Consider the following 72,089-nt stretch of genomic DNA (forward strand, 5'->3'; position numbering starts at 1 on the left):
TATTGAGTTGGGTCAAATATATATCTGCTAAGTTTATGCGTCCTTACGTAAAATTAGGTATTTAAACTGCCCCAAGCTCCTAGTTCACTTAAATTACCAGCCTTTACTTTACTAAGATATTACAATGGATATTAAACCGGATATAAATAATTCGCCCACCAATAACTTAAGCGCTCGGTTACCTACTTTAACGCTAATCACTAAGAAGCGTGTTAAGGACCAATCTTATAACTAAAAGTAAGCTAAGGGCAACGAGGATACTTAAGTAAGCCGTCTATAGGGATTATGTAGTATAGACTAATAAGGCAATTGGAAGGAAACCTTAAAATTACTAGAGCGCCCCCTTATCTCGACTCTGCTATAGATTGAAAATATAGTATTTATACCAATATTTACTTAACAAAAACCGATAGATAGGATAGGTTTTACCCCGACAAAACTACTAGTGTCAATTGTGGCTATCGCCATATCAGTAGCTACGCATCTGCGTAGGAGGGGTCTTACATCTATAGATAAGATAAAGGCTCTCCATAATAAGATAGAGGCTCTTCTTAATAAGATAAAGAAGTCTACTAGGGATTGCCTTACTAGAATAGATGCTAATCCGGACGTCTATATACCAGAAACTGTATAAAAGCTTTAGTTAGTAATCTATATAAGGGAGAAGATCGAGATTAAGGGACGTTATGGGATATTTTAGACTTTCTTTATTCATAGTAGGCGATTAGAACATTACATAATTAGTATTAGTTTAGATTTACTAAGCAACTACCTTCCTGTTTTTAACTATTCGATTTCTTTAGTAGATTGGCATTAATATTACGCTGGCGTAAAGTTCCTAGATAATAAGGAGTGCGATTATAAACAGCTTTACTAACTAATGTACTATAGGTGTCCGAGGATTTAGCGGACAGGGTATATAGCTGCCCTAACTGTCTAAGTGAGGTTTTTAAGAGAATGGGGTAGTAAAATTCCACAGAACCTGACATTCATTAACTTAATTATTGTTTTTAATCATATTATGCTTGATAGAAAAGATTATATTAGATATAATGTTGCAATTATCTATAAAGCGAAGCCTTGATTATTAGGCTTAATATCTAGGCTTCACTGTTGCCTTTTTAGACAGCTGCTACTCCTATATAGTGGCCTACTGGATTTAAAGTAGTGTATTAGAGTAGATTCGGGGCCGAATCTACTCTACTCTAGCCTAAATAAACCACTAGCATACTAGGGCCATACCCTTACGCAACTCTATTACGTAAATCCTATAAAATAGTAAGACAGTATAAATAAAAACCGAGGCTGCGATAAATTGTAACCTTTGAAGCTTTCTGTCCTCTAGGGGTTATCGGTTAGATAGGTTGACTAGGGTGAAATCTGTGTCTCCGGCTAGGTCTGTTCCCTACCCTACTCTAACCTTAATATCTATTCCTATTATACCCTTAGTAATATAGACCTACGCTAATTTTGGTATTGCTACCACTTGCCTCTTAAAAATGTTGCGCTATTGTCTTTCCTATAGTGTATCTTGGTTATACTATAAATAGAAGGTTCCTAAAAAAGGTACCCTACTTAAAATAGGTATCCTAAGACTAGTTTTAGGGCCCTAAATCACATCCTATTAAAACCTATATTGTTTTTATACTAAGCTAACTAGCCTTATATTACTTGGTTTAAATAAATAAATATATCTTTTATTTGTTTTTTTGCGGATTGTAGAGGTATAAACTAAAATGGCTCTAATATAATTGAGCAATATTAAACGCGGAAAGTGGAGGAACAAGTGCTAGGAGCAATTATTAAAATATATAGGTAAGACCGAACAAGCTCTATTTAATTATAACTAACGCTTCTATAGGGAGCAAGTTAGAAATTATAATAGAGCCGTTATAAGTCCGTCTTATTCCTGGCCTAGACGATCCTTATATTTAAAGAGTGCTACTAGAAAAGGAGGAACTATTCTTAAGAATTTTTTTAAAAAATATAAGCGATAATTTTATTGGTGCTTATAAGGAATTATATAAAGGAGTTGGCATAACGTTTAAGGCTGTATAGGTTATAGCTACTATAAAGATAAACTCTATAAAAGCGCAAGGCGTTATAATATCGGTAAATGTATACAAGATATCTTAAATTATTAGGTTTCCTAACTTCTTATAGACGCTAAACTACCTAAAGGTTAGCTTTAGTGCAAAAATTAATAAGCTATAAACGGAAAATGCTAGGTTAGCTTAAGAGTTAAGTAAATTAAGAGATGAGATATCTATAGAGATAGAGCTTAGGTAGTAGGCAGAGGAAGAAGTAAGTTGGCTTAGGAATACTAACCAGCAACTTTAATGGGAGGCTTAGGATAGCGTAATAAAGTATATTTAAGGGCTTAATTTAATCGGGCTCCTATTAGAGGAGTTAAAGACCTAAGCGCCTCTAGGAGGTTGCGAGGTCTTTTGTTAAGTTAAATCCCCAATCTAAGCTAGTAATTTAGATAGTTGAAAAATTTAAGTATATAAAATTCGCTATAAGAACAAGAGATATTTAGAAGGTTATAAGAGCGAGTGAGCGAGTAAGCATATAAAGTGGGAATAAAAGAGTATAGGATAAAAAGCGTTCTTTTCTCCGTCCTAGTTACACTAAGTATAGGAACTGCTTTAAAAATATAACAAGTAATTAGGCGTTAGGCTTCGCGCTCTAACTTAAGAAAGAGATATATCCTTAACTTTAGACTAGTAAGTAGTTATAATTTACGAAGATTCCTAGCTATTAACGCTTTACTTAAGTAAGTACTTCCTAGGGCTTAACGACCTAAGTAAAACTCTTTCCTCGGAACTGCCGTTATTATATAATAACACTAATGACTCGCTACCTAAATTGATATTATTATGTAGACGTATGGTAATGTTTAGGAATACGCCGTCTACGTCATTCCTGCTATTAAGCATTAAGTATTGCGGTAGGGGTTCTTAGGTTAAGGCACTTAATTCCATTAGTTATTGTTTGTAGGCCCAATTAAAAACCTAATAAGAAAAATAATAGATGTAAGTTTTTAAACGGTTCTGGAGCATAGGTTAAGACCTAGTAAAGGCTATAGCCCGTAATAGGCGTTTGATAATAATGAAAATGCATATACTAATAATTAGAGATGTTGTTAGTTAATAAGGAGACGAGATAGTATAATATATACATATTTCTAGTATAGATTTTGTAAAATTATCTAATAATATTAATTTATAAAAAAAATAGAAAGGGCCTAATTCTAGGCCCCCGTTACATCGCCATAGGTTAGCTATTTTTATATCACTTAGGACTATTTTTAGGACTAGAAGTTCTTGTATAAGTATTAGAAGAATTTATATAGGAACTGGCCTATTTCTATTTCAATATAACTAGTTTTAAAGCATTCTCTTAAAGTTTATTATCCTCTTATTATGGTAAAGGGAGGAATATAACTAAAGCGAGGTGTCTTAGTTACCTTTATACTTGCCGCTATCTATTATATAGTTCTAGCGCTGTAGGTACTATATAAGGAAAGCAACATAAAGGCGGGTATTATAACCTTAAGTATAAGATATTACTCTCTATCCGGATTTTTACGAGTGGCTTTAACTAATAGGTTCTTAAATTTAGTTTAATTTTACTATTAAACCTCTAGATAATCCTTTCGTTATACTACGCGCCCTTTTAGAGCGAGATATCCTTTAATCTTTTTAGACCGAAGTTATAAGTGTTGCTAATAGCGTTGCGACGGCCATCTCTAGTGCTATCAGCTAAGTGCAAAGCGCCGTAAACGCTGCCGCTACAGCCATTCCTAAAGCTATTGAGGAATTAATTCCTAAAAATTGCTTACTAGGTACGAAATAATTCTGTGTCGGATTTACTTATAATATGACATATGATGACTTGCCATTAACTCTCTCTAATATAGTGCTAGAAGAGGTTAAAAGCTTTCTTAGAGACTAACTTAATGACCTTTAATCTCTAGAAGGGATTTTAACGAAAGTCACTTCTATATATATCTAGGACTGCTTAATTATAGGGCTGGTTTTGATGCTTATCTTAGCTACTATATTCTTCTATTTAATATTTAGCCGCTTATTTTATATCGCGGCTATTCTTCTAAGGCTTAGCGTTCGATTAAGGGTAGTAATTTATTTAGTATTAGGTATGGTATGTTATATCCCTTTCTTTATACCTGCTGTTGTTTTGTATATTTTCTAGTTAAAGACTAAGAAACTATTATCCGAGATTGAGATAGAGAAAGGTAAGGTAAGTAGATTATATTTAGGAGCTCTCTACTATACTATTGTGATAACACTGCTGACTACTCTTATACTAGCTGTTATTTAAAAATATATTATAAGAACGAAGGATAGGCAATAGAGGCGGAAATTAGGGGTGCTAAAGGTCATATTTAGAGATTGTGATAGCTATTTATAAAAAAACACTTTAATTAAGAACTAGGAGTATAACCGGTAAAAAAAAAGGGCGCTTTATAGGGATGTTTTGTCGTAATATATTAGAAGGCCGTGTTAGGAAGGTCTAATTACTAACGGCGTGAGTTAGCGGAAGCATAAATTTTCTTAAATAGCTTAGAATGTACGCAGTTCTTTATAGCGTTTGGTTTTAGGTTAGTTAGCACTTTATTTAAATATATATAAATAATTAGCAGCATCTAAGTCCCTTATAGTTAGAACTGAGCATAAGCGGCGAAAATGTAATGCCTTAACCGCGTAATACCTTTTTAGGGATCTCGGACGTTTAAATAAGAACTAGTATAACGTTACTTTAGCTATCGGCATTTATAATTACCGTCATCTTATATATAGTAGCTAATATAGCTAAGCGTCCTAATTGGGTTACTCTATGGGCATTAATAGGCCACGTAAGCTAGATAAGACCGCGGAACCAATATAGCTAAAGATATTTCCCTATTGCTATTTATATTAAGGGGACCATATTTGGCCCCCTTAATATCCCTAAAATGCTTCTCTATTTTAAGATATATTTTATAGCCACGCTTAAAATTAGTTGTCCTTCCTATTATTTAATCCCTATATCCTATCTATAAATAGATGCTTAAATGATAATTAAGCGAGTATAAAAGGACGTCCGTTTTTAACTCATTAGTAATTATATAAAATCCGCCCCCCCCCCTAAAAAAAAAATACGCGAAACCGAGATTTACTACCTTTTATCCTATAACGTATTTACAATCCTAGCAATATATCCCTTACGAACTTTTAGCTCCGCTCTCCTTCTCGGCGTTATCTCTTAACTTGTCTCCTTATCCCCCATTACCCCAACCCTTGCACGGCGTTAAGACACCGTCTTTAGCTTCTATCTCCTAGATTGCTTTAATCTTAGCTTTAAGGGCAATATATTTAGCGCTACGTGCTTATTGGTTAATGCTGAGCCTATACCCTTAAGCGTAAATCTAGATTAATATATTATAAATGCTATAGGGAATATGGGGTATTTATTTAAGTAAGTCTCCAATCCACTACTTAAGGGGAAAGGAGGGAAGAAGTAAAGTAGAAATATGTGCTAATATGGGGCAGTGGCGGTGCCTTTAGCTCCTGTTTAGACTATACCTTAAACAGCAATACGTTGGAATTAACTTACAATTATGCAATAGGTGCTCCCAATACGTTTAAAAAGTCTACTATTAATCTTAGTAAGTAGAAGTATAAAATGTCCGTATACTCTACAAAACTAATAGAGAAGATAAATAGTATAACGGAAGAAAACGGAAACGGCGTATTTATATATAATAACGGAAGGGTCAATTGCCGAGCTCCTAGTGCTGCTTGAATTTAAGATTATAAGCATATTATAGACATAAAGGCATAGCGTATATAGTCTAGGCGAACGACTTCTAATAAGTCGAAGATTTTACTTACTGTTTTAATTGCCTCCTCCTCCTAAGTATTATTTAAGACTATATCCTACCTTATAACCGTAGTCTATTAATTATATTGATTAACATAATATATATTTCGCGAAATAAAATCTACTGTTCTCTTCCGAGGCTAATGGAAAGAGGTAACTTAATAAGGATCTAAGTCGCGTATACGTGTTTAAGTAGAGCGGTAATATTTAGGAGATTGGTACTAACTATCTATAAGAGGGCAAAGCTTAAAAAGCTATTACTGTCCCTCCCTATATGCCGAGACACCCTCCGTGCCGAGATATATAAGGGGTACTTTAACTTGCGCGCTATAGCAGATATAATGCTAATGATAACTTCCCACCATTGTAATAAGGCTTTAAGGCTTAGATAAGACCCTAATATAAGTATTGTAAGTAGTAAGAGCTTAATAGTGGTACTGTAGTAAAGGGACATTGTTACGCTATAAAAGGAGGCTCGCTGCGAATTAGGCGCGAAGGCGACGATACAAACGTAATTTATAGGTAGGAGGGGCCCCAAATGTTTAAAGGTAGCCACAGCATACGACTTGTATAGAATTATAGTAAAGCTCGACGTATACACAGAGTTATAGTTGCTTAAAGTCAAAGTACCACTTATATTTTCCGGTACGGTGGGTTTTCCGCGACCCAGGGATAGACGCTATACTTTACTATCCTCCTTCGGAGTAGTATAGGTAACTTACACCTAGGCTAGATAAACTAGCTAATTAAGATTAATTTACTAATAGTGATGCTGCTCCTTATATTACGAAATTTCTCCCGCTTAAGGGAGTCCATTATTAGTTATTTAAAGCTTAGGGAAATACCTAAAGCCTTTTTAAGCACAACTACCATATTTATAAGCGAAATTTAGTGGCCTGTTTTGGGTATAAAGGAGGGGGAGAAGAATTTAGTCTAACTATTACCTAATGTTTAGAGATCTAGTATAGGAATAATTTTAATGGTCGCCAGAACCAAGGACTATAATTGGGTTCTATGCGGACCTAAAACTAGTCTACTTATTAGTTGGTATAGTGTTTAAACCCATAGAGCCCGTTTCTAGGTCCCCTATTTTTAGCTATTAGGGGTAAGGGTGGCGTGGCTAGGTATAAATACATTGTTCTTTTTAATTAGTCTCTTTAAGTTCTAGCCCTGTTTTAGAGTTCACGTACAGAATATTCCTAGCCTTTTAAAAGAAAGCAATTTAAATATATAAAACCATGTTCTAGAGTCTAGAGTAGGTCGAGCCCTATAATATAGAAGTGTATTCTAAATAGAAAGTAGGTATAATATTCTTATAAGAGGACAAAAAGCTTCTAAATACTTATCTTTTAAACCTCTAAAAGGCGGGGGAGTTACGGGTATAGTAATCGCCGGTACTGTGTTTATTATTATACTGCTTGCTCTTTATATATATTTACATTATTAGAAGCGCGCCATACATAATAGAAGCCTTAAAGTTAGTCCTGGTATAGTTTTGCAGCAAGCCTAGTAACGGACAGCTCATCTATAGATATTATTAGTTAGTAGTGAAATATTAATCCTATATACATTCTTACCTGCTATAAATATGCAGTTGTCCCTAATTTAAGAAAAAAAGTTATTAAGCCCTAGATGTATATATACACCTCTATTAAACTAAATCAGATTTCCTTACTACTATCTTACTACTATCTTTAAGACTAGAACCTAATGTCTTACTACCCCACTATTTACAATTGTATGTCTTATTAAATGTCTTATTGAATGTCTTATTACCTATTTCTATTACCAATTACTAACTCTTAAATCTTGAGCGGACGGCTTATAGTCGTATCCACACTATTTTTGTAAAGATTACTATATTGCTATAAACTTATAGGGAGCGTGCCGGCAGCCCGCTTAGGTAGCCCCCTTATATAAAAAGACTAACTATACTACAGATAGATTAGGCTAAGGGGCGCCGATTTATGCAAAGATAAGTCACTAGAATATTTAATAAGCCTTTAAACTTTTATTATATATATTACGGCACTGTTATAAACCCTAGTTAGGGGCTCGGCCGAGCCTTAGCGCCATATATATAGACGTGTCCTTTTATTAGCGACTTAGTTAATTAAGGTACGAGCACGGCAAAAGGGACGCGCAAGCCTATATAAATAGTAGTCTATAAACGAGGATCTAAAGCTAGAGAAAGGAAAGGAGAAGAAGAGCAGCGTTGGCTAAAGTAGGGTTCTTTTATGCGGTCCTCTAGTCACGTAACTATAAAGTTCTACCAATTTCTACTAGTGCCGTAATACCTTTCCTCGACCTTCTTCCAGACCTCATCTTAGAATTCTCATTTACTACCTATTAATAGATTCTATTTTTTTAACTGAGCCTTTATAATATACTAACTAAAACACCTTAGAATAATAAAAATATTTTATAACAAATTATAAGTTTCCTTAGTGATGGCATAAGAAAGTGCTATTAACTTTAACGTAACGATTAAACAAACCGAGCCTTGCTATTTATGCTCTTTACAAAACCGTGGCTAATAAGTAAGAAGAAAGTTTTATATTTATTATACACCTATATAGCGAGAATCTTACTACTTTACCTGTTCTATAGTTTAAATATTAAAATATTAGAAAAACAAAAAAACCTAAACTTCGTATAATGATATAATAAGACCTTTCTACTTTCTTTTAGGAAGGTAATATAATAACCGGCCCTACTATTGTTGCAAGAGTCAGATCATTGATATTATCAGGCTGCTGTACTGTTACTACGGCGAAAGTTACTCTATTTATTTCTTGTGGCATATAAGCGGTCCCCCTCCCAAGGGTGGTGATATTTAGAGGTATATATACTAGCACGTTAAGCTAATTAACCCATCTAATGAAAAGTTGCTTGCCTTCTTCAGCAATAAATGGCATTTGCATTAGATCCTACGTAAACTTACTCTCTAATAGTCTATTAGTGCTGTTACTAAATACTCCGCCAGTTAATTATATAATAGTTAGTCTTGGTAAAATAGGCAATAAGACTTCAACCGGGCAAGATCTAGGAACGATAAATAAAAGAGCAAGATTATACGCCTATATATCGCTAATCCCGGTGTTAAATGGAGCCGGATTAGGTACTTCGTCCTAGATATGACGAAAGAATGCATTATAGCGGAATTTAACAGTAAGTATTAATAATACCAATCTTAAAAGCAGAGGATTAGTAACTGCAAGTCGTTTAGTAAGTCTAATAGTGGCTCTAATACTTACTAAGGTTATAAGATAGGTAAGTCTAAAGAACCCCTTAGTCAAATTTATTAGGAAGGAGTAATTATAAGGAGAAATTAATGGTATGTTATAGGCCTTAAGTAAGTTTGTAAGGCTTTTAAGGTAGACCTCTTCTTACTATAAGAGTGTTAGGTAATATTTCTAGACTTTAAAGTAGTAGTATACTTACAGCAGCAATCTTACTAATAACATCAATAGCATTATTAGGATATTCATTTGTTCCCTACTTTATAATTTCCGTTAAGCCAGTATTAAAAAAGGACGCCTCTAAATTTTCAAGGAAGTGCGCTAATTGAAGTTCTTTAATCGCACCCGCAGATATTATAGTTAGTACTCCACTGTTCAGCGGACCACTACCTATTATAGCTGTAGTATTGGAATAAAGGGGCGCCGCGGTAGCAAAGCTTCCTAGAGCGATAGAAGTCATATAAAGGAGAGCATTAATATCCATAAAAGGGTATATAGTTACGGTCGAAATAACTATAGAGTGTAATTTACAACTCCAAAACCTACTAGATTTATAGGATATATAGTAAGAGATCCCTTTACTATTTCTAATTTCTATTTTAACCTTAAATTTTAAGTTATAGGGGTCTGCTTTAGGGCACCCCAAGGAGTTATTTATAGTAGGGTCCCTATTTTAGGACCCTTAAATTGTCTTAAGCAGCTTAGCAAAGTACATCGCCTCAATATAATAGTTATTAATGGGGGTAATACCTTATATTAAATTGTGTTTAACAGACACTTCATTACCTATCGCTTTATTATGCTAACTAATCTCTTATTTTACCTATTCCAAGGATTGGGTTTCGTTTATCCATTAGTCACTAATATTGCGTAATTATAAGCACGTTGTCAGCTAACTCGGAAACTGCTATATACACGATTTGCAAGCCACTAGCCCGTCTGCCTATTTGTAGTAAGTCTATTTACCTTACTAGCAGCATTAATATAGGTTCTGCTACTAACTGGCAAGCCAAGGTAACGTCATCCCTCTTACATCTTCCTATTACTTTTTTTAATCCGCGCCGTAATGACTAATATAAAGATTGGATGTAGGAAATTTCTAATTTATAGTTCCGCGAGCATGTTAAATGGAAGCTTGATTATTTGGACCGCGCTAACGTTATCGCAATATTCTTTAATAAGAATAGCATATCGCCAATTAGCCTTCTTAAGCTTGGTCTATATACTCTTAGTTACAAAATGGTCGTTTACTACCCTAAAGGTTACTAGAGACGCGGTAATATGCAGATTATTTATAATAGGTTCGGTATCTAGCTCGTAGAGAATTTAGAAGAGTTTATTAAAGAGACTAGAAAGATATTAGAGATCTAACTAAATATACTACTAGAGATATCCTTAGTTTTATAATAATTAGGATAGCAATAATAAGATAGATTAGATTTATTTGTTAGCTTAATATATTTAGTATCTTTTCTAACCTCTAAAGCTTATTTAATCTAATTGCGGTATTTATTCATCACAAATACCCAATACTTAAGGATTTGTAAAGAAGAGGCCTGGTAGAACGTAGTAACATCCCTCCCTACAGGTTGAGAAACCCACTAGGCCGAGAAAATAGAGGGGTACTTTAACTTTAAACAACTTAAAATCTGTATACATATTAATATTCACTATAACTCTATATTAGTTATATACTATAGCTATTTCTAAACATCTAGAACTTATTCAATCTAAAAATTACAATGTGTATTATTGCCTTCGCGCTTAATTTGTAGAGAGCCTTATATTAGAGCGAAACCCAGTTTCTTCCTAACAGCACTATTATTAAGCTCTTACCACTCTAAAATACTTATAAAACGATATTATCCGAGCCTTAGAACCTTACTACAATAGTATAAAGTTATCCTCAGCCTTATGTCTACTGTGGCGTATAAATTTATACAAGGTCGCCACCCCGGTCGCTACTTCTAATTAAAGAAGTTTCCAATCCTAGCTAGTGTAAGACAACCCCGCACGTTATACATAATTATTACCACGTAATTTACAGATATTATCCGGTAAGCTAAGCCTGTAGCTACTAGGCCTATAGCTATGCGGACGCTTAGAGCAGTTAGCAAAATAGCGCTAGTTTAGTGGACGAGTAATAACCACTAGATATATCTTAAAGTAACATCTACTTATTACAACTCTATCCTTACTTTGTTTATATATAATATGCGCAACCCCTAGAGTAAGATAACACAGCAATAATACTTATCTTAATATATCTTCGCCACCGGTGCCCTCTATGGCACTCTTACCGCTTTTACGGGCTTGACTTTACTTATCTGCGCCACCTTATCCTTTAGCACTAATAAACTTGCCTCTACTTCTTCCTCTGGCGCAGGACTCTTACTATTAAGATTTGTTAAGAATCGACCTTCTGGTATTATAAAGAGGCTAGGTACCTAGCCTCCCTAATATTATATTATATAGCCACTAGCTCTCTAAGATTGGAGGGAAATAATATAAATCACTTTTTAACAGGTTATAAGCCCGGATTATATAAATAAGCCAAGTCTTATAGTACCTTATAATTAAATATATAATCCACTAAAAATATATTCTAGAGGAACTTTATAGTCTTATAGCTGTCTTCCGCTACGCACCTTTGTAATATATATATATATTACCAAAAACCTAATATTATAAGAAATACGGTAAAAAGGAGGCCTGGAAGAACTCCTTATAAAAAGGCTAGGCGCTAAGACGCTAAAACCCAACCTCTTAAATTCTTTAAAAATCGTTAAACCCCTATACCAGCCTTCTAGTTATAGGACAACCGTGCTTCCAAACCCAAGATAACTATATAATCCAGTCAAAAACCACTATAACAGTAAAGAAACCAACTCCTTAACGTTTACGCCAAAGACCCAGAAGACCGGTTTTATACCAATTAAGACCTTAACCCTTATAACCAGCACGGTTCCACCGCTTCCTTAATACCTTCCTTTACCCCTATATAGTTAAGGACATTAGCAAAGACAACACCTATATCTTTACAGAAGACTTTAAGGATTAAGACTTCAACCCTAGCACTATACCCGTCTACTCTAGTGATTTAGATAACTCTTTAATATCTAATAGTACACTCTCTGTAGCCAGTTTAAACGAACTCTTCGGCCTTAAGGTTTAAACTCCTCCTTAATTACCTTCTAAGACCTCTACTATATCTATCCCACTAGATACACCAGAGGATTCTAAAACTATATACAAATCTATTAAATTTAAAGGGTTGGAAATACTAAACCCCTCTAGCTCTACTACTAAGGACTCTAACCCTCTACCTAAAGCTTTAGCGGAACTACCTAAACCTCCTAAACCTACTATCGCTTACACCTTACCTCTACCTTTACTATTACCTTTACCTATCTCCCCCAAACATCCTAAACCTCCTCCTAGGCCTTAACGACTAAACCTATCCCTAATAAGCCTAAGAAACCTCTACCAGTCTTACTAAAGACACCTACAGTTAAGGCAAAGATAAATTTCACTGCTAAAAAAGGAACTAGAGGGCTAGATAAGATAAAGAAGCTGAAATCTACTATAGGATAAATAGAGTTTATTAAACAGATACGCCTCTACTTATTAATAAACGGGTATAAAGACCTACTTAAACGGAACGCAAAAAGACCAGAATAAGGGGCCCTATTAGAGACAGTATATAAAACCAAGTTAGATACCTAGCTTAATAAACAGGAATAAGCATATAGTATCATCCAAAGCAGACTCGGTTACAACGCCATGAGGGAAGTTAAAGAAATCGAAAATATAGATAAAATCCTTACTAAGCTATAAAAACGCTTTCGTCTAATAGGAAGTGCAGTCTACTAATATCTTAAAAGACGGTACTAGGAAGTTACCCTAGATACCTATAAGGGGGTAATAAGCTATGCGGAAAAGCTATAAGAAGTACGAACAGAGATTATAGAGCTCGACCCTAACTACACAATTAGTGAAATCTCCCTAGTTAACAAATTCCTAATAGGACTCGGCCTAGACTACAACATATTCCTAACCTCCTTCCACTAAAAACACTCCCTTCTACCAGAACGAAATGAAAAGAATAAGATTATAAAAGCAGCTGTAATATTTAATAAAGCTATATAAGCGGCAGAAAGGGAAGAACAGAACATAAGAGGACGGGAAGACAATAAGACTGCCCTACTAGCAATCCCTTAAAATACCCAAAACACAAAAAGTTGCACACACTGCCATAAGCTCTATTATATAAAGGACGAGTGTTAGAGACTATACCTAAACTTCAAAAGAAAATACCATAAGGAAAAGTATTAGGAAAGGAAAAGGAAATAAAGTAACTCCTATAATAAGGAGAACAAGAGACCTAAGGGTAGGAACGATAAACCTATAAAAGAAAACGAAAACGAACTAATAGCAGGTCTAAGCTACGCTATATTAGATAGCATAGAAGCCGTTCACCTTATAGCAGCCGATATAGACATAAACCTCACGGCGACCTTCTTCCTCAACTCCGGCTGCTCCCACCACTCTGGCTACCGGAAAGAAGACTTTATAGAACTATAAAGCTACGCCGGCAGACTACTAAGGGGCTTTATAGAAGCGCGGGCAATATTAAAAGCGATTAGGATAATAAAACTATCCTACCTTATTAATAACAAAAACGTAGACCTCTACCTATACGATACTCTCTACGTCTTAGAAGGGGGTGTTAATCTAATCTCTATATTAAAGCTATGGGCAAAAGGAGTAAAAATAAGTTTTAATGATAACGATATAATTATTATTATAAAGAAAACAAAATTTAAAGCATCCTTACTCTATGGCCTATACGCATTTAATATCTAATAATTAAAACCACCCCTAGGACTAACCGCCTATATAATTACTACCGTATAGCATAAAATTTAGCACGAAAGAATGGGCTACCTAGGGGAGTAAAATCTACAAAGACTTAAAACAATATCAACCGGAATAGACCCCCCTCTAGATAACTACGTATGCATTTTATGCGTCCAAGGACGAATAAAAGAAAAACCATATAAAAGGAAGTTCAAACCAGGAACTTACCCACTTAAATTTATCCACACTAATATCGCTAGCCCTTTCCCCGTTATAGGCTACGACTAAAGCCAATACTAGGTTACGTTTCTTAATAACTATACGCAAATAGCTAAAGCTTACCCCATTACTAAGAAAAGCGAGTTCTTCCGCTATTTTCAACATTTTATAAAAAAGTACTCCCGACTAGAACGCCGTTATTAACACGTTAGACTTAACTAGGGAGGAGAAAACCGTTTAGATAAATTCCATATCTTCTACGCAGACAGAGGAATTAATATTAAAGTTATAGCCATAGAGCAGCACTAACAGAATAAAGCCGCTAAACGCTTAAACAAAATCCTTATAGATAAACTCTACCCTACGCTGCTAAAAGCAAATCTATATAAGAAATGGTGGCCAGAAATACTTATCTCTGTTATAAAAATCCATAACCGCAGCCCTAGCGCTTATATTAGTAAAACACCTTATAAAGCCTAGTATAGTAAGGAGCCAGACTTATCCTTTATCTAAGTACTAGGATATAACTGCTTAGTACTAAAACCTAAAAAGAAACGGCGAAAACTTGCTAATATAAAAACAATGCCGTACAAACTCCTCGGCTTTAAAGGAGTCAGAACTACCGTATCCTAACCAAAAATAGCACAATCACTTACTCCGTAAATGTTATATTTATAGAAAACAGACCTTATCTAGGCGCCCCGAGTACTAAAGGGGAGACACAAAAACGGTTAAATAAGCGACTAGCTAAAGACCCTATAGGTCCTAGTAGGGCTCCCAAATAACTAAGAGTGTCTCACATAAAAGATTTATACCCTACTAGTAGGGAAGATGGAAATCTAGTAGATAATAAGTCACTAGCCTAGCTATAGAACCTCGAATCCTCCAAAACCTTTAAAGGGGAAAACACTAGTAAGACATCACCTAAAAGGGAAACATTACCCAAAAGGGAGGGCGGCGTAAGCCCCTTAAATGGCAATAAAACGCCGGAAAGAAACGACGAAATAGACCCACAAAATACGGGTAAATCGTCAAACCAAACTAACACCGACCCTAACAGTAGGGAACCACCGTCCAAAATAGAGAACGTACACTCAGTACCTGGCGAGACACTTTAAAGCCACCCTAAGCTATAAATATCAATAAGAGCAACCAAAGGCCAATACTTAGAGGACTTAATAAGGAGGTACATATTCGTTACAGCGCTTTTAGAAGCGGCAAAAGCCGTAACGGAACCTTTTAAACTAAAAACACTGCCACAAGCTAGGGCTGATATATCTTAAAAATAATGGCTTATAGCCATAAAGGACGAATATAAGTCCCTACTTGACAATATTACGTGGATCCTAGTCGACCCCCCTCTAAATAGACGGGTCTTATAAGGGAAATGGGTCTACAAACTTAAAAGAGGACTAAATGGTGAAATACTACGGTATAAAGCCCGCTGGGTTGTACGCGGATTTAAATAATAAGAAGGCGTCGACTATAACGAGATATTTATATCAGTAGTTAAACCAATAAGCTATAAGATAATCTTCGCCATTACCGCTGCCCTTAACCTTAAAATCGAACAAATAGACGTTAAGACAGCCTTCCTGTATAGAGCAATTGATAAAAAAATATACATTAAGCAACCAACGGGGCTAGAAGATAGGATAAAAAGAGTCTACTAACTAAATAAGGCACTTTACGGACTTAAACAATCACCATAAATCTAGTATTGTACTCTTGCCCTCTTCCTAAAAGGCCTAGGCTTCTTACCCCTCTCATTTAACCTCGGCGTATTTGTAAAAGGTCACATTTACCTAGTAGTCTACGTAGACGACCTACTAATAGTAGGCCCCAATAAAAGCGAAATATAAAAGATTAAAGACGCCCTTAGTAAACGCTTCCAGATGACCGACCTAGGGCCTTATACCTACTACCTAAGAATGTTAGTACGCAGAGACCAACTAACCCGCTCCCTTTGGCTTCACCAAAAGGGGTATATTGAAAAAGTACTACGAGAATTTAGTATATGGGAGTGTAAACCAGTTATAACCCCTATAGATACTAATAAACTAAAACCCTCTAAGGAAGGCTTTATAGCTATAAAAACGGACCGGAACTAATACGCTAGGGCAATCGGGTCATTAATGTACACCATACTAGGGACTAGACCAGATATTGTATATGCGGTGTTAGTCTGTAGCCGCTACATGACCAACCCGGGAGAACCCTATATTAAAGCCGTAAAACGAATTTTCCAATACCTTCGAGGTACTATTAACCTAGAACTAAACTTCTCTGGTCCCTTAGAAGAACTAGTTAAATATACCAACTTAAACTAGGCGGAAGACATCGCGACTAAACGCTCTACCGCAGGCTATATCTTTAATATTGGAAGCGGAGCAATCAGCTAGTCATTAAAAAGGCAACTAGTCGTGGCATTATCCTCCTATAAGGTAGAATATATAGGAGAAACACAAGCCACTAAGGAAGCCATCTAGCTTAGGAACCTTCTAGCGGAGCTACTTAAGTCAGAAGAGCTAATAGCGACTATTATTTACGGAGACAACTAAGGCGCTATAGCCCTAGCTAAGAACCCCTAGTTCCACTCCAGAATAAAGCATATTGCAATTTAACACTACTACGTGCGGAAAAGATAGGCTAAAGGAGACGTAGACCTATAATATATCCCCACTAAAAAATAGGTAGTAGATAGGCTCACCAAAGCCCTACTAAAAGACAAATTCGTCGATTTTAGGAACGCGTTAGGGTTAAGGACGCACGAATCTTAAGAAGTCGCATGGATAAATAATAACGGTCAAGAAAAGGATGCAGAACTAGATCTATTTTGTAACTTTATAAAGGCACTCTTTCCCTTTTTTTCTAAGAGTTTTTTAAGGTTTAATAAGGCCTAAAGGAAGTCTTATTATTTATCTAAATCCGCATAAGGATTAAGTGGGAGCTATATTTACGCCGCTAGTTTAAGTAGGAGCTATTGACCTACCCTAATCAGTTTGAGTGGGAGTGTTAAGATTTGTTAAGAATTGACCTTCTGGTATTATAGGGAGGCTAGATACCTAGCCTCCCCAATATTATATTATATAGCCACTAGCTCTCTAAGATTAGAGGGAGATAATATAAATTACTTTTTAATACTTACGCTTACGACCGCGTTTTCCCTTACTTATGGTAGCTTTGTCTTTTACTTTATACCTCGCTTATGCCTCCTTAAGGTCCTTATAGCTTATTACTTTCGCCTTTCCTAAGACTATTAACCTAGTTAATTGGCGAACTCTTACTTCGCTGTTTGTTTTTAATAGGAATCGGTTTTAATCCTAAAGAAGGGCATATTAGATAGAGGATATCTTAGCCATACTTACGAGCTTTTATACGTGCCTTTACAGACACTGTTTGCTTATCTTATTAAGCGCATAAGTATCCTATTAGATTAGGTTTTGCAATAATATAAGCGCCTTTATTATCACTAGCGATACAGGCATAGTAGGTATTTATAGTACTTCTTCTTGCAGATAAGGGCCTATGTTATTGGCTTTTGGAACAGTAAGTTTAGCTAGGGGTTTCTATACTCCTCTAAGCACTCTCTCTAAGTTAAACGGAAATAAACTAGTTACGGCCCACCTAGCCATAATATTCCTCTTAGTTAATACCTTGTCCCGTATAGGCTTATATAGAGAAGTGAAATACTCCTTACCAACTATATCTACACTACTTCAATTTAGTCGTTTAACCTAGTCGCGATAGGCTGTCTTTAGGGGTCCGAAGACACTAACGTTATAGGGCTAGAGCTTATGGGAGGTGTAAAAGGGGAGACGACATAAAATAATATAGTTTTTAAAGCAAAACTCTAAGATTTTAAGGGTTTTGTAGGTCCCGAAGCCGTTATATATAAGGACCCGTGGTTTCCCGTTCGCCAGTTCCTTAGTTTAAAGATTAAAAATATGCTTAAGCCACTCTAAGCTAATCTTTAAGTCATTATATCCATTTTTAGAATGTCCGTAATACCATCTAGGGGTTAGGTACGTAGTCTAGTTGCTTTAGTAAGTTAAAGCGGGCCAGATTATAAGAGGTAGCAGCGACCTACTATTACCGCTAACACACTCAATAACGGTTACCGTTATTCGCTTAATACTTACACCTCTATAGTCTTATATATCATCCTTACCTATAAGGACTTTAACGGAGCCAAGCATACTTAGCAAGACTCCCGTCTTATCCATATTATATATATTTTCCGGCCAAATAGCTAGATCCTATAGTACTTTACCAATTACTTCAAACCACTCTATAACCTTATTATATATATATATATCGTGGCGCTTCCAGTCTATAGCCTTGACTCGCCTCGCTTTAAGTTCCAGATAGCGTTTCTTAAAGGCTTAGGGCTAGTTCTTACCTAGAGGCTTAATTAGGTTATCTATAGATTAATAATAGGCGACACTAAAGGCTAGCGAATAAATAAACTTAATTCGCACAGGGTGCCCAAGATTAGACATTAGTAATAAAAATCTTATAATGGCTTTCTCTTCCTCTAGGGTAAGGTATTGCTAGCTTTAGGCTAATTCCTCTCTTAAGCGTCGTCTTTAATCACGATAGTAAAGTATAGAGAGGGGAACATCGCCCCATTCTGCTAATGTAGTATATATCCTAGGTATATCTAAAGGGAGACCTTACACTAGCACCTAGCTGGCTCGGTCTATATCTACAATAGTAGTAATAGGAGAAGGATAAGAGACGGTATAGGACAGCTGGCACAATAGGAACGTATATAGCCCGGCTGCCAAAAATAGCTAGCATATAACTGTACATGGATACTTCTAGAAGAGCGCCATAGACTAAGCCACTTAGCATTGTATAGAATATAGTATATCCGGCTAAGTATCTAAAGCCCTATTATATAAGCGCATCGAACTCTCTTACCAAGACGCAATGTAGATTCCTTCGCGCAGATAAATCCAAAATGCGTACTTTATTGGCCAAGTGCCTTTATAAGGCGGATAAGATGTCTTAGCACAAGAATCCGGTGTGCTTACATATGTTATAGTTATTATATTTTTCACTATGCCGAATAGGATTACAAGTTTCTATAGCTGTGCGAAGTCTTAGCAAGCGCGCCAACCTTAGCCCCGCAGGCTGGCGATCAAACTCAACTTTGGCCATGCTCTAGTTAACCAACTCACCTCTTACAGAATTCGCCATCTCACAAGGGTGTAGCCGGAGCGGGTCGGCCGCCCTCCCTACTTGTAGTGGCGACATTTTATGCTAATTTATATATAATTTTCGTTAGATATTACTTATAAGCATGCTTATGCAGTTATGTACTTATTCTATAATATATCTAAGCTAAGGGTAAGAAGTATCCCTTGAAAGATATGAAGATACTATTAAATATTTTTATTCAACCTCTGAAGATCCCTAATAATATAGATTTTAGTTTGCGCCTATAGACAGATGACGATTAGCTGCCTTTCCCAAAGGTAAACCCGCTAATCGAGCCAGAGTTGTAGCCTAGCTGGAAGCCAGTGTTATTGCTGCCCGAAAACATAACGTTTTGTGACCCTTGTGTATCATTAGCGGCTTTAGCAAGAGCCCCTTCTAAAGCCTTATCCTGCTCGGCAGCGATCTCTTGTAGTACCGAAATGCCTTCGTTAGCACCGACCGTGGACACCTCTGTCTCGCAGAGTTGTTGCTGGAGTGCGCGACTGGCTGGAAAGAGCTCTACGAGGTCGTTGACTAGTTCGATGACATCCTCAATTAGCCTTCTGAAGCGTTTCTCCTCATACAATGCCCATTTTGCCTTTTGCCGCAAACCAGTTCGATTTTGTCGCTCGATTGAGAGTTGCCGCATTGTGTTATGGAGATCTGCAATTGCAGGTTCGAGATCCGTTTGCGGATTGCATATTGCAAGGCTGTCATCATCGGCCTTTATCCGACTCTTGTACTTGTCTGAAATACCTTCAGCTTCCCCAAACAAGTCGAGAATCTGACCAAGTAAAGCGTCGGCCTGGTCGATGTTTTGACGCGAACCAAAGCAATCTTGCAGTGACTGCACATCTTGTATGTTGTCGTTTAATCCCAGAGAACAGCCCCACCGAGACAGACGTAGTCTTGCATTGTCAAGCTTGAGCTGACTCGTCTGGAAGTTCTTTCCAAAGTTACGGCCAAGCTGAATGAATTCGAAGCACTCCACAGTGTTGTTAAAGAGTCCGGCAAGAGCGATGACACTAGCGGCAAGGCCAGCAGCTTCTGCCATACCTTCTGATTGGAATAGGTGTGAGGATGGGAAGCGTAGGCGGCAAGGCAAAGTGTGGAAGAGTAATGAATACAGTCCTCGGTAAGACTAAATGCTCCTGAACCTCAGCTCTTGAGCTTGCTGTCAGGCGTTAGAGGGTGAACAGATTGCTTGCAATAGATGTCAGGCTGAACTCTAGCCGCGCGGGGTCCAAGCATGCAAAGCTATAAATAGCCTGGCGAGGAACAGTCCTTGTTATGAACCTGGATTTCTAGTCCACGGCGAGCGACAAATTGCGCAAACTCGATATGGCCTGTCCTACCATCACGTCCACGTTCACGAGCTCGGGTAACCAAGGACTGCAAGTCGGGCATAACCCCGACAACATCGAGGCCCACTTCCACCCGGCCGGTAAGTCGCTATTGCTGCCAGTCTATCTAGGGTACAGTAACGCTAACAATATGTCAATGAATATAGTGCCCATAGTTAGAATAGTGCTGTTTCGTAAAAGTGTTTAAAGCGTTGGTCATGCGATCAAGCCAGTCGTGCGATCAAGCTGGTCTTGCGACGAAGCTATCAAGCTGGTCGTTCGACGAAGCCGCAGTGTTGCCTTGACAAGGCATTCGCTCTGCAATTGGGCGCTTCACTGGCGGTACCATGACTGGAATACAGGCAGTTGGTAATCATGGCTCTACACCCAATTATAGTATGTAACGTAGCTTATGGGTTTTTGACGGTTTTGAACATCAAAACTACAGTAATGCCTCAAAATGCTCAATTACAGGCATTTCCCCAAAAAAAGGCATCATGCAGCATTATCTACAATATTAATAAAATGAAGCTTTAGTTTCACATAATCAAGGCTCTATCGCGACATTTTATAGTGGTTGTATTGGAAGCTCTACTCGAACGTTGCCCATATCCATGCCAACGTCCTCATCTGACGCCTCACTGTCGCTTGAATTGCTCTGCTCGCCGTCCTCTGCCTCTACCTGCGTATTAACCTCTTCATCTACCTTTTTTGCAGCTGCTATTAAAGCCTTTAAGTGAGCCGTTGCTGCCTCAAATGTAATTGTAGATGCCTTTGCCGTTGATTGCGCAGCGATCGCAAGTGCTTTAGCTGACGCAGCTTGATCCTCTGCCTTCCTAAATTCCTCTCGTGCCTCAGCTGTCTTCTTCGCTATCCTAGATGCAGTCTCTAAAGCTTTCTGTGCCTTCTTTGACGCCAGCAGCGCTGCTCGAAACTGCCGCTGGTGTTGCTCTGCCTTCCTCTTAGCCTCTAATGCGACAGTCCGAGCCTCCTTCCGTGCCTTAACCTGTTTCCTTATATAGTATTACTGCCTCCTGCCGCTTAATTTTAGATTGCTTCCTTTGTTCCTTGGCGTTCTTTTTAGCTTCCTCTATAGCCTCTCTAGCAGCAACAATTGCCTTCATAAGCAGAAAAGCCGGCATTTGCAAGGTATATACACTGTCGCACGGCCGCAGATTCCGCAGGGGGTAGTAGTCGTTGCAGGTGAGTATGCGCGACTTTGTGAGATTTATGTTTGCCGTTGAGTCGCCTGCGCAATGTAAGAGTATGGTGCAAAAAAGGTGCATAGAGGCGAAAAATTCGCTTATTTTTTCCAAGTCATTTTGCGGTAAAACTAATCATGCCTGCGTACTGTGTATACTGCCACCTACGACCGCCTAAAAAATCCAAAACATTACCACCGCGTTAACTTCTTCAAGCTTTAACACGCGACAATGAGCTCCCCGGCCCGTGGGCCGGCTCCAAAGAGCTATTTTAGGACCCCTACGCGTGTACGGGTCCGATCATACAGCAATGCGGGTCTTTTACAACCTCAAATCGTTAAAAAGATGAATACTGAGCACGGCGTGTTAATATCTCAATCAGCAGTCAGTCGCATCGTTACATCTAAACGCAATCGCCGCTATAAAGCACCTGGACGCAATTATAAGCTCTTGGAATGAGCTGTCCGCTACGTAACATAACTAATTTGACAGGGCTAGTACGGTAGACGCATGACTTACGCACGATTAATTAAGCAACTAGATCTTAAAGCCTTACGGTATACCCTTAGCCGCGCACTCCAAAGGCACGGCTACTATCGCTGTATAGCCTGTCGACGTCCCTTTATCAGCAATAAACAGCAACAAAAGCGCCTTAATTAGGCCTAACGTTACGTTACTTGGTCAATTAACGCGTGGGTAACAGTGATATGGTTAGACGAATGCAGCTTTATCACCGGCGAGTAAGGAAGGCTATATATTACAAGAAGGACCGGCGAGAAGACTTATCCTAATTATATACAATCAGTATTTCGCTTAGGGAGGACGTCTTTTATAGTATAGGGAGCGATTGGTTAGAGGTGGAAGTCCAAGCTTGTGTTTTTGGAGAGACGACATAGCAAGAAAGGGATTAATAGCAGAGATTACGCAGAGCAGGTCCTTAAAGTAAGTATTTGTTCTCTGCTATTTTAAACCTCTACTAACCTAAAAAAAGGCAGTAGTTGGCCCATTCCTTAAAGATATGGAACCCGATACTATATTTATGGAAGATAGTACGCCGGTTTACAAGGGGGCAGCAAAGGCAGTTCGTAAAAGGCTTGGTATTAAAGGATTTAGTAACAATTGGCCTCTAAGCTCACCAGATCTAAATCCTATTAAGAAGGTCTAGTTGTGGATAAAGGCATAGATTGCACAGATAGAGCCCTTTCCAACGTCGCTTAAGGAGCTTAAGCAGGTAGTTTAGGACCTTTGGGACGAGCTAGATCTATGCTAGGCACTTAAATATATTAAGAATATGCAGGAGAAGTGCAAGGAAGTTATTAAATGTCAAGGATTGGCGACAAAATATTGATTGTTTAGAGTTTTGGTATAGTGTTAAGCCTTGGGACTACTTTGTACGTAGGCGTGATTGAAAATGCACGCAAAATGACTTAGAAAAAATAAGCGAATTTTTCGCCTCTATGCACCTTTTTTGCACCATACTCTTATTTGGGTCAACGCCGTAAGACTTTGCAGCATCTTCCCGGCTTTTATAGAGGCCATTCTTGAAGCCAGTAATTTCTAACTTAATCCTCTGGTCCGCATCAGGTTTGCGAGTCTAGTAGGGCATAGTGACGTTAATGGTAAATTTCTTAAATATAGATCAAGCATTATTGAGGAATTAATTGTTTTGATTCTTGGGGCGGCAGTATAAGTCGCTAAACTTAAATAGGCAAGCGGTAAGAAAAACCGTCAAAAACCCCCCAACCGTCAAAAACCCATAAGCTACGTTAGTTATACCAATAGCTCAGATTTAAATCATGACTGCTGATGCTCTTCGTCCTACAGACAGCCAGAGGAAAATGCTGTTCCTTTATTTGTTTATTTCGGTGAGCTGAACCAGCCACGCTGGCCACGCTGGCCACGCTGGCCACGCTGGCCACGCTAGCCACGGCTGGCCACGTTGGTCACGGCTGGCCACGCTGGTCACGCAGCAAGTCACCAGGTCATGTATTTATCAATAGTTGTTATGGCTTTGGGGCTCGCAAGTCAGATCAATCGTTGATATACATTTTTTCTTGATCACGGGGAGTCGGTGGCCCATTGACATCGAAAACATGGCCCAGAATTTGTCCAGCTATTTCAAAAATACTACTAACTATGGCCTCGAGGTAGGCATCAACCTCGGTAACATTAACCTCGGTACATCACCTGTTTGTTCCTGCCCAAAGAAAAGCTCACTGACGCTCCCAAGCGACTGATAAAGAAGACTACACTACTCGCCATGACCAAATCAAGCGAGATCGGGAACTGGGGACCTGTGACTGGATTCTGGAAAGGGACGAGCTTAAGGAATGGGATCGAGAGGAAGTGAGGACTTCTGTTCTCTGGATCCATGGCCAGGGTTGGTGTTCCTTGGACTGGATTGGTGGGTGCTTGGGTTAACCACGCAGTAGTTGGTTGCGGCAAGACAACCCTCGTGTGAGTGATGCTGCTATGCTAATGCCCTCAGGCCAGTTAAAAGGCTAATCCCATCTGCGGTGTAGGTCCCGAATCATCGATGAGCTTCATAAGCGGGAAGAGATCCATCTGCTCTATTTCTACATCAGCGCGACCGATCTTCTACTCAAGGACCGAAAAACTCTCCTGCGGACATTTGCGAAACAAATCATCCGTCGCAACCATGAAGCGGTGCAAACTCCGACCCAAATCACCAAAGACCATCAGTTTGAAAGCGAGATTCAAGCGTCTCTGTTCCGTTATCTTCGGCACGAGGCCAAGTCTTCTGTGTACATCGTCGTCGATGCTGTGGACGAATATGACCGGAACAATCGCGACTGGCTGATTGACACCCTCATCGGGGAATACCAGCCAGATTCCAGTCTCTCCCGTTTTAAGATTCTCATCAGTTCTCGTGATACGATTGGCATTAAAAAAATCAGGACGGTTGACAAGCAGACTAAAGTTCACACCATCGAGATCGGGCTCAGGGATAACGTCGATGATATCCGATATTTCGTGCGGAGTAAACTCGAGAAATTGCGCATTGAAAACCCTCTATACGACGTGAATTGGCAGGAAGAGGTCCTGGAAAATCTAACCGAACATGCGAATGGAATGTCAGTAGCCCTTCGCTTTGTGTTTCTTCATTTCGCTCTTCGACCGTACATGTTAAAATATGCTATACTAAATTTAGACCAGGTTCCTGTGGGTTTCTTTACAGATGAAAATGATCACTGAGACGGCGCCCATTAATATCCTTAATTATGTCAATGGACTCGCTCTGCCGAAGGGAATGCAGGACGTCTACAAGGATATCATGGAAAAATTCTCCAAAGCCCCAAACGAGCGAATAATTGCCAGAAAGACCTTGACCTTGCTCATCCACGCGACAAGACCAATTGCAGTGGACGCCTTGCTGGAGGCTGTCGCCATGGACACAACCAAGAATGGACTCGACACGGACTTCTTAGATGGATTGAAGCGCAGTCCAAAAGAAATCATTCGCATCTGCAGATATCTCGTGGTGATGGACGAGGACCCGCGTGTCTTTCGATTCACCCATTCCTCCGTTTACGAATACCTAACGACTGGCGATCAACCGCACCAACGTCTTGCATTGGAGAAGACCAGTGATCATGCCCTTCTGGCAGAGATCTGTTTGTCATATCTATGCTGCGACAGGTTTTCGGAAGGGCCACGGAGTTATCTTGCTCTTTACGATCCTAGTCCTCTCAAGACATGCCTGGGCGATAATCCGTTGCTGGAGTTTGCCTCTACCCAGTGGGCTTGTCACACCCGGTCAAGTATGAGCGAATCTCTGAACCGCCTGCTTGAATTGTGCCAGAAAGTACAAAATATGCTGCTCGCCTTTCAGGTGTTCCTGTTCAGCCGTCACGTGGTCATGGCCACTGGTGTTCGTTCCACACATATAATCAGTTACTTTGGCTTGTTTGACTTCCTCGATGTCTTGGATCGCGAAGGTCTTTTGGAAAAGGATGCTCAGGCCGGGAATGGGTTCACGGCAATGCATTGGGCCATCGACGGCCAACAAGGGAGTGTCCTAGACACGGTGAAGAAACTGATCACATATAAAGCAGACATCAACGCCCAAGATGATAAAGGTCGCACCCCTCTGTACCATGCCGCACACCAAGAAGATCTAGATGTGGTCACAGAGCTTCTGCAGACGAAGAATGTGAAGGTCGACTGCCACAGAAAGGCGTTAGGAACTGCGTTGATAGTGGCCTCGTACAAGGGCCATGCAGACATTGTCAGGAAGCTTATTAAAGCGCGAGCAGACGCTACAATCATGAGCGATTTTGGAACGGCGTTACATGCGGCAGCCTCACAGGGATCTAAGGAGTGCGTTTCTATAATCCTGGAGAGTAAATCAGCTGGATCATTAGATGTAGTTGGACCACATATCGGCACGCCTCTTCATGAGGCAGCCTTTTATGGTCAACACGAAATCGTGCAAATGCTTCTCGAAAATAGGTTTGACGTCAAAAAGATGAGCAGAGACTACGGAAACCCTTTGCAAGCCGCATCAGCTGGATGTTTTCAGGGTATGGACTCGACTGATTTCAAGGAGATCTTCCGGATCCTCTTTCAGTTTAATGTGGACGTCAACGCTCAAGGGGGCAGATTTACAACGGCTCTACATGTTGCTGCTCAATACGGCCATCTGGACTTGGCTGAGATGCTGATCAATAAGGGAGCGAATGTTGACATCAAGGGGCCCAATGGAACCGCATTCCAGGAGGCAGGGCGAGGAAGACATACGGACATCATGGATCTCCTCGCCAAATGCGGGGCAAGTACAGCACCTGAGCCGTCAGATCATGCCTCCGAAGCTGATAGTAGAAATAACTATGCCAGTGGACGAGACACAGTCCGTCGCCCAAAAGGTCTTTTTAGAATCTTCGAACCTCCTCTGTGGATGTTTAGGAATGCATTGAAAGCCAATGAAGAGAAACGAATGGAGATCTTCTTTTCGTCTTACACGTGCGGTATTGAGCATGCGATCAAGATGCACCAGGACGGTTTCCTTGAGATGCTGGTTTCTGTTGGCGAGCAGGTTTTCAAAGATGTAATCTCCCTCACGACTCCCCGAGATGATTCACAAGCCGGCGAGTCTGTCATGGATACGCATTCGTCCATCAATGTTCTCAGGAGTCTGACCCAGGCCCTGCTGGATATCTTTATCCGCATCTTCAACAAGGTGAGGAGGTCTCAAGCCAGCAAGAAAGTTAAGACCAGACGAAAAGTTTCCAGGGTAGCTAGATTACGAACGGACGCTTTTCCTTTCTATAGCACCAACCCTGCCTTTAAAACCCTGGATCGCCTTACGCAGATGGCAGTGTCCATCCTGGCTTACGCGATGGAGAGGGAGAATGTGGCGGCGGTCGAGCTGATATCGAAGACCTGGACGGAAGCCCTGTACAAGGTACAGGACGATCTCGGCGATGAGATGCTCAGGGTTCTCATTGACGCTCGTGCCAAGGAATTACAGGCTTGCCTTGCCGAGAACAAAATGGAAGCAGCGAAACGCCTGGCTAGAGTCGGGGTTCAATTATTGGCCACGGCAGTTGGTCAGGGCGCACATTACAAGCCCTTAGTCCATAGCCTTGCACGGCTCTGGACTTTCGCCATGAGAGATGTCGACAGGTTGGGTGAGGACACAAGGGATGACTGCTTGAGTCAGTTGCTCGGAACGGTTATCCAAGACTTTGAAGTTGGTCTCAGAAAGGGCGATGATGCAAAGATCGAGCAATTCACCCAAGCCACCATTGAGGTTTTCGGGCAGATAATAACCGAGGGCCTCGACGGCCTGTTTGATGTGATGGCCAGAATATGTGTAACAATGTGGAATGCGGTAATCATGTACCACAAAGAGCAACTTATTAATGGGGTTCTGGAGGGCAGAGCAGAAGAGCTTGTCAGACTCGGAGAGTTCGCCGGGGTCGACATGAGGATTTTTCACGCAGGATATAGCTTTGAGACTGAGGGAGTGACACAGAAGCTGTCAGATATCATTATCAAAGTGCTACAGTCGGCCCTCGCCAGCAATCGCAGGGATTTTTCTTGAGTTTGTGAAAGAGCAAAAGGTGGAGTTTATGTCTGCGTTGACGACAGCCTATTCGAAAGAGCAGGATTAGACCATGGGTTATGTCTTCAATGCCGCTGCCAGTATTATCGTAGCTGCAAAGGAGAAGGAGTATCTGGAACTTCTAGAGATCCTGTACCGAGCGGCGCTGCAGACGCTTAAGGGCCATACCGACTCTGTCAGCGCCGTAGCCTTCTTGCCGGATGTCAAGTCGGTGGCGTCGGCATCGGCGTCATGATAAGACAGTCCGGCTCTGGGACGCAGAGTCAAAAGACTGAGAAGAAACGGCCGAAACGGAGCGCGTGGCGAATAGAGACCACTTCTGCCTCTCTTTGGGGAGTCTTCTAGAAAATTTAAACACCCCCTTTCCCCAAGTGGAAATGCGAAGTAACCACACCTTTAGGTGGGTTTCCATTTAGGATCCCTTTGCCTTTGTAGATAGTATGCATCGGCCAAAGAGGCCTAAAAATGGTGCAGATCGCAGGGATCTACGCGAGGTAGATCACCTGAAAGGTACTTATGACACCTTCACGTGACCATAAAAAGCTGTGATTGCACACTTCTAACAGTATAGTTACCAGGTGGCAGTTCAACTTTAGTTCAGGTGGCACACCGCCACCGCTAGCAGGGAGGGTGGCCGACCCGCTCTGGCTACACCCTTGTGAGGTGGCGAATTCTGTAGCCGTTTTCAGAGAGTTGAGTTGGTTGACCAGACGCATGGCTAAGGTTAAGTTAGATCGCAAGGCTGCGGGCCCACTTGCCAAGACTCCGTACAGCCACAGGCTTGGACTTGCTTGATTGACGTAAGTAAATTACTTCCTAGATATCACGTGGAATGTGCGGGGTCGTTTTACACTAGCCGGAATTAGTAATCGCTTTAATTAGAGGTAGTAACCCGCGTGGCGACCTTACATAAATTTGCGTACCATAGTAGACACAAGGCTAATAATGACTTCCTAACATCGTAACGAAGTTCTCAGGCTCGGATAAGACCCTGTTATAAGTTTTATAAGTAGTAAGAGCTTAATAGTGGTGCTATAGTAAAGGGACATTATTACGCTCTAAAAGGAGGCTCTCTGCAAATAAGGCGCGAAGGCGACAATGCGAGCGTAATTTATAGATATAAAGGGTCTCGAATATTACAGAGTAGCTATATATAACTATAGTAAAGCATAATGTGTGCGCAGAGTTATAGTTACTTAAAGTCAAAGTACCCCTTATATTTTCCGGTACGGTGGGTTTTCCGCGACGCAAGGACGGACGTTACTTTAACTTTAAGCAACCCGGTTTCTTCGCACACGTTAATAGTTACTATAGTTCTATAGTTATAAATTATATACTATAGCTATTTATAAACATCCAAGACCTCCCACCTAAAAATTACGTTTGTATTGTTACCTTCACGCTTAAGTTATAAAGAACCTTCTTTTCGCGCATAACAGTGTTCCTTCACTGTAGCACTACTTATAAGCTCTTACCACTCACAATACTTATAGAGAGGTGTTATCCGAACCTAAGAGCCTTATAATAGCGCGGTAAGTCATTACCAGCCTTGTGTCCGCTGTGGCGCCTAAATTCATGCAAGGTCGCCACGCTAATCGGTACCTCGGCTAGTGCTAAACAGCCCCACACGTCCCACGTAATCATCGCGGTATAATTTACTTATAGTGGCTAACAGATCTATGGCTATATAGAGCCTTTCCTCTATTATAGACACTTAGGATATATAAAAATCCGACTCTAGAATAAAGTATATATTACTACCTTAGCATATCTAGAGGCAGCAACACAGCTTAACTTAGAGTCTTAACGTTAAGCAATTATCTTAACAACAATTCATTAATTAGCCTCAAATCCATTAATCTTTATAATTAAGATGTGCTATTATATTAATCAATCGTTTTACTACAAAAATTGCAGAGCTCTGCCTCGTTATATTTAAGACGTTTAAAAATAGAATAAGTGCAAAAAGGCTAAAGAAAACGGGTATTATTGCCCTAATGCTTCTCTAGCTAAAGACCTAAGCGGGAATATAATTATAACTAGGTCCTCTAAACAACCTAGCGACTGCCCAGAATATCCGCCTCCAACCGTCCAGGTAAGTTAGGGGAAGATATTGGCTACGGATATTACTGATATATATTATTAAAGTAATCTCTAGCGCTTTATCTAGCCTATAAATGGAATCAGAGAAACAATGGTTAGAAAGAAAGGAAACAAAATTAATTAGCGGCTAAAAAGAGTGTGGAAACAGTATATGCGTGGCTCTTTAATAGTAGCGACTATTTAAATAGTTAGCTTTTGCAGCTTAGCTAAAGAATTAAACGTACCCTCTAATTTCACATCTTAAAGGGCTTCTTCTGTAGTTGCATAGCGCTACATCCAATATTCTATAATCGTGTTCCTAAAGACAAAGACAGATTCTAGATCAGGATAGCGACCCTTAGAGAAAGCAGTAGATATTTTATGGTCGGGTAGATCCTTATATAGCTTTAAGCCAGTTATTATCTTATAAGTAGTAGAGCTAAGGGCAAAAAGCTCGGTCTTCGTTAAGATATCTTCGCTAGGAAGTTTATAACTAGTCTTATAACAAACAAGTAGTAGATAGTCATCAATGGCCGATCCGGCGAAATCACCCAGCTACACATCAAGATTATCATTAAGGAAAATATTATTACACAATATATCGCCATAGAACACGCTTCTTAAATAGATAAACCGCACAGTATTAAAAAGTTATTTAACCTAACAAAGCCTAAGAGAAAGTAGAACCTATTTCTATCTTATAATATATTGCCTAATAGATATCTGGCTCATAAACTACAAGATAATAGTATTTTCTAAGACGCCAAAATATTAAATAATGCCGCTGTGGTCGCGACCAAGACGCTAATAGATAAGCTTCTCCCGTTCTAAGAAGTGCGATTCCGACGGCCCGAAGAACTTAACGACGGCATTAAGACGCGCGACAATCGCCATAATACCTGCGCCAACTAGATCCTTAACATCTAAACTAAGTGGCCATTATATAATAGACTCCTACATCTTCCTCTACAATGTCCCTAATAGAATTAACTAGTAATTACTCGGAAAGATAATATAGCGCCTAGTACAATTAACTTAAAGAAGAGGAAATAAGGTCGGTTGGAGAGGAGGTGTAAGGTCGGTATAAAAGGAGTAGTTAAAGGCAAGGCGTAGTAGGGGGTACTAAGATAAGAATAATAATCTTTAAAAGGAAAGGTTATGCTTAGTGTCTTCTTTTTATAAGCCACTAATTAGCGAAGCTATGTATTAAGAGGAAGCACCTAACTTTATAGTGAAGCGCAGATAGCGGATAGAAATGGAGTTGTATTAAGAGGACGGGTTAAAGGCGTTAAGAGGTAAATAAGGAGCGAGTATAGGCGGGCAGAAGGGCGCAGCGCGAGGGGTTTAGGGAAGTAACGCCGGTAATAATACGAATACCGGCCCCAACGTAGAGGGTAAGGCTCGTTAACGTTCCCGGTCTGCGAGCAGACGTATACTACTATAGACACAATCAACAGTGCTATTAGTCGCTAATAGAGTTGGAGAGCAGTGGTAGAGGTAAGATGGTTAAGGTAATGGCCTAAAAATATAGCTGTGTGTCTGCGGTTAGGCGTATAAAGGGGTGTTAATGCGGTCTATTAAATGCTGCATGCTGCAAGCCGCTTGTATTTCGTCGCACGCGTTCAAGAGTCGCAGGCGGGTACAAAAGGATAGTACGCGTTATAGAACACTCTGCATTAGCTATAATGGCCATCGCCACTAGAATGCGTACTAGCGCGATTAAAAAGGTCCATGCGCAGCCATAGGCTAGGTAATAACATGCGGAATATACGGGAAAGTTCCGCACCAGCTGGGACTAATTATTACAGCATAATTTACTTACAGTAGCTGCCACGCCTATGGCTGTGTAAAGTCTTGGTAAGCGCGCCAGCCTTAGCCTTATAGCCTTATAATTTAACCTCTAACCACTAACTTAAACTCTATAAAGATACCTACGGAATTCGCCACCTTATATATGTATATATGTATATATATATATTCTATTATAGCCATATACTATTTAGAATATAAGCCGTTACAGAGCGCTAACTAAATACTTCCTGCTATTAATATGCTTGCTCTAGTTTAGAAGCCAACTATAAGAACTATATATCTATTACCTAACACCTCGCCACCTTATAAGGGTAGGGCTGGTATAGGTCAGCCATTCTCCTTACTAGCGGTGGTAATATAATGTACTATTGTTCTAACCGCTGCTTTAACTTATAAGTATACTTACGCATCTTACCCTAACTATAACACTAAACTATAACTATAAAACCTATTAAAAAGTAGTGGATAAAGGTCTAAATATACCTTAGAAGAGTCTAAAAGAAAGAGGGATTATAGGTTAAGTTAAGTTTAAGTTAGCTATTAGTTCTGCCTACTAATATATAAGATTCCGTTCTAATATAAGTTAAGAAGAATAATTAACCCTTAAGACTTTCTTTTTCACTACTATTATATACTCTAGTAGTAACACCGCCTTTTTAACCTATCCGTCTGCTTTATATGCTACCGCGAGTATATACTATAACGCCAGTTAATTAGGGTAGTCTTCCGCCAGCACCTTCTCGCCTACTACGACTATGTACTCTAGTAGTAACACCGCCTTCTTAACCTATCCGTCTGCTTAATATACTCCCGCGAGTTTGTACTACAACGCCAGTCAAGAAAGGTAGTCTTCTGCTAGCACCTTCTCGCCCACTACGACTACGTGCTCTAGCAGCGACACCGCCTTCTTAACCTATCCGTCTGCTCCATATGCTACCGCAAGTTCGTACTACGACGCTAGTTAAGAGGGGTGGTCTTCTGCCAGCACCTTCTTACCTACTATAACTACGTGCTTTAGCAGCGATACCGCCTTCTTAATCTGTCCGTCTGCTCTATATACTACCGCGAGTATATACTATAACGCCAGTTAATTAGGGTGGTCTTCCGCTAGCACCTTTTCTTTTACTATAACTATATGCTCTAGTAGCGACACTACCTTCTTAACCTATCCGTCTACTTAATATACTCTTGCAAATCCGTACTATAACGCTAGTTAATTAGGGTAGTCTTTTACCAGCACCTTCTTGCCTACTATAACTATATACTTTAGTAGTAACACCACCTTCTTAACCTATCCGTCTACTCTATATACTCCTATAAGTTTATATTATAACGCTAGTTAAAAGGGGTAGTCTTCCACTAGCACCTTCTTGCCTACTGCGACTATGTGCTCTAGTAGCGACACTACCTTTTTAACCTATCCGTCTGCTTAATATACTCCTATAAGTCCATACTGCGACGCTAGTTAATTAGGGTAGTCTTCCGCTAGCACCTTCTTACGCACTACGACTATGTACTCTAGTAGTAATACCGCCTTTTTAACCTGTCCATCTGCTCTATATACTACTATAAGTGCGTACTATAACGCTAGTTAATTAGGGTGGTTTTCTGCTAGCACCTTCTCGCCTATTATAACTACGTGCTCTAGTAGTAATACTACCTTCTTAACCTATTCGTCTGCTTAATATACTTCTATAAGTTCGTACTATAACGCTAGTTAATTAGGGTAGTCTTCCGCCAGCACCTTCTCTTTTACTGTAACTATATGCTCTAGTAGTAACACTGCTTTCTTAACCTGTTCGTCTACTTTATATACTCCCGCGAGTTTATACTACGACGCTAGTTAAAAGAAGTGGTCTTCCGCTAGCACCTTCTCGCCCACTATGACTACGTGCTCTAGTAGCAACACCACCTTTTTAACCCATCCGTCTGCTCTATATACTCCTACGAGTTTATACTATAACGCCAGTTAAAAGGGGTAGTCTTCCGCCAACACCTTCTTGCTTACTACAACTACGTACTCTAGCAGCGATACCGCCTTCTTAACCTGTCCGTCTGCTCTATATACTCCTATAAGTTCGTACTACAACACCAATTAAAAGGGGTGGTCTTCCGCTAGCACCTTCTCGCCCACTGCGACTACGTACTCTAGTAGTAATACCGCCTTCTTAACCTATCCATCTGCTCTATATACTCCCGCGAGTTTATACTATAACGCCAGTTAATTAGGGTAGTTTTCCGCTAGTACTTTCTCGCCTACTATAACTATGTACTCCTATAGAGATACCGCCTTTTTAACCTACCTGTCTACTTAATATGCTCCCATAAGTTCGTGCTACGACGCCAGTTAAAAGGGGTAGTCTTCCGCTAGTACCTTCTCGCCTATTACGACTACGTGCTTTAGCAGCGATACCGCCTTCTTAACCTGTCTGTTTGCTCTATATACTACCACAAGTGCGTACTATAACGCCAGTTAATTAGGGTAGTCTTCCGCTAGCACCTTCTCGCGCACTACGACTACGTGCTTTAGCAGCAACACCGCCTTCTTAACCCATCCGTCCGCTCTATATACTCCTACAAGTTTATACTATAACGCTAGTTAATTAAAGTGGTCTTCCGCCAGCACCTTTTTACCTACTACAACTACGTACTCCAGTAGCGACACCGCCTTATTAATCTACCTATTTCTATTATAGGCAATACCTAGTAGATGCTCTACTAACAGTCTGTTTCTATACCTCCTATTAAAAGTCTTCTACTATATCCCCACAATATGCTTTATTAGCTCTATAGCCGCCTTTAACTTCTCGTTAAGATAATAGCTCTATACCTAAAGGTAATATAGCGGCACTAAAGAGCTTTCTAGCTAAGTTAGATTTAACCTAACTTTCTAAAATACTGCTTTAAGAAGGCTATTAAGCCGTGCGTCATTTTATATCTAAACTAGCATTTAGCTACAGCTCCATACTAGCGCCATTACGTCTTTTTACCTACTGTATAATATATTACTGTTAGTCTTCTTATCTACCTATAATTGGACATATACTTAGACAGTATGCTCTACTTATACGCGCTTTAGTAATCTACGCGTAGCGAGCGTAATAATACTGCCCGCCGTTAGCTAACTAGCTTCCCTAGCCTCCTTACTTTAGCAGTTTCTTACCTATACGTATATTAGCGGATATATAGATAGTCTACTTGCGCTATCTTGCTCCGTCCTTATAATTAGCAATAGTAAAGATAGTAGATAGATTACTTTGTTGAGATAGTACGTATCCTATATATTATCTTTCGCGCCAATAAATGCAGATAACTATAATATATGCTATTCGTTAAAAACGTTAAGCCTAGTCTTATTGCCTATTATATCTATAACACTATAGAGTTACAAGACATCTTATACCGATATGTCGCTAAGTCTAAGTTTAATAATAGCTACGCTAGCGCTCGCCTGCTATAAGCCTCTTTATATACTCTTAAATATACTCTTAGGAAGGAAGGTGTAGTTTAGTATAGATAAAACCCTAAGTAAGTCTAGTGTGTATACTAATAGGACCACTGCGGAAGCTTTAAATATTATATACACGTACTAGTATTATAATTATACTTGCCCCAAACTAAACTCTAGAAGCCTCTTTTACTACTATTTAAACGCCTTAGGATAATCTTCTAGCTTATAATAACCCCTTACTATATATATACCGGCCTAGATAAGTGCTAATATATATAACCACAGCAGATATACTATATCTCCTATAACTTCTACCTACGCCTACTATTACTCTTATAGGATACGCGCTGCTTTAAGAAGAAGTTTACTATAGTTAGCTAGGCTAAGATCTAGAAGTACCTCCTATTTAACTATGCTAAATTACCTATATTTTGCGCATCGCGAGGTTATAAGTATAGTTCCCTATATACTAGAGGGGAGATACGCGTTATAGTTAAAGGTTAAGTTATTAGCGTTGTCTAAGATAAGCAGGTAGCGCTTTTTAGTATTAGCCAGCTGTCTATATACCTCTTTAACGCTATTAACCCTCTACCTAAGCATTTCTGTAATAATAGTAAAGTTAGACTTTACTATATTTAGGCTACTAATATTAACCTAAAACACCGCCTAGAACCTAGTAAAACTGTTAGCTTTACTAGTAATAAAAAGGGAGCGCTTACTCTTATTATATCTTATTTGCAATCTTTAAGTAAACCTTACTCTTCTCTAACCCCCTAAGCCTAGTAATAGTAAAGACTCCGTCTTATTAGGAGTCCCCTTATATAGCATCCTTAATACGGGTAAGAAGCTCTATACGCCCGGTAAAGAAAGTATTAGGCTAGCGGAGGACTTTCTAATAGATGTTCTATATGCCATTATCCTAATCTAGAGGAGGAGACTCTCTATTTATAAAGTTTAAAGTATTATAGCCGCTATATAGCGTTAGTCCTTAGAGGGAATTTATAGCTTATACTAGCGTATAGGAGTAGAATAAGGGGCTGGCCCCGCTTATAGCGGGGTATTAGCCTAATAGGTATTAGGTACGATCCTAGTAGGAGCCTAATAGCGGGCATACCCGTAATGGGGATTATAATATAGATATAGTCTATAGCAATTTTGCGACCTAGTATAAAAGATATAGAGGAATGCAGAGGATGCGCCTAAGGGAGGCTTAGCCTATAGTGCGCAGCCTTATTACCAACCTCTAGCTGCGGCTAACTATAGCCGTATTACCGCGCTAGGCCTCCTATTAGTGGGCAGGCAGCTATATAATAAGAGCGCGGTTGCTGCTCTAGGCGCTTATCTAGTGCGCTATATTATAGAATTGTAACTACTACGCCTACCTACTTCCTTAACTAAGCTCTTTTACAATGTTCCTTAAAAAGTTCTTTAGGAATTCTACGGTAAGCACTAATGTCGATAAGACTGGGGTTTTATTAAACTCACTCCAGCCTAATAGGTAAGCAGCCGACTATAAAGCTTTAAATGTTACTTACACTTCTAGGCATTTTACCTACGGCCCTCTTAAAATAAAGGTCCTTATAAACCCCCCCAATTCTTCCGTTAAGTACGTTACTTATAAATGTAGCTCCTACCGTAAGTATATAAGAGACTAACCTATAATAAGTATTGTGTTTATATATAGCTTGACAGGAAACTATAAAACTATATAGACGCACTCTAATAGGATATATTGGCCTTAAGACCTTTTACCGCAAGCATTGCCTACTATATAAATTATAACGTTCGGATATAATATAAACGTTATCCATATATGGGATACGGTAAGCAGCAATGGACTCTACAATTATAGCAAGTTACTAGAGTTTTAACTTAGTCGCATACGTAAACGGGGATCTTGTAATCTAATTCTGTTTGTTGCGCATAGCCTTAGTAGGTTAGTCTATAAGCAGGCGCTTTTACGGAGCGATGCGTTAAGAGAGGTATATAGCATAATTAACAACACAGGAGGAATTATATTTATGGGTATACCCTATTATAGATCAAGCCTAGTAAGCTAGGGATCCTTCTTAACGACATTCTCTAGCAATTTTAGAGCAATAAATAGAGAGATTGTCGCAACTTTTAACCGGGGGGCTATAGATCTGCGAAGAATTGGAAAGGAATTCTAGCAAATACTGCTCCAATTAGATATTAATATATAGATAATATGTTTCTATAAAGAGCTATAGATGCCTATAGTAGGCAAGATTGTTAAGAGCGAATTAGCTATTTTACGGGGCTATAAGAGTTGTAGTATTAATGCTGATTATAGGAATATGACGAAATTCGCGGGCGATGCAGATAATGGTTTTATACTAGTTCGGGCAACGCTAGATAGTTAGATAGAAAGCTTATAGGTAGACGTTAATAGTATAAGACTAGTAGAGGCTGATAAGAGGCTAATAACCGCATCGCCGGGCTTTCGAAATTATGGGTCGGTTTTGGTAAAGAATATATTGTAAGACCTATAGATAGGCGGGGGAATGAATACCTGGAACTTCAGTTAGCTAGGAAGGTAGATTTAATCAATACGAAATAAACTTATATTATAACGCAGCGCACTAAACAAGCGCCTAGAGTAGCAACCGCGCTCTTATTATATAGCTGCCTACCTACTAGTAGGAGGCCTAGCGCGGTAATGCGGCTATAGTTAGCCGCAGCTAGAGGTCGGCAATAAGGCTGCGCACTATAGGCCAAGCCTCCCTTAGGCGCATCCTCTGCATTCCTCCGTATCTTTTATACTGGGTCGCGAAATTGCTATAGACTATATCTATATCACAATCCCTATTACGGGTATACCCGCTATTAGGCTCTCACTAGGATTGTGCCTAATACCTATTAAGCTAACACCCCGCTATAAGCAGGGCTAGCCCCTTATTCTACTCCTACGCGCTAGTATAAGCTATAAATTCCCTCTAAGGACTAACGCTATATAGCGGCTATAATACTTTAAACTTCGTAAATAGAGTCTCCTTCTCTAGATTAGGATAATGGCATATAAAACGTCTATTAGAAAGTCCTCCGCCGGCCTAATATCCTCTTTACTAGGCGTATAGAGCTTCTTACCCGTATTAAGGATGCTATATAAGGGAACTCCTAGTAAAATAGAGTCTTCGCTATTACCGGGCTTAGGGGGTTAGGGAAGAGTAAGGTTTGCCTAAAGATTGTAAATAAAATGCGATAAGAGTAAGTGCTCCCTTTTTATTACTAGTAAAGCTAATAATTTTACTAGGTTCTGGGCGGTGTTCTAGGTTAATATTAGCAGCCTAGATATAGTAAAGTCTAACTTTACTATTATTACAGAAATGCTTGGGTAGAGGGTTAATAGTATTAAAGAGGTATATAGACAGCTGGCTAATACCAAAAAGCGCTGCCTACTTATCTTAGATAACGCTAACGACCTAACCTTTAACTATAACGCGTATCTCCCCTTTAGTATATAGGGAACTATACTTATAACCTCGCGATGCGCAGAATGTAGGTAATTTAGTATAGTTAAATAGGAGGCACTCTTAGATCTTAGCCTAGCCAACTATAGCGAACTTCTTCTTAAAGTAGCGCGTATCCTATAAGAGCAATGGTAGGTATAGGCAGAAGTTATAGGAGATATAGTATGTCTACTGCGGTTGTATACGTTAGTACTTATCTAGGCCGGTACATATATAGTAAGGGGTTATTGCAAGCTAGAAGATTATCCTAAGGCGTTTAAACAGTAGCGAAAGAGGCTTCTAGAGTTCAGTCTGGGGTAAGCATAATCGCAGTACTAGTATATGTATGCGATATTTAAAGCTTCCGCAGCGGTCCTGTTAGTATACACACTAGACTTGCTTAGGGTTTTATCTATACTAAACTATACCTTTCTTCCTAAGAGCATATTTAAGAGTGTATAGAGAGGCTCGCGGTAGGCAAGCACTAGCGTAGCTATTATTAAACTTAGACTTGGCGATATATCGGCATAGGATGTCTTATAACTCTATAGCGTTATAGATATAACAGGTAATAAGACCGGGCTTGACGTTCTTAACAAATGGCACGTATTATAGTTACCTATATTTGTTAGCGCGAAAGATAATATATAGGATATATACCATCTTAATAAAGCAATCTATCTACTATTTTTACTATTGCTAATTATAAGGACGGAGTAAGACGGCGTGAGTAGACTATCTATATATCTACTAGTGCATATATAGGTAAGAGACCGCTAAAGTAAGGAGGCTAGGGAAGCTAGTTAGCTAGTGGTGGGCAGTGTTATTACACTTACTATGTGTAGATCACTAGGGCGCGTATAAGTAGAGTATACTGTTTAGGTATATGTCTAATTATAGGTAGATAAGAAGACTAACAGTAATATATTATGCGGTAGGTAAAGAGATATAATAGCGCTAGTGTAGAGCTATAGCTAGATGCTAGTTTAGATGCGAGATAATATACGGCTTAATGGCCTTCTTAAAGCGGTATTTTAGGAAGTTGGGTTAAATCTAACTCGGCTAGAAGGCTTTTTAGTACCGCTATATTACCTTTAGGCATAGAGCTATTATCTTAATAGGAAGTTAAAGGCGGCTATAGAGCTAATAGAGCGTATTATAGGGATATAGTAGAAGACTTTTAATAGGAGGTATAGAAACAGACTGTCAGCAGAGTATCTACTAAGTATTGCCTATAATGGAAATAGGCAGATTAATAAGGCGGTGTCGCTGCTAGAGTATATAGTCGTAGTAGGCGAGAAGGTGTTGGCGGAAGACCACCTCTTTTGACTGGCGTTATAGTATAAACTTACGGGAGTATATAGAGCAGATAGACGGGTTAAGAAGGCGGTGTCGCTGCTAGAGTATGTAGTGGTAGTAAAAGAGAAAGTCTTAAGGGTTGATTATCCTTCTTGACTTGTATTAGAACGGAATCTTATATATTAGTAGGCAGAACTAATAGCTAACTTAAGCTTAACTTAACCTACAATCCCTCTTTCTTCTAGATTCTTTTAAGGTAATTTAGACCTTTATCCGCTACTTTCTAATAGGTTTTATAGTTATAGTTTAGTATTATAGTTAGGGTAAGATGCGTAAGTATACTTATAAGTTAAAGCAGCGGTTAGAATAATAGTGGTATATTATATCGCCACCGCTAGTAGGGAGGATAGCCGACCCGCACTAGCCCTACCCTTATACAGTGGCGATTTTTATAGGCAATTCTACTGTAAGTTAGAAAGCTAAGTTAGTGACTAGAGGTATAGCTAAGTTTAGTTAGGTTATAGGACTATAGGGCTGAAATCGGCCCGTATATTAGGCTTTATATAGTTATAGGCTAATAGGCTAAGCTTTTAATCGATCGATCTGAGTAAATTATACATGCTAGTTACGTAAGACGCGCTAGATCGTATCGTACTAGCCTAATTAATAATTACTTCTATTGCAGGTACTAATATAAGTGGCGACCTTATATAAATCTTTATATAATAGCAGCCACAACGCTAATAATAGCTTTTAAACATTATAGTAAAGTTTATAGGCTTAGATAGAACTATTTTATAAGTTTTAGTAGTAGCAAGGGCGTGATAATAGTGCTGTAGCGGGAGAAGTCTATTTTGTGATAAAGGAGGCTCTCTACAAATCAGGTGCGGTAATAATGACATAATGGTAATTTTTAGGTGCGAAGGTGCCTGCGTGTTTAGGACCACTTATAGTATATGTGTAATGTGAAAATATAATAAACACTAAAGTGTGTGCATAGTTTGAGTGGTGTAAAGTTAAAGTACCCCCTATTTTTCTCGGCGCGGGGGGTTTCTCGACCTGTAGGGATAGACGTTAGAGCCTAAAGGGGGGGATTATAAGATAGAAGCAGTAAATACGACCCCTTTATTGGATAAGCGATGATACCCTAGCTCTGCAAGGCTGCTAGGGCTAAATTCGGGTCCTTAGGATAAATATAGACTTATTTACTTAGTAGTAGGGCTAATAAGGTAAGCGAAATCTAATATTAGTTAATAAGCGATATTAATAAGCTGATTGTATTCCTTAATAAACACTTTGTCCTATATTCGGCTTAATTAAAGAGTACTAGCGTACCTGTTAAGTGTTTATAAAGGTAATATCGTAGCCTAAATTATTATATAAGTAAACAAACTTATTCTCCGTAATACTTAGATATTGTTATAGCGGCTATCTACCAAGCATAAGTGTTAGAGCGCAACGCTTTACCTAAATAGGAAGGGGCGGGAGGATTGGCGCTCATTGTATTGGTTATATATAGCACTAGTAATACCGTATATATGTTGGCAAAAGGATCTATTATATACGCTGCCGTTAAAGTATAAGTTAAAAACGAGGGTAAGTGACGTACGGGATTGAAAGTGAAATGGTAAGGGCAGGCAGCGTAGTAAGAAGAGGGCAAAGCACGCAACTAAGGTAAGTAGTAAGATGGGGGTGCATGACAAGGAACTAGGCGATAGGAAATAATTAGCGATCTATATTATAATAGTAATGGTAATGTAAATCTAAATAGGGTAAATATGGAGGAGACGGAAGATAGGAGGATTAGAGGTGTAGTATTGGTAGGTAAAAGGTTAATTTTTAATAGCTAAGATATAGATATTAAAAAACTGGTCCATTTTACTTATTCTAAACACCAACGTATTACTCTTATATTTCTCTCACTTCGTAACAATCTACTAGGTTAGGTTACTTTAGTCTTAGGCACAGAAGTAGTGACTACTACTTTATAATTATGGATAAATTGCTAATAAGGAAATTTTAACCTCTTAACGGTACCTATAATAAGAAAAAAGAAAGCGAGATCTAATATTAACTCTAAATACTAATTAGACGCACCCTCTTATAAGCGGCTCTTATAATTACGCTGGCTAATATCCTAGTTCGAGGAGCCTTACTTTATTATTTAAGTAGCCACGTATAAGGTCCTATAGACAATCTCGTAGCTTATTGCTTCCTAATACTATAAACGGTTAGCAGCTTAAGGGTGGTATAAGGTAGGAAATCTTATCTATAACTAGCATTTCTCCTTACTTCTCTGCCTTATCTTATACCCTTTTAATATATTTTCCTGCCCTCTCTTCTTAGAGAATTATCTCCAGGTTTACAGAGCCTTTATATACTATAGCACGTTTGCTAAATAGTACCCTACCCTTCCCCCCTAATCTAATATAGATTGAGATACCGAGGATCTATTTTAAGTTAGCGTAAGCTATAACAATAATATTATTTAAGCTACTAACATAACTATTATCCAAGGTGTTGTTAGTTAGAGCATTATTAAATAAAGACTACACTGCGATTCTAATGTCTATATATTATAAGATTCGAATTTATAAACTATGATTTGGGGCTTACTAATAGTCTCTAATTACTATACTAAATGGACTTGCCGGGTGCGAGTCTTGTAAGCATTATACCTATATATTAGCTAAGTAAGATAAGGCAACTGCGCGGCTATATTGAAACCGCTTGCTATTATAAGAACAGTCTTATAATCGCCTACTAGTGCGTTAATCCTATATAGCCTACTAAACAGAGCTAGATAGGGCGGTCCGCCATAATAGGTCTTGCTGTAATATAGTAATCTCTAGGTTAAGCCTCTATAAGGCTCTATAAACAGATCTAAAGAATTCTATTCCCCTTCCGACTAGGACGTTATAGTGAAAGGATAAGTTTGTAGAAAGGACTAAAAACTTACTCCTAGAATCTACAGACCTATATACTACCCTACTTTAATTCTTAATAGTTAAGATAAACTTAGACGTATTTTGATAATATTATTAATATAACTAATATAAGCTTGAGAATAGCCGGAGCCTATAGCCCTATTTTAGTAAATAAGGAATCTAGACTGTAGAAGAAGGGTTAAAAGGAATATTATTGTAAAGATATAGACATATAGCTAAGGAGGGAGCGGCTTTGATATTAAGTGCCGCTAAATAGAATAAGTAGAAAGGATTGCTAATACTTAGTATATGCGGATAAATATTTCGTATAATAGCTTATAAAGAAAAGGATAAAAAAGTAGGAGAAGAAAGCATAGTAATAATCCCCCCTATGCAGTGTTAGATACGGTTAGTAAGGTATTAGTCCTATAAAAAGGGGGAAGAGGGGATAAAGCTTATAATAACTCCCTATATATTCTCCGCTATATGTAAAGGGAAAGAGTTTCGGCTAGCCATTACTGTAAAAACGTAAAAGAGTAGAAGGATAAACGATATTATCTTAACTAAGTGATGAACTCGTTAGTATATATTTAGAGAAACCCTAAGTATATCTATAAGAAAGTTAAGATAAGGACTAGCGAAAAGTGGGATTATATTAATTAACGAGAGATTTGCAGCTTGTAAACCGGCAATTTAAATATCCTGGACTTTAAAGCCGATATAAAACGCATTTACCGTAATATAAAATAACTGTAAAAGGATATTGGCCTAACTCTATAGACCTAAATATTGATGGTGGCGGATTAGCTATAGATAGGTAAGATATTGAGATACTAGAAGAGAAGTGGTTTTTAAAAATAACTATATATAGGGACGGAAGTGAACGAGGATAAGAAAAGTAAAGATGCCACCTGTGGCTATAGTATACACTTAGGTGATTTCCATAATAATACGGACTATTATTTAAGGGCGGACGAAAAGGAATCAGCGAAGTATGGTAAAAATTAGCGGAAAACTTGTTGATTTAAGGGATGCCTAAAGATCCGTTAAAGATAAAAATAAAAAGGGACTAGAATTGGAAACCTAGTAAGAGGTCTAGAACTAGGAACCTGATAATAGACCTAGTAATAGAATCCTAGTCACTAGCTAGAATTGAGTGAAAATATTACTACTTTATTAGCTATTAATACAGGTAATCTAGTAAAATTTCTAAGTATGCTCGCGAGATGGAAAACGTTTAAGAAGAGCTACCTATTTTAGTGGATACTTGTAACCTATACGCGCCCTAATAGTAGTAAAAGATACTAATCCTGTAAGCACTTCTTTTTGCTAAGGAAGTTGCAATAACAGATACTAGAGAATATTAGTAGATAATAGTACGGGAAATAAAGCTCTAACATACCTTTATTAACTTAATAACCGAAGTAGTAAAGGTTGTCTTAAAGAGGAATCTAGCGGCGTTAGAGTTGGGCGGCTAATGACGCAGGTTATCTACGCTAATAGCTCGCTCCTCTTTGACGTATCCCTGTATTAGTTCTATAATAATATTACTTAGCGCTCTAATATCTCTAGGTTTAGCGTTTTGTAATAGGCGGGTATGGTAATATTCTTAATATGCTGTAATATTTTGTTAGTAAAGGCGGTTTTAAAACTAAGCTAATTACTAACCGATTTTCATATCTCTATATGGATAAATGAGTATATTTAAATAACTTAGCGAACTATACTCTAATTCTTTCGTTACAAGGTACGTAAGCCCGTTAAGTATCTACTATAGTTAGTACCCTACTTAGTTATTACGCTATTAGGTTTTTACCTATCTAAGTATTACAGCTAAGTAAATTTTATTAAAGAGAGGATTGCCAGCGACGTAGTATAGAGAGTAGGCTATAAACTTAAAAATAATATAGGAAGTCTTATTAAATCTAAAAACCTTAAGAGCAGAGACAAAGTTAGCGCATTATATCTGTTAAAACTTATAGAGCTTTTCTTTAATATTAGGTCCTAAAAAACTCCGCACTATAATAAGATTTAATAGGGGATCTTTCCGCTTACTTCTTACTATAACGACATTAGACGGGAGATATCTCCTCTTAGCCACCGCGACCTAATCTTTAATACTAAGTCGTAGCTAATAGGTCTTCTTATAGATCCTTTATAGAGATCTATGTTTTGTTCTTACGTATTTATATACCCTAACCCCAGATTTAATAGCTTTAGGGAGTTTAAAACGCTGTAGGCTAGTTTTAGGATCTACATTATCCCTATTTAGGGAGTAGAGTCTTTTCCTAGCCGAAGCATTGCGATTATAAGGGGTATTACCTTCTATAAGTCGATTAAGGAAGCTAGTTTAGGAACGTGTTATAAGTCCTTCTAGTGTTTCCAAATCGATCTATATATAGCGTTTTTTGGGCATAAAGATTATCCTAAGCGGTATATAATAATAGAAAAGTCTGTTTTCCGATATTATTATTAGCTAGAGAATAGGTGCGAAGGACGGATTTATGCCTCTTATAATTTGCTAAAGGAAAAGAGCGATAAATATAATAGGGGTCCGGAATTAGACCCCTAGGTTTCTATTTAAGGCATAGAAGGAACTTATAGCGGGTAACAGATTTAGAATAGTGAGTTCCTCTAATAGGAGCGAAGACTCGCGACGGAGAGGAGCATTAGTTAAAGAGGCGCGGCTAGCATTAAGATTAAGTTGCCGCACTTTCTATTTAAAGGTTTGAGGGAGCTAGTAATGATAATATTAAGAGACTTAAGAAGTTCGGGAGAAGAATAATTGCCGTTAATTATTCCTGTTAATCTATTAAGAGGCAGCTATTAAATCTACGTAATGGCTACCTAGAGCTAGATTTTCCGGCCGATTTCTGTTTAGAACGGAAGATACTAAGTTATAGCAGCCGCAGAAGTCCTTCCTCCGGAAGAGCTTAACTATAAAAGAGAGTACTAAAGCAGCTCTAGATACTATAAGGTAAAGGTTTTATCTACAGGCGTTTTAAATTACTAATTATATTCTGTACGAAACCTCTACTATCTTAATTATATTAGATTATAGATTTTATATTATACTTATGTTTTGCGTTTAGAGGCGCTTTATAAACTTCTTCTTAAGGCTATATTAATAAAAGTACCGCGTTTAAATCTATAGTAATGAGATATATTAGGCGTGGTGGAAAGAAGGTAAAATAGGTAAGACTTAGACTAGTTATAACCTTCCGCAGACTATTATTCTCCAGATATAACCGTTTATTAGACTAGTTGCTAAACGTAACTACTTTAGACGTAGCTATTCTAGATATAGCTATTAGACGTGGCGTTTTTACTCTTTAGATGTGACTATTTTCTAGATATAGTTCTCCTATTTAGCGCTGCCAAGAGGACCGATTATTTTAGGCTAATTGGGCATCCAATAATATAGACGTGGTTTCCTATTTAGCGCTGCTAAGAGGACCGGTTATTTTGGGCCAATTAGGCATCTAATAATTCTCTAGACATGGCTGTTCTTTAGACGTGGTATTAAGAGGACCGGTTATTTTAGGCCAATTAGATATCCGACCTTTAGACATAGCTGTCTTTAGACGTAGTATTAAGAGGACTAGTTATTTTAGGCCAATTAAACATCCGATTTTTAGACGTAGCTGTTCTCTAAACGTGGTATCCTATTTAGCGCTACTAAGAGGACCGGTTATTTTGGGCTAATTAGACATCCGATCTCCAGACGTGGCTATTCTCTAGACGTGGTGTCCTATTTGGCGCTGCTAAAAGGACCGGTCATTTTGGGCCAATTGGATATCCGATCTCTAGACATAGCTATTCTCCAGACATGGTGTCCTATTTGGCGCTACTAAGAGGACCAGTCATTTTAGGCTAATTGGACATCCGACCTCTAGACATAGCTATTCTCTAAACGTGGTATTAAGAGGACTAGTTATTTTAGGCTAATTAGATATCTAATCTCCAGATATAGCTATTCTCTAGATATAGTGTCCTATTTAGCGCTGCTAAGAGGACTAGTTATTTTGGGCCAATTAAATATCTAATCTTTAGACGTGGCTATTCTCTAGACGTGGTGTCCTATTTGGCGCTACTAAGAGGACCAGTCATTTTAGGCCAATTAGATATCCGATCTTTAGACGTGGCCGTTCTCTAGATATAATATCCTATTTAACGCTACTAAAAGGACTGATCATTTTGGGCCAATTACATAGCTATTTTTAAGACGTGGCTATTCTCTAGCGTAGTTCTCCTATTTAGCGCTGCTAAGAGGACCGATTATTTTAGGCCAATTAGGTATCTAATAATTCTCTAAATATAACTATTCTCTAGACATAGCTGTTCTCTAGACGTGACTAGGATCCCCTAATTACGGTTAGCTAAAAATAGAGGGTCCCAGAATTGGGTTTTAAGGATAATATTTAAAGCGTAGCTAAAAACTTATGCTAGTTATAATAAATAACCTATTCTCCCGTAGCAAATATTATCAAATAGGCCATATAGATATATAAAACGCACGATTTCTTAAGCATAAACGAAGATTTATAGTGGAGAGGAGGATTAAGTATAGAGGTACTGTTAGTGTTAATCTTAAAGTACTGCATTTTATATGCGAAAAGGACAAGGCAAATATAGTAAGACTCAAGAATTTCTTCTAGAAGAATGGTTGCGATCGCCTAGATATTTAAAATTATCTTCCTACCGTTATCGATTAGAAGCAGCTTAACGCTGCTATTTAACTTTTAGAAACTTTTGCCGAGGCGCTAATAGGTTATCTACGTGATAATTATATAAAGCTAAACTTTCCTTCTAATTTCCGTTTGGAATGTCTCTATAGCCTATACTGGGTTCAAGCAGCTACGGAGTTCCTTCCTCTAGGAGATAAGCGCTGGATTATAGATCTATATCTTATAGGTAGGAAATTCCCGTTTTATATGCGCAGTAGGCTCTAACTCCGATTATATCTAGACATTAACCATAAACTAAAGACGACTATAATCGAAGAGTACTCTTATAAGAAGAAGCCTAACGATAGTAAAATCTATTATAAAATTCGCTAGTACCAATTGTTAGGGAATGCGTACTTTAAGGAACGATAGTAGGCTCGTTTGGCCGCTATATTTAACTAGAAAAAGCAAAATCTAAAGCGTATATTAAATCGCCCAGAATATAGAGCGGTATTTAACTTATAACTAGATATTCCTAGGCTTAGAGGAGGCATAAGACTAGGCACTATATATATATAGCTTAATATAGGATGCGATAAGGTAAGGATTTATATCTAGGCGCTATAAGTTACTAACAATATTTAAATAGCCAATTCTCTGTTATTTTAATTACATTAGGTATATCTAGTCTAAGATCTTTAATAGTAACAGACGGGCAATATAGAAGGTGGATAGACCTACCATAATAGTATTAGAGCTTACTGTTTTTAGAGCATGTAGCGTAGATGCCAGAGCTTTATATAGCTAGTTACGGCGCGGCTAGATCTTCGGTAATTTTAATAAATAAGATCGTAAAGTTATATAGAGTGAAGTGCTCTCTATCTCCACCGACCGCTTAATCCCTTCTTTCTTTAGTTTTTTTAAGGATCTTAATTACCTATAAGGCCCGGCTAACTACGTGAAACGACTGATACCGCTATTAGGTGAGGACTCCTTATCCTATACTTTATAGTAAATGTTCTCTAATATAAACCAGCGGACCAATTAATGTATAATCTAAGAGTCCGAATCTAGGTTCGTATTTAGGCCAAAAAGTCTTATAAATTAAGTAGACCTCGGACGCCAATAGATATAGATAGGTACTATACGCGATTTCCTTAAGATCCTGGCGCAGCGTAAAAAGGCGAAGGATAATTTATTAGTAAAGCCAACTAATAGTCTAAGCAAGACTGCCCTATATAAGTTTGCCGCTCTTACCTACTAATTAGGCTTTAAGTCCGACTAGATCCACAGTTTAATTTAGCGGTCTGCTAACAGGGAGATCGCCTATATAGCTTTACGAGAAGCTAGGAAACCAGGCCGCTAGCAATACAATCCTATTACCTTTAAGGGCTTTATAGAGTAAATAGTGGATTTCTTTTCTACCGCTTAAGAGATAATAGAGGAGGAAACGAGAGCTATAGTTAATGCTAATTATTCTAATAGGTTACCGAAGAGATATAGGATTCTAAAAACTCACGATCACGAATAAGATAAGCTTTTACTATTTCTAGATAAGCTACACACTAATAGGGTACAAGCCGATAAGATAACGTCATTCTTTATCCAAAGATCCGTATACCTCGCCTTTTTTAAAAAGCCAAACCGTACTAATATTAATAGTAGCATAACTTATAGGCAAGCACAGATCCCTAAATAGGTAATACTTAAGCGAGAGAGGCTTAAGCGAGAGAGGCTTAAGCGAGAGAGGCTTAAGCGGGAGAGGCTTAAGTAGGAGAGGCAATAGCAGGCTAAATAAGAGACGCTTAACCAGGAGAGGCTTAAACATAAAAGGCTTAAATAAGAGAGGATAGAGCAGGAGAGGCTTAAATAAAAAAGGATAGAGTAGGAGAGGCTTAAATAGGAGAGGCTTAAGCAGGAGAGGCTTAAATAGGAGAGGCTTAAGTAGGAGAGGCTTAAGCAGGAGAGACTTAAGCAGGAGAGGTTAAAATAGGAGAGGCTTAAGTAGAAGAGGCTTAAGTAGAAGAGACTTAAGTAGGAGAGGTTAAAACAAAAGAGGCTTAAGCAGGAGAGGCTTAAGCAGGAGAGGCTTAAGTAGTAGAAAAGGCTTAAGTAGGAGAGCTTAAGCAGGAAAGGCTTAAGTAGAGAGGCTTAAGCAGGAGAGGCTTAAGCAGGAGAGGCTTAAGCAGAAGAGGCTTAAGCAGAAGAGGCTAAGCAGGAAAGGCTTAAGCAGGAAAGGCTTAAGCAAAAAAGCTTAAGCAGAGAGGCTTAAGTAGGAGAGGCTTAAGTAGGAAAGCTTAAGCAAAAGAGCTTAAGCAGGAGAGGCTTAAGTAGGAGAGGCTTAAGTAGAAGAGGCTTAAGCAGGAAAGGCTTAAACAGAAAAGGCTTAAGCAGAAGAGGCTTAAGCAGGAAAGGCTTAAGCAGGAGAGGCTTAAGTAGGAAAGGCTTAAGTAGGAGAGGCTTAAGCAGGAGAGGCTTAAGCAGAAGAGGCTAGAATAGAAGAGGATAGAGTAGGAGAGGCTAGAACAAGAGAGGATAGAGCAGAAGAGGCTTAAAGAGGAGAGGCAGCGGTAGGCTAAGTAAGAGAGGCTTACGCTTAAGCAAGAAAGATAGATATAGGAGATATAAGCAAGGAAAGAAGAAAAGACCGTAAGGGAAGAGTAAGAGAGACTAGCAAAAGGACAGAAGCCTTTATTAATAGCGGAGCAGGACCAAAGACAAATTACCTAAATTAACCTAGACAAACTTATAGAACTAATAGGCTAAGAACTAGTAGAAGAAGATTAGGCATTAAAGACTGCACCCTAAAACGACTATTAAATACGGCAAGACTAAATAGAAGTTAGTGAAAACACCTATACTGCGCGGGATAATACAGATTCCGCAGTAATAAATGCCGCTAACTTAACTTCTGCTTCTAACTAGAGGACAAAGACCCAGAAAATTTAAATAGACTTTAAGATTATAGAACGCGGCACTTAGAGTTTAGCACATAGCCTCCTAGTTAATCCCTCTAAGCCATTAAAGGTAAGGCAAGTAGCGGTAGAGTATATAAGAAAGAGGGGAAGGATAAAGATATATAATACGAATAAATATATACTAAGCCCTTAAATATATTTTAAGGACGTTATTGCTAATAGGATAAACACTATACTTTTAATTCCGGAATCGGAGAGGGATACTATTGACCTTTCCCTTATATCGGGATGACTTACAATTCACTCTTAGCGGTAGCTGTGACCAGTTCAGAATATATATAGACTTTTTGCTCTTTAAGATACTATATTTTAGTGGAAGATAAGGGTCTAATAGACCTTTCTTTATTAAAGAGAAGGTTTTCATTATAAGGACGGACGAGGTTTATGCCAGTGATATCAATAGTTAGGACTCTTTAGATTGAATTGGTTCGGTTTAACCAAAATCTTAAGAGTAACCGGTTCGTCGGTTTGATTAACTTAATTTAGATCGGTTATTAGGCATTTTAATAAACTAGTTATCTAATAAAACTAAATAGCTCTGGCTATAATATAAACACAAGCCTCTACACGAGCCTCTGCTATAGCCTTACCCTAAGAGGATAAGCGCCATAACCTAAATAAGGCTAGCTTCTGCCAAGGCTAAAAAAATACGCTAAAATACGTAAATAAACACTTTTAACGTCCCTCTCTGTGTGCCGGAAAACCCTACATACCGGAAACCCACTAGTGCTTTTTATTATAACAAAGTTAACAACAATTAAGAGGCGTAAATAATCTCGGAATAAAGATATTAAATCCTAAGCTTTATCTAAACTATATATCTTCTATAGAAAACTCCTACTTAGCCTATAATACTACAATTCACCATAGGCATATACACTAGCGTCACTTCGGACAGCCTTAGATCTACTAGAAAGTTAATATATTCCGTCTAAAAACTTATTAAGCTATAAATAGATATAGAAAGATTCTATACTAAGCGAAGTATTTAAATATTTAAGCTTATTGCGCTTTAATGGCGACCTAATGCCTTATTAAGCAGGGGTTAATAAACAAAAGCCTTACTTCCTAACTATATAGTAAATCCAGAAGCGGGATAGCCGTATTGCCCTACAACCCCTATAGTACTACAAAGGTGCTAGGGCTAATATTTTACTCACCGCCCGGCCGGTAGAATTATCGGGCAGAATTATCGCATTATCTACAATCAATTTTGGTGTGTTTTTTTATAAAATCCTTTATTAATTTAGTGAACTTCCCTTTTACATCTATAACAGCTTGCATACTATCTAGCATACTATAAAAATAGACGCGTTCTGTGGAGAAGTATAAATAGAGAGTTTTGGTGTTCGCAGGACCCTTACTAAGGCGGTAAGCAAAATATTAGCCCTGGTACCTTTATAAGTATAGCCTTTACCTTAATAGTTTAGCTTTAAGCGGAACACCCCTATAGCCTTAAGCTCGTATACTCTAGAGCCTAGTTTTCGCTACTTATGGCTTAGTCTTTCTAGTTAACAATTTTCTTCCTACACTCCCATTAAATTCAGTACATCTTAATAAGGGTCTAGTCGGTGCGGCTTAGCCACCCTCCCTACTAGCGGGGGCGAGTTTAAGGTATTTTTACGCTTTAATCACCTGCTATAAATACCGCTAATTATGCTGCTGCTAAACCCGTCCTATGCTATATAAGTGAAAGTACGGGCGTTAGTAGATAATAAACCCCGCAGCCAAGCGTATAGCAAAACTACTTTTACCTCAGCAAGCTTAGACGTAATTCTATTAGTGCGGATTTTTAATCAGTCCGTAAGCTAATTAACTACATTTATACAAAACCACCGAAATTACATCTAAGCGAGTTTCGTAGCACTTGTAGACGGCGTCAGCGATATTCGCGTTACGGAGGTTACGGATATTGAAATAGCTTAACACTAACATTTTATATTACTTCCTAAAGTTGATTGATTATATAACAGAACTTAGGCTTTTAGACTATATCATTTTTATTACTTAGGTATTTTTAGGTCTTATAATCATTTTCGTTAAAAAAAAAACCGCGTTATTAACGATATTAGAGCTCTATAACTATACTAAACGCTAGCTAATATATATAAAACCCATATAGATTTATAATAGCCACCCTAGGGAACCTTAGGTAGTTATTGTTTAGGTAGGCCGTACAGAGGCTTTGTATATAAAAGCTTTATATAAAGCTCTACGTACGGAGGCTCTATATAAAGCTCTATATAAAGCTCTACACAAAGCTTTGCGTACAGAGGCTCTGCATAAAGCTTTATATAAAGCTCTACATAAAGCTTTTATATAGAGCCTTTATAGTAGAGCTGTTATACACAAAACTGTTATACGCAGAGCCGTTATGCAGAGCCTCTATATATAGAGCTTTATATAGAGCCTTAGTACATAAAGCTTTATACGGAGCTTCGTATAAAGCTTTGTATAGAGCTTCGTGTAAAGCTTTATATAGAGCTTTATACAGAGCTTCGTGCAGAGCTTTATATAGAGCCTCCGTACGCAGAGCTTTGTGCAGATCCTCTATATATAGAGCTTTTTACAGAGCCCCCATACGCAGAGCTTTATATAAAGCCCCTATACGCAAAGCTTTATACAGAGCTTTATACAGAGCCTCCGTATATAGAGCTTTGTATAGAGCTTTATACAGAGCCTCTATATATAAAGCTTTGTGCGGAGCTTAGTGCAAAGCTTTATACAGACCCTAAGTAGGCGAATCGCCTATTTAGCGACGCTTTCTGCTAGATATTGTGGAGGCGCATGGAGTAGATATACTTATCAATTGTAGAGCTGCTTCTGCAGATTAATTTGACGGTATTTCTAAGATGATAGCTGTTATAGGGGTGTAGATTAATTCCGTTAAAGAAGGTAACTACTCTACATATAAAACAAGTCGGCTCGCCTAAGAAACCTTACGAAAGTCTCTTAGACCGTAGAATTAACTTTTTAATAAAAAAGGTTAGCGATATCCGCTTGCGGATATACGTATATCCGCTAATTAATTCTATAGTCTAAGCTTACTAAGGTAAAAACTACTTAGACTTAGTAGTTTTAGCAGTAAGCTTTACCTAGAATAGTAAAGCACCATGCTTAGACAGCTACATATGTATATATATATGTTCTATTATAGCCATACACCGTCTAACTTGGGTATAGGCCGTTACTAAGCGCTAATTAGAGTACACTGATACGAATTATACTGGCTCTAATTTAGTAGCTAACTATAAGAGCTATTTCTCCTTCCTTTAACGCTGTAATCAATATAGGAAATAAAGGAAAGTAATACAATACCGCTAAAATATAGCAAGTTAGAGTACCATTTTGCTCTATCTTAGTTTGATAGTGGTTTTTCTAGATCTTAATATAATCTCCTATAAGCCTAAATAAACGAAAACTGCGTATACGGTTCGTGCCCCGCTAATCCTATATAGGAGGATAATGATCATATTTAAAGATATAGCTCGTATTATACAATCCGATAAGGTCTGCGATAGTATATAAAAGTTATATAAGACTAGTATTGGGGGGATTTCGTATAGAGTGATATAGGTGCTAGTTATAAAGGGGGCTTGACTTGTTTTAGAATCGGTGTTTTAGGTCGTATATAAAGAGGACAGGCGACGATATATATAGTGGGCGGCGCCGTAATGGAGTAGTCGCTAGTACTGGCGGGGAGGCTCTAGAAGTACGCAGTGTAATTATTAGTACTGGCGGTATAGAGGCTAAAGATTAATAAGGCTTTAATGGCGGTGATAGTAACATTAGGTAAGGGCGAGACGCAACGGCGGCGTATAAGGGATGGATAGGAGAAACTAGGCGAGGAGAGGAGGGTAACGGCTAAGTAGGTAAATCGGTTGAGGTAAGAGGGGGAGGAGTGGCAGTAGCGTATTCTAATAGGCGTTCTTAAAGCGGGCTCGTAGAGGGTAGTAATAGTAGCGATAATATCTCTGGGGTTCGGGAACGAGGGTAGCTATTTAGTATATAGATTTTAGAAACATTATTAATTATATCAAATATTATATCTACTAGAAGGCAATCCCCCTCGTAAGAGTCAAGGAGGTTATCATTACTCCATTCTCCTAAAGTGACTATCTATTATACGCTTATTACTTTATTACAGATATGACAAAAGCAAGTATCTTTCCCAGATTTCGTGGAGTAGGAAAAGCCGCATATCGCTAGCTGCTATAGAGGTAGATCTATATATATCCATGTTAACGGATAGTTTTCTAGACGTCTTGTAAGGTATCGAGATAATGCAGAGGTATTAGACGGTGGTCGTGACGCGCTTCGCGATCGTTGGGACGCGTCAGAACGCGACAGTAAGTTACTTCGGCTAAGGAGGCGCTCCTCAAGGATATAGGCGGATATAGGCAGGTTATAGGATGGAATTTCGACATATATATACGCTCTTTATCTCTTAGGTTTATATACTCTCTCTTTATTTCCTATATTGATTACAGCGTCAAAAGACAGAGAAATAGCCCTTATAGTTAGCTACTAAATTAGAGTAGGTATAATTTGTATTAGTTTACTCTAGTTAGCGCTTAGTAACGGCCTATACCCTAGACAGTATATAGCCATAATAGATTATATATATATATATATATACGTACGTAAGAATATAGTGTGCTACTGTAGCCTAATTTATAATGTTCTATAAAGCATCTTATATAGATCGCCCTAGCTCTAACTAAGTACCTATACTATAGATAGATGGAGCCTATATATAGACTATGCCTTATAATTTGACATTAAATCTATACATGCATCGGTTACTCCGTTAGATTTTCTAGTCGTTTATACAACTTATACGTTAAGCTCCTGTCTCACTACGTAGTCACTCTAAATTAGCCCAACTCCAACCCTTTTATACTCGCTATCTACACTAATCGGCCTAATAACTAATATATAGTACTCCTTAACATCTAATCTATCCACATCCTTTTTAGACTTCTTCCCGGCGACAATATATCGTTCCTTACAAGGATCCTCGCCCTCCTCAACATCATACTATATCCATCCTCTTTTCTTTCTGCCGAAATCCAAGACGGTATAATATTTCCTATCTAGTCCCATTATACAATCCCAAAACCCCCCTATATTAGTAATTAATACTAGTCCACGCTCCTTAAGCCGGATTTTATTAATCCAATTAACTGTACTAAAAGGGATGTCTATAAACTAAATACCTCTATTATATACTATCTATGACCATAATAGCATATGCCGGGTTTTGTACCCAATTAGCTCCATCTTATTATCAAATGCCTGCCATAGGAGATTCCTATAAAGGTACCGCTAAAAGATACCGTAACTGCTTTAATACTTTAAAGCGCCTACACTACGGGCCTCTAACCTAGATATTGTAATAAATCTATCGGTTTTCTTTAAAAGGTTATGCTTTAAGTAGTCCTTAAAAAGAAAGTAAATTAATTCTATAGTATGTTTATAGCCTAATTAGAGGAGCCGGTTTGGGAAATTTGGATTAAATATAAAGAACTTCCTTTAAAATAGGTTAAGGAGCAAAATACACAAGTTAGGAAGATGTTGGTCTATTAGATATTATTAAGCTCTTACTTTTTTAGTCTAGTAAGGTTTTCGCAGTAAATCCCTTTACTACATTCCTAGTATATCTAATTGGCATTGAAATAAATAGTTCGTTGTAACAAAATCCTTTCTTGCATTACCTATGCTCGCGTATTAAGCCAAGCCTTTAATTAACCACCGGTGCTTTTTATTCAGCTTATATAGCACTATATTAACCCTCTTACGCGTACTTAAGCTTCTGACGTACTAGGTCGGCTAGTTAGGGTCAATAGTGCGTCATTTTCTCATTAAAGAGGTTGCGTCGGCCTAGTTCGGGGTAGGACTTCACTGCTTACAACATCTTAACGCAGAAGCCGAATTTGTTAATTTCAGCGACCCCATCTTATTCATAAAGGTTAATTGGCGTTCTTGCAACTTATTAGGGTATAATTTGATTATAGTGAAGCAGCACGTACTTAGGGAAAAGTTTGGATATTTATATAGTAGAGCAAGTTCGTAGCTCAAACTATCCCTTCGTCCGCTAAGACATTTGCAGGCGCTAGTATAGGGGTCTTACTTAGCTAGCGAAGCATAAAATTATATACCTTTGCATATAAATTTATTAGTAAGGTATATCGTTTTACTAACACTGTGTCCAGGCGTTTCCTATTAAAATACGCGCTTATACAATGGATAATTCTTCTAGCCTACCTTCTAGCCCGCCTACGCAACTTACGAGGCAAAAGGCTCAATTCCTTAAGGATATACTCCTTAAATTAGGACTACTTACCGACGTTTCTTATAAGCCTTTTAAATGCGAGCCTCAACAGATAGCAAAAGTACTCCTTCCTACTTCCTTTCCTTCAAAACCACACCCATTCGACTACTTCAGCTTATTCTTTACTCGCGATCTCTTTTAAACAATTACCACAAATACTAATCAATATGCGAGTAAGCAAAGGCTATATATCACAGCGGAAAGGGCATAAGAATGGACGGATCTGCTTATAGAGGAATTACACGTATTTCTGGGCGCTGTTATATATATAGGAGTTTATAATAAGCCTTAAGTTAAAATGTACTGGAATTCAGACTTTAATAAAGGTCCTTTACACTCAATTACAAGCTATATTTCGCGTATCCGCTTTAAGCAAATCAAGCGGTATTGTTATATTTTATGTCCTAAAAGTGATAAGTGGAATAGGTATCACTTACCTTCTAATAAAGTCTGGTGGTATAAATTAGAACCTCTTACTTCGTCCATTTAAGCCTCTTATCAACGGTATTACTCGCCTTCTTCTAAAGTAAGTATTGACGAAATCATAGTACGGTGCTTTGGTCGGTACATCTCTCTTTCTTCCTTCTCTTACCCCGCTACCCCGCTAATTATTATAGATCCTTATATACGTACAAGATTCCCAAGAAACCTATTAAATAAGGGTATAAGATCTACGGAATTACGGACCACGGATATATATATAATTGGATATAGAGCTTAAGGGAGAAGGGGTTGCAAAATATGGTTCTTTACCCAACCCTTACGAATACCAGCTGTCTCGTACGCAACCTTACGCTTTCGCTTCCACGCCGGTATATTACCATATATATAGACAATTATTTCACCTCAGTACCCTTATTTTCAGAACTACGAGCTTGCAAATTCGGTATAGTAGGTACTACGCGTCCACACAAGCAGTTTCCTACTAAATCGTCAACAATAAAGAATCGATTCGCTAAGAAGCTTCTATGGAATACCCTTCTCGCAATAGTGGTTTAGGATATACTTTGCTTAGCTTAGCAGGATAATAATATCGTACTAGGTTTAAGTAATATCCATACTATAAATAAGATAGAGGACTTTCGGGCAAAGGAGAGGAGAGGAGACATCCTGCAAAGACGTCTATAAATGGACAAATCGTTCGCGATATATTTGGGGACTTATTAGTAAAGGAGCTTCAGATTTCTTGCTTTATTAATAATTATAATCAATATATAGGAGGTATAGATCTTGCAAATCAATTTAGGGAGGGATACGAAACTTATAAGCCCACCTTTAGGAATTAGTAGCCCTTGTTTTACTAGCTAATCGATATAGCTTATATAAATGGTTATAGGCTTTATCGATTGCATACAGTATAGGAACGTCCTCTTACGTACTTGCAATTCAGAATCGAGCTTTATTATAACCTTTTAGGGTATTCTAAGAAGGCAAAGCTACAGGGCTTACAAGTAGGGTTAGGGGGTAAGAGGGTATTTAATCCTAAGCTTTAGCATTTACACTACTGGGAAAAGCGTCTAAAAAGAGGCACTTACGCGTAGTGTTTATACCAATTAAAGTATAAGAGGGTCCTAGGAAAAGGAGTAAATGGTATACTAAAACGCTTATAGGGTGGGTGTGTATTTTGTAATATACTGCTCTATAAAGAGGGGGAGTGCTAGGAGCGATTTTATTCAAATAATATACCTTACTAATAAATTTATATGCAAAGGTATGTAATTTTATGCTTCGCTAGCTAAGTAAGACCCCTATACTAGCGCCTGGCAATGTCTTAGCGGACAGAGGGATAGATTTACGAGCTAACCAAAATGGTTTAGCGCGTCTTAGCGCACGTGAATTTCCTAAAGTCTGAGGAAACTAAGGTAGCGAAACAGCCTCAGACGTGATTTCGGTAGAGTATAACAAATGTAGTTAGTTAGCTTGCGGGCCAATTGAAAATCCGCACTAACGGAATCACGTCTAAGCTTGCTAAGGTAAGCGTCTAAGCTTACTAAGGTAAGTAGGCAGTAGTTGATTAAACTGCCCCACTTTCATAAATCCTAATTATCGCATCAACTATAGCATTAAAGTGCAACTAAAGTCAAAACCTATCAGCCTGGGAGTCAACATATCATTATCTCTATTAGTTATAGCTAAACTTGTTCCAATAGGTTAAGATACATAAGAGGATAGATTGTTTAAGGTAGGTATTAATAGTAACTAGACAATATTACTTTAGCTAATAGTATAGGTATAAAATGTAAATGTTCCTAGAGTATATTTTAGATATTTTACTAATATACTTAGTTATAGGAAGTAAGTTGACCTACAAATACCGACATGTATAGCTGCTGCTAACTTTGTCCTATTTGTTAGTATAGCGAGTAAGTAAACCCGCGAATACTAATATATATAGCTGCTGCTAACCTTATCCTATTTATTGGTGTAGTTTGTAAGTAGACCTACGAATACCGGCATATATAGCTGTTGCTAACCTTATTCTGTTTATTAGTGTAGCCCGTAAGTAGACCTACGAATACCAATATATATAGCTACTGCTAACCTTATCCTATTTATTGGTGTAGCTTATAAATAGACCTGCGAATACTAATATATATAGCTGCTGTTAACCTTATCTTATTTATTAGTGTAGGAAGTAAGTAGACCTATAAATACCAACATATATAGCTGCTGCTAACCTTGTCCTATTTATTAGTGTAGCTTATAAGTAGACCTACAAATACCGATATGTGTAGCTGCTGCTAACCTTATCCTGTTTGTTAGTATAGGAAGTAAATAGACTTGCGAATACCGATATATATAGCTGCTGTTAACTTTGTCCTATTTGTTAGTGTAGCGAGTAAGTAAACCTACAAATACCAATATATATAGCTGCTGCTAACCTTATCCTATTTATTAGTGTAGTTTATAAGTAGACCTGCGAATACCAATATATATAGCTGCTACTAACCTTATCCTGTTTATTAGTGTAGCTTATAAGTAGACTTGCAAATACCAATATATATAACTACTGTTAACTTTATCCTATTTATTAGTATAGGAAGTAAGTAGACCTACGAATACTAATATATATAGCTGCTGCTAACCTTATCCTGTTTGTTAGTATAGGTCGTAAGTAGACTTGCGAATACTAATATATATAGCTGCTGCTAACCTTATCCTATTTATTGGTGTTAGCCTATAAGTCGACCTGCGAATACTAATATATATAGCTGCTGCTAACCTTATCCTGTTTGTTAGTGTAGCATATAAGTAGACTTATGAATACCGATATATATAGCTGCTGCTAACCTTATCCTATTTGTTAGTGTAGCTTATAAGTAGACCTACGAATACCGACATATATGGTTGTTACTAACTTTATCCTGTTTATTGGTGTAGGAAGTAAGTAGACCTACAAATACTAACATATATAGCTGCTGCTAACCTTGTCCTATTTATTGGTGTAGCTTGTAAGTAAACCTACAAATACTGGCATATATAGCTGTTGCTAACCTTATCCTGTTTGTTAGTGTAGGAAGTAAGTAGACCTACAAATACTAATATATATAGTTGTTACTAACTTTATCCTATTTGTTAGTGTAGGAAGTAAGTAGACCTACAAATACCAATATATGTGGCTGCTGCTAACCCTATCCTGTTTGTTAGTGTAGCTTATAAGTAAACCTACAAATACCGGCATATATGGCTGTTGCTAACCTTGTCCTGTTTATTAGTGTAGGAAGTAAGTAGACCTACGAATACTAATATATATAATTACTGCTAACCTTATCTTGTTTGTTAGTATAGCTTATAAGTAGACCTGCGAATACCGACATATATAGCTGTTACTAACCTTGTCCTGTTTGTTAGTGTAGCCTATAAGTAGACCTACAAATACCGGTATATATAGCTGTTACTAACCTTGTCCTATTTATTGGTGTAGGTCGTAAGTAGACCTGCGAATACCAATATATATAGCTGCTGCTAACCTTGTCCTGTTTATTAGTATAGCTTATAAGTAGACCTACAAATACCAATATGTGTGGCTGCTATTAACCTTATCCTATTTGTTAGTGTAGTGAGTAAGTAGACCTGCGAATACTGACATATGTAGCTATTGCTAACTTTGTTCTATTTATTAGTGTAGGAAGTAAGTAGACCTGTAAATACTGGTATATATAGCTGTTACTAACCTTGTCCTGTTTATTAGTATAGCCTATAAGTAGACCTGCGAATACCGATATATATAGCTGCTACTAACCTTATCCTGTTTATTGGTGTAGCTTATAAGTAGACTTGCGAATACCAATATATATAGCTACTGTTAACTTTATCCTATTTGTTAGTGTAGGAAGTAAGTAGACCTACAAATACCAATATATATGGCTGCTGTTAACCTTATCTTATTTATTAGTATAGGAAGTAAGTAGACCTGCGAATACTGATATATATAGCTGCTGCTAACCTTGTCCTGTTTGTTAGTGTAGCTCGTAAGTAGACCTACAAATACTAACATATATAGTTACTATTAACTTTGTTCCTGTTTGTTAGTGTAGGAAGTAAGTAAACCTACAAATACTAAGATGTATAGCTGCTGCTAACCTTATCCTATTTGTTAGTATAAAGAGTAAGTAAACCTACAAATACTAATATATATAGCTACTGTTAACCTTATCCTATTTATTAGTGTAGAGAGTAAGTAGACCTGCGAATACCAATATATATAGCTACTGCTAACCTTATCCTATTTATTAGTGTAGAGAGTAAATAGACCTGCGAATACTAATATATATAGCTACTGCTAACCTTATCTTGTTTATTAGTGTAGAGAGTAAGTAGACCTGCGAATACTAAAATATACAGCTGCTGCTAACCTTGTCTTTATTTATTAGTGTAGTCTATAAGTAGACCTATAAATACTAAAATATACAGCTGCTACTAACCTTGTCTTGTTTATTAGTGTAGTAAGTAAGTAAACCTGCGAATACCGAGATATGCGGCTGCTACTAACCTTGTCCTATTTATTGGTGTAGTTTATAAGTAGACCTGCGAATACCAAGATATACGGCTACTGCTAACCTTGTCCTATTTATTAGTATAGGATATAAGTAGACCTGCGAATATTGAAAAGTACGGCTACTGCTAACCTTGTCTTATTTGTTAGTATAGGATGTAAGTAAGCCTACAAATACTAAGATATACAGCTACTGCTAACCTTATCGTGTTTATTGGTATAGTATATAAGTAGACCTGCGAATACTAAGATATATAGCTGCTGCTAACCTTATCCTATTTATTAGTATAGCTTATAAGTAGACTTGCAAATACTAAGATATATAGCTGCTACTAACCTTATTCCTGTTTATTAGTATAGGATATAAGTAGACCTATAAATACTAAGATGTACAGCTACTTCTAACCTTATCCTATTTATTAGTGTAGGCTGTAAGTAGACCTACAAATACTAAGATGTGTGGCTGCTGCTAACTTTATCTTGTTTATTAGTGTAGAATATAAGTAAGCTTGCGAATACTAAGATATACGGCTGCTGCTAACCTTGTCCTATTTGTTAGTGTAGTATATAAATAAGCCTACAAATACTAAGATGTGCGGCTGCTGCTAACCTTATCCTGTTTATTAGTATAGCTTATAAGTAGACCTGCGAATACTAAGATATATAGCTGCTGCTAACTTTATCCTGTTTATTGGTGTAGGATATAAGTAAACCTGCGAATACTAAAATATACGGCTGCTGCTAACCTTGTCCTATTTGTTAGTATAGGCTATAAGTAAACCTACAAATACTAAGATATGCGGCTGCTGCTAACCTTGTCCTGTTTATTAGTGTAGGTTATAAGTAGACCTACAAATACTAAGATTTACGGCTGCTACTAACCTTGTCCTGTTTGTTAGTATAGTATATAAGTAGACCTATAAATACTGCGATATATAGCTGCTACTAACCTTGTCCTGTTTGTTGGTGTAGTATATAAGTAGACCTGTAAATACTAAGATATATAGCTGCTGGTAACCTTGTCCTATTTATTAGTATAGGATATAAATAGACCTATAAATACTAAGATGTATAGCTGCTGCTAACCTTGTCCTGTTTATTGGTATAGGCTATAAGTAGACTTGTAAATACCGAGATATACAGCTGCTGCTAACCTTGTCCTGTTTATTAGTATAGGTTATAAGTAGACCTGTAAATACTAAGATATACGGCTGCTGCTAACCTTATCCTATTTATTAGTATAGGCCGTAAGTAGACCTGCGAATACTAAAATGTACGGCTGCTACTAACCTTGTCCTATTTATTAGTATAGGATGTATATAGATCTGCGAATGCCCCTTATACGTGACCGCTTAAACCGGTACTAATATAGATATAGCCCGACGGCTAGTTCTATACCTTTGACAATATATTTGCTCGGAATTTCATTAAAAGCTTGCTATCCAGCACGCTACTAAGCCAGCTTGCCCCGGTTTAGTATTATGCCTGCTGTAGTACTATCATAGCTGCTGGCTGCAATATTAATCTTTCTAAAATCCGTGCTGCTAAAAAAAGTTGTCAGCTCTGCGCTCTACTCCTCCGTACACTTAAACGCTACTGCAATGATAATAAACCATATATTTAAATAGTTAGAGAACAGTCAGCATTAAAAATAGGAAAGGGGGGGCTATATATTCTCCGGTTGTGTTCTAGTTCAGGTTAGTATCTTTAACTCCTTATATACGCTAGGCAGAGCCATTACTTACTATATATTTTTACGCCTAAAATATTTAGCCGATCCTAATAATGGCATCTAGATTAGCTTCCCAGTCTTGCCCGAAGCTAAAAGTCCTATACAATTTGCACTACTTCGCGTATGGCTTCGTTGGTATGACGAGTCCCACGATTACAATAAGTATTATATTAAATCCAACACAGAATTGCTAGTAAGACTCCTCTATGTCGGTGATCCAGATAATCTAGATTATAATCCTAATATCTTACGTCTTAATTGTGCTATGTAAATAGATAGAGGAAAATATATTGCTTTATCCCATTGCTAGGGCAAACTTCCAATTAAAGATAAGAAACAATTTTATATAACCTAGGATAACATTGTCTAACAGCTGGGAAGATTCGGTATCTCCGACCTATTAAAGACTTTTTAGAATGCTGTTAAAGTGACTTAAGAACTTCGCGTACCATACCTCTAGATCGACTCACTCTGTATAATCTAATATAAGGATAATAAAGAAGATTAAAAACGTGAATCTGGGCGCATAGAAAAGGTCTTCTCTTTAGCTTACTACACAATTGCTACAACTTCGGCTGCCTATTTAAAAGCGGGATTCCTTAAGCGGAATATAAGCACTAAGTGTGTCCTTGTTTAAGACGCCTCAGGCAGGCGATTCTATATCTGCACTGGTATAGATGATTTCAATAAAGATATAGGGAAGGCTTAGCTTAACACGCGAGCATAGGTAATGCAAGAAATGGTTTTATTACGACAAACTATCTATTTTAGTAACAACCAGACATACTAGGAATGTAGTAAAGGAGTTTACTGCGAAAATCTTACTAGACTAAAAAGGTAAGAGCCTAAGCAATATCTAATAGACCAACATCTTCCTAACTTAGATATTTTGCTCCCTAGCTTATTTTAAAGGAAGTTCTTTATACTTAATTTAAACTTCCCAAACCAGCTCCTTAAGTTAGGCCATCAACGTACCATAAAATTCATTCACTTTCTTTTTGAGGATTACTCAAAGCGCAGTCTTATAAAGAAGACTAATAGAGCTATTATAACATTTGGGTTAGAGGCCCGTATTGCACACGTTCTAAGGTGTTAAAGCATATATAGTATCTTTAAGTAGTACCTTTACATAAATCTCTTATAGCAGGCGTTTGATAATAAAATGGAGCGGATTAAGTGCCCTGGCCGGAATGTGCTATTATAGTTATAGATGGCATATAATGGAGGCATTTAGTTTATAGACATCCCTTTTAGTACAGTTTATTAAAGTGATAACTTGCGGTTTAATAAGGAGCGCAAACTTGAATTAATCGCCAACGTATAGGAGTTTCGGGATTGTATAATAAAACTAAATAGGAAATATTATGCTGTCTTGGATTTCGGCGGAATGGAAAGAGGATAAATACAGTATAATATTAGGGAGGTTAAGGATCCTTACAAAGAACGATATGTTATCGTTAGGGAGAAGTCTAATAAGGATAAAGATAAGATTAAGGATGGGGATAGATTGGATATTAAGGAGAACTATATATTAGTTGTTAGGCCAACTAGTGTAAATGGTAAGTATAGGAGGGTTGGAGTTGGCTTAATTTAGAGTAACTACATAGTGAGGCAGAGACTTAACGTGTAAGTCGTGTAAACGACTTTGTACTAGAAAATCTGGTAGAGTAACTAATACATACATGAACTTAATATTGTTTATAAGGTATAGTCTATATATAAGATTTATCTACCTATATTATACAAGATGCTTTATAGAACGTTATGGATTAGGCTATAATGGTATCCTTATATAGCATGGCGTTTGACTATTTTAAGTAAAGCTTACTACCAAGACTGCTACCTAGTTTTGCTACACAAGTTCATTACCTCAGTAGGCTTAGACGTGATTCTATTAATACAGATTTTCAATCGGTCCGCAAGCTAACTAACTACATTTATACGAAACCACCAGAATTATATATCTAAAGTTTCTTAATATTCCGACGAAATCCGCGTTATAGAGGTTGCGGATATTGAAATAACTCAACACTAATATTTTATATCATTTCTTAAAGTTAATTAATTATATAACAGAACCTAGGCTTTTAGAATATATCATTTTTATTACTTAGGTATTTTTAGGTCTTATAATCATTTTCGTTAAAAAAAAAACGCGCTATTAGGGATTGTAAAACTCTATATAACTTTACTAAACGCTAGCTAATATATATAAAACCCGTATAGATCCATAATAGCCACCCTAAAGAACCTATTATAGCCTGGCGGATATATAGCGTCTATATTATAGTGTATAATATACTTACTAAAACCTTATTATGCGCCGACTACTAAATTATAGATATTTAAACTAACCTATAGTATATTACTATAAAAACTTATTATATAAAAAGGTAAAAGGTTAAATAAGATACTAAAATAGTTGCTATAGTATTAGGTGCTGTATTATAGACGTATAAAGTACCTTTAGTAGTTATTATTTGGGTAGGCCGTATAGACAAAGCTCTACGTATAGAGGCTCTATACGAAGCTCTACACGAAGCTCTGCACGAAGCTTTACACAAAGCTCTACAATAGAGGCTCTACCTAAGCTTTATACTAAGCTCCGCATAGAGCTCTGCGTATAGAGGCTCTATACAAAGCTTTATATAAAGCTCTACACAAAGCTTTTATATAGAGCCTCCGTAGTAGAGCTGTTATACGTAAAACCGTCGTATATAGAGCCGTTATACAGAGCCTCTATATATAAAGCTTTGTGTAGAGCCTCCGTACGCAGAGCTTTATACAAAGCTTCGTATAAAGCTTTATATAGAGCTTCGTACAGAGCTTTGTATAAAGCTTCGTGCAGGGCCTCTATATATAGAGCTTTGTGTAGAGCTTTATACAGAGCCTCCGTACGTAGAGCTTTGCGGAGCTTTATATAGAGTCTCTATACGCAGAGCTTCGTATAGAGCTTTATATAAAGCTTTATATAGAGTTTCGTACAGAGCTTTATACAGAGCTTCGTATAGAGCTTCGCATAGAGCCTTATATAGAGCCTAAGTAGTCGAATCGCCTATTCGGCGGCGCTTTCTGCTTAATATCGCGGGGGCTAATAGGGTAGATATATTTATCGATTATAGAGCTGCTTCTACAGATTAATTTGACGGTATTTCTAAGATAATAGCTACTATAGGGGTGTAGATTAATTTCGTTAAAAAAGGTAACTGCTCTACATACAAACAAAGTCGGATCGCTTAAGAAATTCTAAAAAAGTCTCTCAGACTATAGAATCAACTTTTTAACAAAAAAGGTTAGCAATATCCGCTTGCGGATATACGTATATCCGCTAATTAATTCTATAGTCTAAGCTTACTAAGGTAAACAAGTTTAGCGGTAGTATAATTAGCAGTATTTACAGTAGGTGATTAAAGCGTAAAATACTTTACACTTGCCCCTGCTAGTAGGGAGGGTGGCCGAACTACACCGACTAGACCCTTATCGAGATGTACTAAATTTAATAGGAGTGTGGGAAGAAAATCGTTAACTAGGAAGACTGAGCCATAGGTGGCGAAAACTAGGCTCTAGAGTATACGAGCTACTAGTACCGTCTAGTATATACCATTACTTAAGGCTACGAGGGTGTTCCGCTTAAAGCTAAACTATTAAGGTAAAGGCCATGCTTAGCGCTATAGGGGAGTTATAGGGCAATACGGCTATCCCGCTTCTAGATTTACTATATAGTTAGAAAGTAAGGCTCTTATTTATCGACCCCTGCTTAATAAGGCATTAGGTCGCTATTAAAGCGCAATAAGCTTAGATATTTAAATACTTTGCTTAGTATAGAATCTTTCTATATCTATCCACAGCTTAATAAGTTTTTAGATAGGATGTACTAACTTTCTAGTAGATCCGAGGCTGTCCGAAGTGACGCTAGTATATATACCTATGGTGAATTGTAGTATTATAGGCTAAGTAGGAGTTTTCTATAGAAGATATATAGTTTAGATAAAGCTTAGGATTTAATGTCTTTATTCCGAGATTATCTACGCCTCTTAATTATTGTTGACTTTGTTATAATGAAAAGCACTAGTGGGTTTCCGGCACGTAGGGTTTTTCGGCACGCAGGGAGGGACGTTAAGACGTGTTATCTGGTTAAATCTAGTTTAACCAGTGCTGTAACCGGTTTAAGCCTTAAAATTGTATTTTGGATTGGTTTTAATGTCCGTCCCTAGGTCCCGAAACGCATACTGTAACAAGATAAACTATAGGTACTTTAAGTTCGAAGCAATAGAAACTCTAATAGTGTCTTAATATTTGCGTTGTTCCGCTTTAGTCGTACCTTATAACCAATCCTAAACACACTTAACCTCGGCTACCTAAAAATTATAGTCATATCGTTGCCGCCCCCCTAATTTGCTAAGAGCCATCTTTTTATATAAAACAGCTCTCCTCTACAGCACTACTATTAAGCTTATACCGCTGACAAAACTTATAAGACCCTTATTTAAGCCTAAGAGTCCCATATAAACCTAAGAAGTCATTATCAGCCTTATAGCGGCCGTGGCGTGCTATAATATACAACGTCGCCACATCGGTACCTTTAATTAAGTAGTTAAGGATCCCTAGTCAGAGTAAGATAACTTAGCACTTCTTGCAAAATTAATTATAGGGTATTTTACTTTAGATAATATGCGCGATCTCCCTTATAGCTTTAGGCCTATAGCTGCGCGTTTTTTTACTTCTTCTGGCCGACGCATCCGCGGAACTAAAAGGGTAACTTTTAATTCACTCTTCCGTATCCTTATAGCCTACGGCACTTCTAATATAGAGGCTTTACGCTTCTAACTAGGCTTACCATTAACTACTACAGCTTTTTCTGCATCGCGCTTTAATTCCCTTTATTATTCTACTAGAATAGGAGTCGACTCGCATACTTAGGGCACGTTTAATAACTTTTTTTGGCCAGGTCGACTCTACCAGGTAGGCGTAGCCAGGTCGACGATTTTAAGGCCCACCTAGGCGCAATCTTCAGGATATAAGCGCCTCTTCTAGACGCTAAAGCAGTGCTTTCCACCTAGTGGAAGGCGTTTATTTAGTAAGCGATTTGCTAGAAAGGGGCGTCGCCAAATAAGGCTAATAGTTATAATCTACCTAGGGCGTTAGAAAAGCCTATATAGAACGATTAGTTAGAGCTTATCAATACTGTAGCCAATATATAAGGTTTTATAGTTGGCGTCGAATTAGATTATATAATAGTAAGAATAGGTTAAAAATATCGTAGAAGGGCAGAATTAATCAACCTAGTCGTACCGGGGTTTAATAAGTACCCCCCCTTCAAAACGGTAGGTACTTATGGAATTCGCCTAAGTAAACTGCCTAGGTGGCTTAAATTGCTAACAGAACTCGCTACTATACTAGATTTGGGAGCGCAGTCGCGGTTAACACGAACGCCTCCACCTAGCTAGGTCAGACCTCCTTTTTAGCTGCTAAGACGGCCAATCTGCCTAAAATCCACCTGGGGCGCCGAACGGACAGTATCTACTAGGTAGATATCGATATCGGTAGCCCGTTCGTAACTAGGTGGGCCCAGGTAAACCTAGGTAGGTTTTTTAAGGCGCCTACCTAGTAGAGTCGACCTAGCTAAAAAAAGTTATTAAATATGCCCTTAGCAAAGGATTTTTGGGCGACGTTAACTAGCGTCTATAGGCGATATTTGCTCGGCTTATCAATTATATAAGTATCTTGTTTAATTAGGTATAATTCGGCTAGTAACCTCTACCTACACCATACGGAATGTCTCTAATAGTCGCGCTACTATTTTGTATAGTAGCCTTTTCCTAATAATGCGCTCTATAACTAAGACTATAGTAATTCTCATTACAGACTGGTTTCCTAGGGGAGAAATAGCTAAAGAACAGTGATATATTAACAACAACTTCGCAAACTCGCAAGGGAGAGACTTAAAATATCTAAACCGTGGATTCGTCTTAGGATAGGGTGCGTCTCTCGATATAGGGACGGACGTTAACCTTATTTTTAAAATATAACCTAACCGTTAACATTACTGGTTGCCTTAGAAATCAGTTTACCACCAAAAGGCTAAGTATTAAATTCAATAAGGCGGGAATATAGTATACCTAACATTTGCTAAGCCACTACTAAGAATATATATAGCTCGTTAACCCACTATTGCCTAAGACTCTTATAAGGTGCCCTAAAACGGATACCCTCTACTGTAAATAAACTTGTTTCCTTTAGTTATCTTAATCCGGATATAGCCGAAGTTTATTTATAAATATAAAGGGACCGGAATTGGGCCCCTTATAAATTATAATTATAAAAAGGCCCTCTATAGCACTAAGTACTACTTATTAAGTTAAACTAGCTCTGCTACTATATAATATCTATAATAAGCGTGCTAGTTAGCGTTCCCTCCGCCGCCCAATATACCTAACCTTAATTTATTTTTAGAAACCCTAAAGCCTTAAATTAAGATAAGAAATATATACCTTATAAAGTACCTACCATATAAACACCCTATATAGTAATATCTGTCTAAGTAAATGAAGCTTTTACTTGGCATAATGCCCTTACTACAATTTTTTCCTAGCTTATCCTTACAGGATATATTGTGTTCCCTAGCACATTCACCTCTCTTTAAAATTCTAATAGTCTTAATAATAGTGAAAGAGGGAAATTCGTCCAATATACTGTTAAGAATGCGCCGCTTCTACCTATAGTAGGCGTTTGCTATATTGTTGGAACAGTTGGCATATATTAGTTGTAGCGGAAGTGGTGGAATAATTATATATGGCTGATTGCTTGGATCTGCTTATAAGTCATTTATAGCTGTATAGAGAATGTGTATTAACTTATTAGATAGGCCCAGTCTACTTAATTCGTTTACCGGCTTATTTATAACGCTTATTAGTGTCTATACTGCGCAAAGCGGACACTAGTCTATAACGGCCAAATTTATAATTGGAATAATCGGTTCATATATAGCTCTATTGGCGCTAACTCTGGCGTGGAACCTAAGAAAGCTAGATAGAATTAGGACGTAGTATAATAGAGAAGTAGCTAAGTATAGTGAATCGTAGAGCAGTTTAATAGAAAATTATATTAATACTTAGGCTAATTAAGGTATAAAGAGCATTATCGCTCTAGATTTTATTAACTAGAATTTCTAATAAGATAATAGAGACCCCCTATAAATAACAATGCGAGGACATACACTAAGATTAATATTGAAATAATAAGTAGCAATATTTTTAATAAGACGTCCATTAATTCTCCTATAAAGATGGGTTGGGCTTTAGGCATATTAAGGAAGACGGGCCCGCTTACGGGTTTAGACGGGCACACTTCTAAATTTAGGGGTTCCTTAAAACGGTCCTAAATACTCTCTATAGCTTCCTCCTATATAATATGCCTTCTATCTTGCTGTAATAAATATATATACTAAGTAAGGTCTTTAATATATCTATAGAACCTCTATTAACGGCATTTAGCAACTTAGATAAAGAGGGTCAGAGATCCCTTCTTAATAGTATAAGTATACCCTCCCTCCATACCTTTTATAAGTATTTGGTAAATAAGCCTACTAGTGTATATATACTATCACTTACGCCAAAAAAGGTCCTTAAAGCCGTCCTTAAGAGTATAGACGTTGTAGATTGTCTAAGAATTGTCTAACTAGTGGCAATAAAGAAGTAAGTATCTGCTCTCTCCTTAATAGAAGAATCTAAGCGGATGGAAGTACTTAGCATTATAGACGACGCTAACCGTAAAGTGGCGATTAAAAAGCTTTAGTTATATAAAAGAAGGCGCATAGAGAAATAGGGCTCTTGCTGTTCTATAGCACCTATAATTGGAAAGCATAGTACTAATCTTGCAGAAGTAATTATATATAACTACAAATAAGTTAGACTAATAATTAAGGAAGAAGGCAGCTTAAGTTAAGGACTAAGAGGTACAGTTAAAAGGCGGCTTAGAGTATTGGATTCTCCGGTGGCTGAGGATTATAAGGATTATATAATAAGCGCGTAGATTTCTTAGGAGTTTCTAACTATTATATATAAAGACACTTATTAGCGCACTAAGATAGAACCGTCGCAACTACTACACCGTCGTAAGATCTATACGGCCTTTCTTTAGAGTGATTACATTCTTAACTGTTTTGTACCTCTAGTTATATATCTACTAACCTTTATCGAGTTATTTATAGAGACTGTGCTAGGCCCATCGGATCCCGTGGCCGAACCTATCCGGTCATTTTACTTAGATTTGTTAGAGAGCTGCCCCAAGTTCTAAG

General features: G+C 37.9%; 6 protein-coding genes across 6 annotated transcripts; 5 read left to right on the forward strand and 1 right to left on the reverse strand.

Moving 5' to 3' along the window:
• Window positions 1-19,519: 19,519 nt before the first annotated feature.
• K441DRAFT_664799 (uncharacterized protein) lies at window positions 19,520-20,749 on the reverse strand. Its single transcript, XM_067649405.1, has one exon. The coding sequence runs from the start codon at window positions 20,464-20,466 to the stop codon at window positions 19,672-19,674; it is 795 nt and encodes a 264-aa protein (XP_067500994.1). The 5' UTR covers window positions 20,467-20,749; the 3' UTR covers window positions 19,520-19,671.
• Window positions 20,750-22,455: 1,706 nt separating this feature from the next.
• K441DRAFT_574815 (uncharacterized protein) lies at window positions 22,456-22,617 on the forward strand (the record flags this gene model as incomplete). Its single annotated transcript, XM_067644118.1, has 1 exon — window positions 22,456-22,617. A coding segment is annotated over one exon (162 nt), but the record flags the coding sequence as incomplete, so codon positions are not given.
• A 14,680-nt stretch (window positions 22,618-37,297) lies between these two features.
• K441DRAFT_574862 (uncharacterized protein) lies at window positions 37,298-37,450 on the forward strand (the record flags this gene model as incomplete). Its single annotated transcript, XM_067644123.1, has 1 exon — window positions 37,298-37,450. A coding segment is annotated over one exon (153 nt), but the record flags the coding sequence as incomplete, so codon positions are not given.
• Window positions 37,451-37,621: 171 nt separating this feature from the next.
• Window positions 37,622-37,774, forward strand: K441DRAFT_574873 (uncharacterized protein; the record flags this gene model as incomplete). The annotated part of the gene is made up of 1 exon (XM_067644124.1): window positions 37,622-37,774. One exon carries the CDS (start codon window positions 37,622-37,624, stop codon window positions 37,772-37,774), a length of 153 nt encoding a protein of 50 aa, XP_067500997.1.
• Window positions 37,775-40,036: 2,262 nt separating this feature from the next.
• K441DRAFT_575185 (uncharacterized protein) lies at window positions 40,037-40,189 on the forward strand (the record flags this gene model as incomplete). Its single annotated transcript, XM_067644146.1, has 1 exon — window positions 40,037-40,189. A coding segment is annotated over one exon (153 nt), but the record flags the coding sequence as incomplete, so codon positions are not given.
• A 7,645-nt stretch (window positions 40,190-47,834) lies between these two features.
• On the forward strand, window positions 47,835-48,146 carry K441DRAFT_574963 (uncharacterized protein; the record flags this gene model as incomplete). Its single annotated transcript, XM_067644131.1, has 2 exons — window positions 47,835-48,027; window positions 48,055-48,146. Coding segments are annotated over 2 exons (285 nt in total), but the record flags the coding sequence as incomplete, so codon positions are not given.
• Window positions 48,147-72,089: the final 23,943 nt, after the last annotated feature.

Source organism: Cenococcum geophilum (assembly GCF_001692895.1).
Source record: "Cenococcum geophilum 1.58 unplaced genomic scaffold K441scaffold_39, whole genome shotgun sequence".
Lineage (NCBI taxonomy): Eukaryota > Fungi > Ascomycota > Dothideomycetes > Gloniales > Gloniaceae > Cenococcum > Cenococcum geophilum.

Coding starts and splice junctions, on each gene's coding strand:
- K441DRAFT_664799 (XM_067649405.1), bottom strand. CDS start 20,466: ATGGCAGAAGCTGCTGGCCTTGCCGCTAGTGTCATCGCTCTTGCCGGA.